Raw genomic sequence first — 72,089 nt, forward strand, 5'->3', positions numbered from 1 at the left:
AATGTCATTATATTACATAACTATTCACAACTCTACATCATTATACAATTTGTCATGTCCACATTCTAGCTATTACATACACAAGACTTCATTACTCTTGCTGACCTCCTGGTCTACCCTGTACCTGCAAGCCTGGGGGTTAAGGGAGAGGGGTGAGCTACAAGAGCCCAGTGAGCAGAATAATAAAACGTCTAAAACATATGATAACATGAAATGCATCACATCACAGCTAATCACATCAAGGATGAATTTGTCACCAATAGCCCCCTACATGGTCCAACTGTGCCAGGGGCGTAGAATGGGCCTCGCTGGTCTTTCTCTTACATAACATAACATAACATGGTCCAACTGTGCCAGGGGCGTAGAATGGGCCTCGCTGGTCTTTCTCTTACATGGTGCCAGGGGCGTAGAATGGGCCTCACTGGTCTTCCGTACCGTATCATCATCATCATAACATATGGGGACTAAAGGATCATTCAACATTCATCCACATCATCAAACATATTATGCAATGCAACATATTCGTGAGTCTAATGCAAACACCCTATTATATCTCATGGCATTCATGATGCGTGAATCATGCTAAAACTGATTTATTTATTTAAAAGCATAAGGGTTGTTCCACTCACCTCTGGCTGAAGCTCTACTGACTCAGAAGCAGCTGAACTCATTGCTGGGGTCCTCGGTTCCTCGGGTCCGAACCTACACAGGTGGACTCAAATGAGGGACTAAACAACTAGAACATAACTCTAAAAACATCCCCCAAAAACCCCCTAGAATATCATGAAACAACCATAGAAAAACATGCAAAAGAGGGCTGGACAGGGCACTTTCGGCAGCAGGTTCGGCGGCCGAAAGTCCCTCCAGAGCCGAAATTCAGGCAGGTTCGGCGGCACCTTCGGCGGCCGAAACTCCCAGACAGAGGCAAAACTCATGCATGTTCGGCGGCACTTTCGGCGGCCGAAACTCCCAGACAGAGGCGAAAGTCCTCTTTCGGGGGCAAGCTTCGGCAGCCGAAGGCTGCATCCACAAGCATGTTCGGCGGCCGAAAGTTCCTTCGGCTGCCGAACCTGGTTTCTCCCTTAGTGGCAGAAACTCAACTCTTCTATGCATATACGCCTCCCATTCCATCCAAACATGCATAAACCTATTCTACAACACACATACACAAGCATACAAGCTCCTAGGGGCTTCAAACCATCTAAAACCCCATCTACAACACATCAAACATGCATTTGCAAGCCACATTGTTCAAAAACACAAAATAAACTCATAAATCTAACCATAAGCTAAACATGCATTCTACCCCATAGATCTTCATAAAACTTACTTAAAACATGCAATGAGCTTAAGATCGGCTCTTACCTCTTGAAGATCGAGAGAGAGACGACCTAATCTTGGAGATGGGAGATTTTCAACTTCCTTGGGTCTCCAAGCTCAAAACTTGCTCAAAACTTGAAAATCTTCAAAACAAGATGAAAACTTGTGAAAATCGTGAAAGATTTGAAGGAAGAACTCAAAGATTGGTGAGGGACGGCGGAGAGCTCACCTTGGCCAAAAATGGGGAGAAAAGCTCGCCCATTTCGGCTAAGGGACCCTTTTATAGTGGCTGGCTAGGCCACGTTCGGGGGCCGAACGTGCCTCCGCATGCATGCCATGTTCGGCGGCCGAACTTGAGGTTTGGCGGCCGAACCTGGACTTCCCTCACTTATGCCTTTGGGGGCCTAAGGCACACCCGAAATGCCTGTATGTTCGGCGGCCGAACTTGAGGTTCGGCGGCCGAACCTGGGTTTTCCTCCAAGGTTATTTTCATACAAAACTCATTTTCCTTTTTACTTAAAATCATCAAATACATTAAAACATTTTATGAAAACATGGTTTTACCCTTCTAGAGGTCTCCGACATCCGAGATTCCACCGGACGGTAGGAATTCCGATACCGGAGTCTAGCCGGGTATTACATAACTGACCCGAGGAATTACCTCATATTCTTTGAGCATATTGAACTCTAAGAGTAGCAATGGGAGAAACTCCATTCTCACTGGTGTATGGAGCTGAAGTAATAATTCCTGTGGAGATCTATATAAGTAGTTTCAGGACCCAACATCCTGAACTATCAAGGAATCTTAAAGAGATGTAATTCAACCTTGATTAGGTCGAGTATCTAAGGGAACAAGCCTTAATCAAAATGACTATTTATAGGAACACATATCTCAAATGTTTAATTCTCATATTAAACCCTGAGTTTTTAATGTAGGAGACCTAGTCCTTCGGCAGTCTGATGTAACAGGCGGAAATGCCAAGTCTTATAAGTTAGGCAAAAACTGGAAAGGACCATTTAGGGTCTCAAAGGTTATTCATCCCGATACTTATATTTTAACCAATTTAAATGGCCGTGTCATTTCTCATTCCTAGAATGTTTGTAATTTGCAAAAGTTTTATCAATAAATTTAATGAGATATTTTTCATATGTTGTGTTTGATTCAGTTATACAAAACGATGGGTTGCTAAACAACATAAGCCAATGATTAAAGCAAAATTTTATAGAAAAAATGCCATAAGGAGGATAATCGCAGGTGAGTCACCGAGTGTTAGTCCAATTTAATAATCAAAGGCATTATATCTTGCCTAAAGGTGAGTAACCGCTAAGCAAGTCACTGGGTGTTAATTCCATTTAATAATCAAAGGCATTTTATATTGTCGAAAGCCATAAGGTGGGTAACTGTCGGGCGAATGTGTGGATGTTAATCCCATTAATGAAGTGTTCAAGTCCCACCTATCATTAAGACAATTTTTGATGTCACGAGGAGGGTAACCAATAAGTCGACGTCCGGATGTTAGTCCCATTAATAAGATTTTTTACAAGATACTTTCATGCTATGGGAGTGATATACCGAGTACTGATTCTTAATAATACAACAAAAATTCAAAGACAGACAAAAGATGCAGGTACAAAGTATTTCATTAGGAGGGAGGAGTATAAAATTACAAATTAGGAGGGTTTTCTTTAGTATGCTCCTCCCAAGCTCCTGTTATATTATCATCTATAACTATAATATTATTTTCACTAGAAGCTGAATCGGAAGGATTGGATTCATTTTCTTGTCTCTCCTCCTCCTACCCTTCATCCTCACCCTCCTCAGGGAGCATGTCAATCTAGGAAAAGTCTTCCATAGAAAAGCGCTTGATTAGCTCCTTCTTTACAGAGTTCTAGCCTTCAACAAACATCTCCCCGCGACGAGCCATTGTTTCTTGGACCTTGTTCTCTAGTTTTGCAACCTTTTCAGCAGTGGCTCGGTTCTCTTAGGCTTGAGCCTATAGTTCCTGGATCTGCTTGTGAAGCTCAACAACTCGATACTCAGCACCCTTAGCCCGGTCTTCTAGGTTATCCTTCACGGCATTAGCCTTATCCAGGTCTGCTTGGAGCTTGTCCACAAACTCCAACATTTCCTTCATGGTGTTTTCAACCTCGGTGACCCGAGCCTTCAATCGGTGGCAATCCTTCTACATAAGGTTTCTCTCACCCTCTTGAGCCCCGAACTCCCTTCTAAGGCCTTTGTCATGCTCTTTGGCCAGGACATACTCCATAGTGGAGTGAATGGCGTTGTTGTTTAAATCATCCATTTCAATTGCACCCAGTTAGTGATGGTCGCTAGGTCGCATGGCATTCTTTGCGATGAAGAGAGACAACTGGGGCTCCTCGAGGAGAGAGTCAACCTGGGTTAGGGCCATGACTAGATGCTGGATGCTCCGTGTAATACACGGCTAGACTCCGGTATCGGAATCCCTACCGTCCGGTGGGATCTCGGATGTCGGAAACCTCTAGAAGGGGAAAACCATGTTTTTATAAAATGTTTTAATTTATTTTACGATTTTAAATAAAAAGGAAGTTGAATTTTAAATGAAAATAATCTTGGAGGAAGACCCAGGTTCGGCCGCCGAACGTGCATGCGCTTCGGGTGTGCCTTAGGCCCCCAAAACCATGAGTGAGGGAAGTCCAGGTTCAGCCGCCGAACCTTATGTTCGGCCACCAAACATGGCATGCATGCGGGGCACGTTCGGCTCCCGAATGTGGCCTGGCCAGCCACCTATAAAGGGGTCCCTTAGCCGAAATGGGCGAGCTTTTCTCCCCATTTTCGGCCAAGGTGAGCTCTCCGCCGTCCCTCACCAATTTTTGAGTTCTTCCTTCAGATCTTTCAAGATTTTCATGAGTTTTCACTTTGTTTTGAAGATTTTGAGCATTAAAGCAAGTTTTGGAGCTTTTGAGGTTCAAGAAACTCAATCTCTCCCATCTCCGAGCTAGGGTCGTTTTCCTCTTGATCTTCAAGAGGTAAGGGCCGATCTTGAGCTCACTATATGTTTTAAACAAGTTTTAAGTTGAGCTATTGGGTAGAAATGCATGTTTAGGTTTTGGTTGGTTTTATGGGTTATGTTAAGTTTTTGAGCAATGTATGATGTTTGTGGTTGCTTGATGTGTTGTAGTTGGGGTTTAAGATAGTTGAAGCCCCTAGGAGCTTGTATGCTTGAGTATGCATGTTGTAGATCAGGTTTATGCATGTTTGAAAGGTTTGGGAGGCGTTTGTGCATGTTGGAGTTGAGTTTCTGCCACTTTGGAGAAATTCAGGTTCGGCCGCCGAACCCGCTTGTGGAGGCAGCCTTCGGCTGCCGAAGCTTGCTCCCGAAAGTGCCGCCGAACATGCATGAGTTTCGTCTCTGTCTGGGACTTTCGGCCGCCAAAGGTGCCACCGAACCTGCCTGACTTTCGGCTCTGGAGGGACTTTCGGCCGCCGAACCTGCCGCCGAAAGTGCCCTGTTCAGCCTTCCTTTGCATGTTTTCCATGGATGTTTTGAGGTGTTTTTAGGGGGTTTTTGGGGAGTATTTTAGAGTCATGTTCATGTATGTTTGGTCCCTCATTTGAGTCCACCTGTGTAGGTTCGGACCCGAGGAACCGAGGATCCCAGCAGTGAATTTAGCTGCTTCTGTGTCTGTCAGAGCTAGCCAAAGGTGAGTGGAATAACTCTTTATGTTTTAAAGTAAATAAATAAATTAATTCTTAGCATGATTCACGCATCATGAATGCCATGAGATATATTAGGTTGTTCGCATTAGAATTCACGAATATGTTGCATTGCATAATATGTTGATGATGTGGATGAATGTTGAATGATCCTTTAGCCCTCCCATGATATGATACGGTACGGAAGACCAGTGAGACCCATTCTACGCCCCTGGCACAGTTGAAATGTTATGTTATGATATGTTATGTAAGAGAAAGACCAGTGAGGCCCATTTTACGCCCCTGGCACAGTTGGACCACTTAGAGGGCTATGGGTGACAAATTCATCCTTGATGTGATATGATTGTGATGTGATGCATTCCATGTTATCATATGTTTGAAATGTTTTATTATTATGCTTAGTGGGCTTCATAGCTCACCCCTCTCCCTTAACCCCCAGGTTTGTAGGTACAGGATAGACCAGGAGGTCAGCAAGAGTAATGAAGTCTTGGTTATGTAATAGATAGTGTGGACATGAATAATGTTGAGATGTTATGTTTAGTACAGTCATGTATAAGTACAGTATAGAAATGTAATGTAATGATGTTCATGGATGTTAGAGGTGTGCTTGACCATAGAATGCTGTTATCCCTTTTAATACATGATCTTAGATGTTTTATGATGTTTATGTAAACCAACTCAACACATGTTATGTCACCTATTGGGGCATTGATGAGATCCCAAAGAGGGGTCAAGGTTTGTGGTTATGTTTATGTTTAGTGCATGCACAGGTTGAGTTTGGTGTATGAATGAATGAATGAAAAGTAAAGTTTTAATTTTTATGTATGTTGTTGATCATGTATGGGATTAAACAGGTTCACAGGATGTATGTTTGGCTTGCTACGAGTCCCGGCGGCCTTAAGCCGATCTGGATCCTAGCGCCGGTAGCGGTCCGATTTCCGGGTCGTTACAGATTGGTATCAGAGCCCTAGGTTCATATGGTCGGACATAGAGTGTCGGGCTCATAGAGGTTATAGAAGGTCAAGCACAATAGGAAGATCATGTCCACTAGGATAGGATGTGGAGTCCTGTCTTGAATGATGATGTGAAATGCCATGACTATATACATGTGCATTAATGATATGTGATGTATGTGATGCGGGTTCATGTGTTTGCACATGAACCATTTTATGCTAATGTTTATGTGATGTGTGCTATTTTTCAGAAAACAGGATGAGAGGAACTCGTCGATCTGCGCGATTGACTGGAGTACCACCCCAGGACGAGGGCACTGATGCCCGTCCTCCTGCATTGCCTAGGGCAATGTCAAATAGGTCTAGTAGAGAAAGAGTAGTAAGAGACCCTAGAAGGTCTTTGGATCTGGGTAGAAGCAGATCAGTGAGGGGGACAGTGCAAGGGAAAATTTCAGAGGATGTGGGAGATCAAATGGATGTGGATTAGAGGAGGGATGGCAGTCTCGGAGTAAGTATGTCGGAAGAGGGAATGGGAGAGTCCCAAGGAGGCACTCAGGCCTCGGGATTTGTTCAGCCACCCTATTACCCACCCTTTTCACATAATCCCGGGTATTCGATGGGAGGTACATCGGATTACCCCAGTTTTAACCCTTATCACTCTCAGATGCCATACCCACCTTTCTAACCACCGTACCCACAGTACCCCATGTACCCACCCCCATCTTTCTATCCAGGTACAGCAAACCCTACCCCGGGGGATACTGCACCTCCTCCACCACCAGCAGCACCTACTGTCCCAGAAACCCAAATGCCTAAACCTAGCTCATCTGGAGGGAGCAAGGTCAAGATGACCAACTACATGAAGCTGGGTGCTCCCCAGTTTGAAACCGATGATGACCTGTTTGTGTACCTTGAGAGGGTCAAAACAATTACAGATGAGATAGGAGCTGATGACAGTAGAGCCATTCAGATGGCTGGGTTCACATTAAAATGCAAGAAGGCCCGAGAGTGGTTTAAGAATTATGTGAACCCGAGATTGGACAACCTATCATGGGAGGAGTTTGCAAATGAGTTTGCAGGATGAGCTTTCCCTGACAGTTTCAGGGAGCTGAAAATGATTGAATTTGAGCAGTTGAGACAGACAAATGAGATGAGCATGGATGAGTATACAGACAGATTCTTGGAGCTGTTGCCGTTTGCTGGGCAGAATCTGGACACAGATCAGAGGAAGTCAAGGAGGTATATCATGAGGCTCCATTCCAGGTATTCCTCCTTGATTCAGTCAGCAGAGAGGGAGAGTTTCCATGCCATAGTGGATATGGCCCGGAGGATGGAGGCTAGTGCTATCATTGAAGGGAAAGTCAAACAGTCAGTGGCACAGCCTTCTGGTTCCAAGACCCCAGGTGGGGGAAGGATAGACCCTTCTTCTCTGAGTTTAGGAAGTAAGAGGTGGAGCAGTACGGCCAAGAAGCCAAAGAAGAATAAGTTCTGGAATAAGATCAATTTAGGTCTGGGATTAGGGAGTGGCTCAAGCTCTGGTGCAGATAATGCAGTATGCAAGAAGTGTGGGAGGCCGTACAAAGGAGTATGTCTAGTTGGGACGACAGCCTGCTTCAGATGTGGGCAGGAGGGACACATGGCACGGGAGTGTCCTAGGGCAGCTTTTGGGGCACAGTCTCAACAGACAGCTTCTGGTAGTGTGGCTCAGCCAGCAGCTCCAGCCGCGACTCAGGCTAGTGGCAGAGGCAGAGGGAGAGGGGCAGCCTCTTCTTCAGCGGGCTTCAGAGGCGAAGGTCCATCAGCCCCAGCACGGATCTTCACCATGACTCAGCAGGAGGCAAATACATCCAACACTGTGGTGTCAGGTAATCTCATCATTGGGTGTTCAGATATTTATGCCTTAATGGACCCTGGTGCATCGCATTCTTTCATAGCTCCGAAAGCCGTCGAGAGGTTGGGATTGATGGTCTCTGGGTTAGAGTGTCCCCTATGGGTCAGTGGACCCAAGTGTGACCCGTCAGTGGCAGAGTCAGTATGCCAGTGTAGTCCAGTTTTTGTTGAGGGAAGATGCCTTTCCGCCGACCTTGTGGTTCTAGATTTGACAGATTTCGACGTCATTCTAGGGATGGATTGGTTATCTACCCATGGTGCTACCTTGGATTGTAGAGACAAGGTAGTCAGGTTTAGATGTCAGGATGGGTCAGAGGTTGTCTTCAGAGGAGATAGGGGGAGTACACCTAGAGGTTTGATATCAGCCCTACAGGGTCGTAGGCTGCTTAGGAGGGGTTGTCAGGGTTTTCTAGCTCATGTGAGAGAGCTGGATAGCCATGTCAGAGAGCCCGCCTCAGTGCCCGTGGTCAGTGAGTTCTTGGATGTGTTCCCAGACGAGCTGCCAGGTTTACCACCTGCTAGGGAGATAGAGTTTGAAATTGAGTTGATGCCTGGAACTAGACCGATCTCTATCCCTCCCTACAAGATGGCACCAACAGAATTGAAAGAGTTGAAATAGCAGTTACAAGAGCTGGTAGATAGGGGTTTCATCCGACCGAGTACCTCACCTTGGGGTGCTCCAGTGTTATTTGTGAAAAAGAAGGATGGATCCCTTAGACTTTGTATCGACTACTGTAATACCCGGCATGACTCCGGTATCAGAATTCTTACCATCCGGTGGAATCTCGGGTGTTGGAAGCCTCTAGTAGGGTAGAAACATGTTTTCATAAAATGTTTTAATGTGTTTCATGTTTTAAGCATGAAAGAAAATGAGTTTTTGCATGAAAACAACCTTGGAGGAAAACTCAGGTTCGGCCGCCGAACCTCAAGTTCGGCCGCCGAATATGCATGCGTTTCGGGTGTGCCTTAGGCCCCCGAAAGCATAAGTGAGGGAAACCAGGTTCGGCCGCCGAACCTTATGTTCGGCCGCCGAACATGGCTTGCATGCGGAGGCACTTTCGGCTCCCGAACGTAGCCTGGCCAACCACCTATAAAGGGGTCCCTTAGCCGAAAACGGGCGAGCTTTTTCTCCCCATTTTCGGCCAAGGTGAGCTCTCCGCCATCCCTCGCCGGTTTTGAGTTCCTTCCTTCAAATCTTTCTCGATTTTCATTAGTTTTACCCTTATTTTGAAGATTTTGAGCATTTGAGCAAGTTTTGGAGCTTGGAGGTTCAAGGCACTCTCTCTCTCCCATTTTTCGAGCTAGGGTCGTTCTCCTCTCGATCTTCAAGAGGTAAGGGCCGATCTTGAGCTTATGGCATGTTTTAAGTAATTTTTAAGTAGATCTATGGGGTAGAATGCATGTTTAGCTTATGGTTAGGTTTATGGGTTTATGTTATGTTTTTAGACAATGTGGATGTTGATGTGTTGTAGATGGGGTTTAAGATAGTTTGAAGCCCCTAGGAACTTGTATGCTTGAGTATGTATGTTGTAGATTAGGAAAAATGCATGTTTGGATGGTTATGGGAGGCAAATGTGCAAGAGGAGCCAAGTTTCTGCCCTTTAACAGAAACCAGGTTCGGCAGCCGAAGGACTTTCAGCCGCCGAACCTGCCTGGGAGGCCAGCCTTTCGGCTGCCGAAGCCTGCCCTCGAAAAGAGACTTTTGTCTCTGGAGGGCACTTTCGGCCGCCGAAGGTGCCGCCGAACCTGTCTGGCTTTCGGCTCTAGAGGGACTTTCGGCCGCCGAACCTGCCGCCGAAAGTGCCCTGTTCAGCCTTCCTTTGCATGTTTTTGCATGGATGTTTGAGGTGTTTTAGAGGGTTTTTGGGGGATGTTTTTAGAGTTATGTTCTAGTTGTTTGGTCCCTCATTTGAGTCCACCTGTGTAGGTTCGGACCCGAGGAACCGAGGACCCCAGCAGTGAGTCAGCTGCTTCAGTCAGTGTCAGAGCTAGCCAGAGGTGAGTAGAATAAACTCTTATCTTTTAATAAATGAAAATTTTAGCATGAATCATGCATCATAAATGCCATGTGATATCCTAGGTTGCTTGCATTAGAATTCACGAATATGTTGCATTGCATATCTTGATGTTGATGTGGATGGATATTGGATGACCCATTGGTCCTCAGTATGATGAGACACGATATGATATGATATGGAAGTCCAGGTGTGGCCTGCACTACGCCCCTGGCACTATGTAAGTGAAAGTCCGGGTGTGGCCTGCACTATGCCCCCGGCACAGTTGGACATGTATGTTATGAGATATGTAAGAGAAAGACCAGGTGTGGCCTGCACTATGCCCTTGGCACAGTTGGACTATGTAGAGGACCCTTGGTGACAAGTCCATCCTTGATGTAATATGGGTTTGATGTGATGCATTACATGATAGCATGTGTTTTAAATTGTTATTATTATTCTGCTCACTGGGCTCTTGTAGCTCACCCCTTTCCCCTTATCCCCCAGGTTTGCAGGTACAGGGTAGACCAGGAGGTCGGCAGGAGTAAAGTCTGTTTTTATGTAATAGTTAGAAGTTGTGGACATGATGAAATTGTAATGTAATGTTTAATGTAGTCATGATATGTAAAATGATATTGAGGATTAGAGGTTGTGCTTGACCCTATGTGTATGGTATTCCCTTTTAATGCATGATCACTATTATTATTGATGAGATGAGTAATCAAGCTTAATGTATGTTATTGATACCCCATTGGAGCATGTGATGAGGGCTCCAGTGTGAGGTTTATGGTTATGTTAGTGTGCATGCACAGGTTAAGCTTGATTTATGAAGAAAAAGTTTACATGTTTATGTATTTGTATGATCATGTATGGGATTACATAGGTTTACAGGTTGTATGTCAGGCTTGCTACGGGTCCCGGCGGCCTTAAACTGATCTGGATCCTAGCGCCGGTAGCGGTCCGATTTCGGGTCGTTACAGAGTGGTATCAGAGCCCTAGGTTCATATGGTCGGACCTAGAGTGTCGGGCTCATAGATGTTATAGAAGGTCAAGCACAATAGGAAAGGTCATGTCCACTAGGATAGGATGTGGAGTCCTGTCTTGTATAATGATGTGAAATGCCATGATTATATACATGTGCATTAATGCTATGATATGAATGATATGTATGTGATGCGGGTTTATGTATTGACACATGAACCATTTGATGCTAATGTTTGTGCTATGTGTACTGTTTTTCAGAAAAACAGGATGAGAGGAACTCGTCGATCTGCACGATTGACTGGAGTGCCACCTGAGGATGAGGGCATGAGCGCCTGTCCTCCTGCATTGCCTAGGGCAATGTCTAGTAGGGCTAGCAGAGAAAGAGCAGCAAGAGACCCTAGAAGGTCTCTGGATCTGGGTAGAAGCAGATCAGTGAGGGGAACAGTTCAGGGAGGAATGTCAGAGGGCATGGGGATGATATAGATGTAGAGCAGAGGAGAGATGGCAGTCTGGGAGTTAGCATGTCAGAAGAGGGAATGGGAGAGTCCCAAGGAGGCACCCAGGCCTCGGGATTTGTTCAGCCACCCCACTACCCACACTTCTCACAAAATCCCGGGTATTCGATGGGAGGTACATCAGATTACCCTAGCTTTACCCCTTATCCCACACATATGCCATACCCTCCCTACTACCCACCATACCCACAGCACCCAATGTATCCACCCCCACCCTACTATTCAAATCCAGCTAACCCTACCTCAGAAAATGTTGCACCTCCTCCACCATCAGCAGAACCCACAGTTCCAGCAACCCATATACCTAAGCCTAGCTCATCTGGTGGGAGCAAGGTCAAGATGACCGACTACATGAAGCTGGGTGCTCCCCAGTTTGAAACCGGTGATGACCCGTTTGTGTACCTTGAAAGGGTCAAAACGATTATAGATGAGATAGGAGCTGATGACAGTAGAGCCATTCAGATGGCTGGGTTCACACTCAAATGCAAAAAGGCCCGTGAGTGGTTTAAGAACTATGTGAGCCCGAGGTTGGACAGCCTATCATGGGAGGAGTTTGCAAATGAATTTGCAGGATGGGCTTTTCCTGACAGTTCAAGAGAATTGAAGATGATTGAGTTTGAACAGTTGAGGCAGACAGAAGAAATGAGTGTAGATGAGTACACCGACAAGTTCTTGGAGCTGTTGCCGTTTGCAGGGCAAACTCTTGACACAGACCAGAAGAAGTCAAGGAGGTATATCATGAAACTTCACTCCAGGTATTCTTCCTTGATTCAATCCGCAGATAGGGAGAGCTTCCATGCCATAGTGGATATGGTTAGGAGGATGGAGGCTAGTGCTATCATCGAGGGGAAAGTCAAGCAGTCAGTGGCACAGCCTTCTGATTCTAAGACCCCAGGCTCTTCTTCAATGAGCGCAGCAGCTTCAGGTAGTAAAAAGTGGGACAGAGGCTCTAGGAAGTCTAAGAAGAACAAGTTCTGGAACAAAGTCAAGTCCAGTCTGGGATTTGGAGGTGGCTCAAGCTCTGGTGCGGATAATGCAGTTTGTGCAAGGTGTGGTAAGCCACACAAGGGAGTATGTCGGTTTGGGACGACAGCCTGTTTCAGATGCGGTCAGGAGGGACATATGGCTCGAGAGTGTCCAAGAGCAGTTCCGATGGCTCAGTCCCAGCAGACGGCTTCAGGTAGTGTAGCGCAGCCAGCAGCTCCAGCCACGACTCAGGCTAGTGGCAGAGATAGAGGGAGAGGGTCAGCCTCTTCTTCAGCGGGTTTCAGAGGTGAAGGTCCATCAGCTCTAGCACGGATCTTCACAATGACACAGCAGGAGGCAGATGCATCTAACACCGTGGTGGCAGGTAACTTAGTCATTGGTTGTTCAGATGTGTATGCCTTGATGGACCCTAGTGCATCTCATTCTTTTATTGCACCGAGAGCCGTTGAGAGGTTGGGGTTGATGATCTCTGGGTTAGAGTGTCCTCTCTGGGTCAGTGGACCCAAGTGTGATCCATCAGTTGCAGAGTCAGTCTGCCAGTGTAGTCTTATGTTTGTTGAGGGAAGATGCTTGTCCGCCGACCTTGTGGTTCTAGACTTGACAGATTTTGATGTCATTCTAGGGATGGACTGGTTATCTACCCATGGTGCTACCTTGGACTGCAGGGACAAGGTAGTCAGGTTCAGAGGTCAGGATGGGTCAGAGGTAGTCTTCAGAGGAGACAGGAGGGGTACACCTAGAGGTCTGATATTAGCTCTTCAGGCTCGTAGGTTGCTTAGGAGGGGATGTCAGGGGTATTTGGCTCATGTGAGAGAGCTTAGGAGTCAGGTTAGAGAGCCCGCCTCGATGCCGGTGGTCAGAGAGTTTTTGGATGTCTTCCCAGACGAGCTGCCAGGTTTACCACCTGCTAGGGAGATAGAGTTCGAGATAGAATTGATGCCTGGAACCCGACCGATCTCTATCCCTCCCTACAGGATGGCACCAGCAGAATTGAAAGAGTTGAAAGAGCAGTTACAGGAGCTGGTAGACAAGGGCTTCATCCGACCGAGTACCTCACCTTGGGGTGCTCCAGTTTTGTTTGTGAGAAAGAAGGATGGATCCCTCAGACTTTGTATCGACTACAGGCAGTTGAACAAAGTCACTACCAAGAATAGGTACCCTTTGCCAAGGATCGATGATCTATTCGACCAGCTAGCAGGAGCGGGTTGTTTCTCCAAAATAGATCTGAGGTTCGGGTATCATCAGCTGAGGATCAAAGAGGAAGATGTGCCAAGGACAGCTTTCAGGACCAGATATGGGCATTTTGAGCTCCTTGTGATGCCGTTCGGGTTAACCAACGCCCCTGCAACATTCATGGATCTCATGAACAGAGTGTTTAGCCAGTACCTGGATCACTTTGTTATTGTCTTCATAGATGATATCTTGGTGTATTCCAGGAATGCAGAGGAGCATGCCCATCATCTGAGGTTGGTTCTACAGACCTTGAGGGAGCATGGCTTGTATGCCAAGTTCTCCAAGTGTGAGTTCTGGCTGAGGAGCATTTCATTCTTGGGGCATGTTGTGTCAGAAAATGGAATAGAGGTGGACCCCAAGAAGATAGAAGCTGTGGCTAACTGGCCTAGACCCACTTCAGTGTCAGAGATCAGAAGTTTCTTGGGTTTGGCAGGTTACTACAGGAGGTTCGTTCAGGACTTCTCGAAAATAGCAGGTCCTCTGACCAGGTTAACCAGGAAGAATCAAAAGTTTGTGTGGACCGACCAGTGCGAAGAGGGTTTTGAAGAGCTTAAGAAGAGGTTAACGTCGGCACCAGTGTTAGCTTTGCCAACTAGCAATGAGGACTTCACAGTGTTCTGTGATGCATCCCGAGTGGGTTTGGGTTGTGTGTTAATGCAGAAAGAAAGGGTGATTGCTTATGCTTCTAGACAACTGAAGAAGCATGAGTTGAATTACCCCACACATGACCTGGAGATGGCAGCAGTAATCTTTGCACTCAAGATATGGAGGCACTACCTCTATGGGGTTAAATGTGAGATCTTTACAGATCATAAGAGCCTGCAGTACATCCTGAGTCAAAGAGATTTGAACTTGAGACAGAGAAGATGGGTAGTGCTGCTGAGTGACTATGATTGCAAGATTCAGTACCATCCGGGTAAGGCGAATGTTGTGGCAGACGCCCTAAGCCGGAAATCACTAGGCAGTCTATCCCATATCACGGTGGAGAGGAGACCAGTGGTGAAGGAGTTTTACAAGCTCGTTGATGAAGGTCTTCAGTTGGAGTTGTCTGGTACAGGTGCTTTAGTTGCTCAGATGAGAGTGGCACCCATGTTTCTGGAGCAGGTGCCTCAGAAACAGCATGAGGACCCAGAGTTAGTGAAGATTGCCAAGACTATTCAGTCAGGCAAAGATAGTGAGTTCAGATTCGACAACAAGGGGATCCTCCGCTATGGGAGTCGTTTGTGTGTACCAGATGACATAGGGCTAAAGGGAGACATTATGAGAGAGGCTCATAATGCAAGATACAACGTTCACCCCGGAGCCACCAAGATGTATCAAGATCTGAAGAAGGTTTATTGGTGGCCAGCTATGAAGAGAGAAGTGGCACAGTTTGTGTCAGCCTGCGAAGTGTGTCAGAGGGTGAAGCTGGAACATCAGAAGCCGGCTGGGATACTTAACCCGCTACCTATTCCAGAGTGGAAATGGGAGAATATAGCTATGGACTTCGTAGTGGGGTTACCGGCGACGTCCAACAGATTGGACTCCATATGGGTGATTGTGGAAAGACTCACCAAATCTGCTCACTTCATCCCTGTCAGGAGTGGCTATTCTATGGACAAGTTGGCGCAAGTGTATGTTGATGAGATCGTTAGGCTGCATGGGGTTCCTGTTTCAATAGTGTCCGATAGAGGACCCCAGTTCACCTCCAGATTTTGGCGGAGTCTGCAGAACGCCATGGGTACCAGGTTGGATTTCAGCATTGCTTTCCATCCACAGACGGACGGACAATCAGAGAGGACCATCCAAACGATAGAGGATATGCTCAGAATGTGTGTGCTGGACTTTGGCGGTTCTTGGAGGCAGCATCTACCTTTGGTGGAGTTTGCCTACAATAACAGCCATCATGCTAGCATCGGGATGGCTCCATATGAAGCTTTGTATGGGAGGAAGTGCAGATCATCTGTTTGCTGGGAGGAAGTTGGAGAGAAGGCCTTGGCAGGGTTTGAACTAGTAGAGATCACCAGCAGGGTGGTACCCATAATCAGAGAAAGGATCAAGACTGCAGCAAGCAGACAGAAGAGTTATGCAGACATCCGCAGAAGGCAAGTAGAGTTTCAGGAGGGGGATCTGGTATTGCTCAAGGTGTCTCCTATGAAAGGAGTGGTTCGCTTCGGGAAGAAAGGTAAGCTGGCTCCACGGTACATCGGACCCTTTGAAATCTTGCAAAAGATTGGAAATGTATCGTACAAGTTAGACTTACCTGCTTCAATGGAAAGAATCCATTCGGTTTTCCATGTTTCGATGTTGAGAAAGTTCGTGTCAGATCCGGGCAAGGTTCTTAGTGAGCCTGATGTGGAGATCCAAGAGGATCTCACCTATATTGAACAGCCAGTACGGATCATAGACACCCAGATCAGAAAGCTAAGGAACAAGGAAATCCCGATGGTGAAAGTCCTTTGGAACCACCACAATATGGAAGAATGCACCTGGGAGACACGGGAGTCTATGCTCCAGCAATACCCTCATCTCTTTTAAGGTTAGATCTCTATGTGTTTATGTGCTATGTATGTATGTTATTTTGATTGCTATGAATGTGTTGATTGGTGAACATTCGGGGATGAATGTTCTTAAGGGGGGGAGAATGTAATACCCTAGACTCCGGTATCAAAATTCCTACCATCCGGTGGAATCTCGGGTGTCGGAAGCCTCTAGTAGGGTAGAAACATGTTTTCATAAAATGTTTTAATGTGTTTCATGTTTTAAGTATGAAAGAAAATGAGTTTTTGATTGAAAACAACCTTGGAGGAAAACTCAGGTTCGGCCGCCGAACCTCAAGTTCGGCCGCCGAACATGCATGCGTTTCGGGTGTGCCTTAGGCCCCCGAAAGCATAAGTGAGGGAAACCAGGTTCGGCCGCCGAACATGGCTTGCATGCGGAGGCACTTTCGGCTCCCGAACGTGGCCTGGCCAGCCACCTATAAAGGGGTCCCTTAGCCGAAAACGGGCGAGCTTTTTCTCCCCATTTTCGGCCAAGGTGAGCTCTCCGCCATCCCTCGCCGGTTTTGAGTTGCTTCCTTCAAATCTTTCTCAATTTCCATTAGTTTTACCCTTGTTTTGAAGATTTTGAGCATTTGAGCAAGTTTTGTAGCTTGGAGGTTCAAGGAACTCTCTCTCTCCCATTTTCCGAGCTAGGGTCGTTCTCCTCTTGATCTTCAAGAGGTAAGGGCCGATCTTGAGCTTATGGCATGTTTTAAGTAAGTTTTAAGTAGATCTATGGGGTAGAATGCATGTTTAGCTTATGGTTAGGTTTATGGGTTTATGTTATGTTTTTGGACAATGTGGATGTTGATGTGTTGTAGATGGGGTTTAAGATAGTTTGAAGCCCCTAGGAACTTGTATGCTTGAGTATGTATGTTGTAGATTAGAAAAAATGCATGTTTGGATGGTTATGGGAGGCAAATGTGCAAGAGGAGCCAAGTTTTTGCCCTTTGACAGAAACCAGGTTCGGCAGCCGAAGGACTTTCGGCCGCCGAACCTGCCTGGGAGGCCAGCCTTTCGGCTGCCGAAGCCTGCCCCCGAAAAGAGACTTTCGTCTCTGGAGGGCACTTTCGGCCGCCGAAGGTGCCGCCGAACCTGTCTGGCTTTCGGCTCTGGAGGGACTTTCGGCCGCCGAACCTGCCGCCGAAAGTGCCCTGTTCAGCCTTCCTTTGCATGTTTTTGCATGGATGTTTGAGGTGTTTTAGAGGATTTTTGGGGGATGTTTTTAGAGTTATGTTCTAGTTGTTTGGTCCCTCATTTGAGTCCACCTGTGTAGGTTCGGACCCGAGGAACCGAGGACCCCAGCAGTGAGTCAGCTGCTTCAGTCAGTGTCAGAGCTAGCCAGAGATGAGTAGAATAAACTCTTATCTTTTAATAAATGAAAATTTTAGCATGAATCATGCATCATAAATGCCATGTGATATCCTAGGTTGCTTGCATTAGAATTCACGAATATGTTGCATTGCATATCTTGATGTTGATGTGGATGGATATTGGATGACCCATTGGTCCTTAGTATGATGAGACACGATATGATATGATATGAAAGTCCAGGTGTGGCCTGCACTACGCCCCTGGCACTATGTAAGTGAAAGTCCGGGTGTGGCCTGCACTACGCCCCCGGCACAGTTGGACATGTATGTTATGAGATATGTAAGAGAAAGACCAGGTGTGGCCTGCACTACGTCCCTGGCACAGTTGGACTATGTAGAGGACCCTTGGTGACAAGTCCATCCTTGATGTGATATGGTTGTGATGTGATGCATTACATGATAGCATGTGTTTTAAATTGTTATTATTATTCTGCTCACTGGGCTTTTGTAGCTCACCCCTTTTCCCTTATCCCCCAGGTTTGCAGGTACAGGGTAGACCAGGAGGTCGGCAGGAGTAAAGTCTGTTTTTATGTAATAGTTAGAAGTTGTGGACATGATGAAATTGTAATGTAATGTTTTATGTAGTCATGATATGTAAAATGATATTGAGGATTAGAGGTTGTGCTTGACCCTATGTGTATGGTATTCCCTTTTAATGCATGATCACTATTATTATTGATGCGATGACTAATCAAGCTTAATGTATGTTATTGATACCCCATTGGAGCATGTGATGAGGGCTCCAGTGTGAGGTTTATGGTTATGTTAGTGTGCATGCACAGGTTAAGCTTGATTTATGAAGAAAAAGTTTACATGTTTATGTATTTGTATGATCATGTATGGGATTACACAGGTTTACAGGTTGTATGTCAGGCTTGCTACGGGTCCCGGCGACCTTAAGCCGATCTGGATCCTAGCGCCGGTAGCGGTCCGATTTTCGGGTCGTTACAACTACAGGCAGTTAAACAAGGTCACTACCAAGAATAAGTACCCGTTGCCAAGGATCGACGATCTATTCGACCAGCTAGCAGGAGCAGGTTGTTTCTCCAAAATAGATCTGAGATCGGGGTACCATCAGCTAAGGATAAGGGAAAAGGATGTGCCAAAGACAGCCTTCAGGACCAGATATGGGCATTATGAGTTCCTTGTGATGCCGTTCGGATTAACCAATGCCCCTGCAGCATTCATGGATCTCATGAACAGAGTGTTTAGCCAATACTTGGACCACTTCGTTATTGTCTTCATAGATGATATCTTAGTGTACTCCAGGAATGCAGAGGAGCATGCCCATCATCTGAGGTTAGTTCTGCAGACCTTGAGGGAACATGGCTTGTATGCCAAGTTCTCCAAGTGTGAGTTCTGGCTGAGGAGCATCTCTTTCTTGGGGCATGTGGTGTCAGAAAATGGAATCGAGGTAGACCCCAAGAAAGTGGAAGCTGTAGCTAACTGGCCTAGACCCACTACAATGATAGAGATCAAAAGCTTCTTGGGTTTGGCAGGTTACTACAGGAGGTTTGTTCAGGACTTCTCTAAGATTGCAACTCCTATGACCAGATTGACCAAGAAGAACCAGAGGTTCGTGTGGACCGACCAGTGTGAAGAGAGCTTTGAGGAGCTCAAGAAGAGGTTGACTTCAGCACCAGTGTTAGCTCTGCCATCTAGTAATGAAGACTTCTCAGTTTATTGTGATGCGTCCCGTGTGGGACTGGGTTGTGTGCTAATGCAGAATGAAAGGGTGATTGCTTATGCTTCTAGGCAGCTGAAGAAGCACGAGTTGAATTACCCTACACATGACCTAGAGATGGCAGCGGTAATCTTTGCACTCAAGATGTGGAGGCATTACCTTTATGGGGTAAAATGTGAGATATTCACAGATCATAAGAGCCTACAGTACATCTTGAGTCAGAGAGAACTGAATATGAGGCAGAGAAGATGGGTAGAACTGCTTAGTGACTATGATTGCAAGATCTAGTACCATCCGGGTAAGGCGAATGTTGTGGCAGACGCTTTAAGCCGGAAATCACTTGGCAGTTTGTCCCATGTTTCAGCAGAGAGGAGGCCAGTAGTGAGGGAGTTCTTCGAGCTCATGAATGAAGGTCTACAGTTGGAGTTGTCTGGTATAGGTGCTTTGGTAGCCCAGATGAGAGTGGCACCCGTGTTTCTGGAGCAGGTGGCTCAGAAACAGCATGAGGACCCAGAGTTAGTGAAGATTGCCAGGACTGTTCAGTCAGGCAAGGATAGTGAATTCAGATTCAACAGCAAGGGGATCCTCCGCTATGGGAGCAAATTGTGTGTACCAGATGACATAGGGCTAAAAGGAGACATTATGAGAGAGGCTCATAATGCAAGATACAACGTTCACCTCGGAGCCACCAAGATGTATCAAGATCTGAAGAAGGTTTATTGGTGGCCAGCTATGAAGAGAGAAGTGGCACAGTTCGTGTCAGCCTGCGAAGTGTGTCAGAGGGTGAAGCTGGAACATCAGAAGCCGGCTGGAATGCTTAACCCGCTACCTATTCCAGAGTGGAAATGGGAGAATATATCTATGGACTTCGTGGTGGGGTTACCGGCGACGTCCAACAGATTGGACTCCATATGGGTGATTGTGGACAGACTCACCAAATCTGCTCACTTTATCCCTGTCCGGAGTGGCTATTCTGTGGACAAGTTGGCACAGGTGTATGTTGATGAGATCGTCAGGCTGCATGGGGTTCCTATTTCAATAGTGTCCGATAGAGGACCCCAGTTCACCTCCAGGTTTGGGCGGAGTCTGCAGGATGCCATGGGTACCAGGTTGGATTTTAGCACTGCTTTCCATCCACAGACGGACGGAGAATCAGAAAGGACCATCCAGACAATAGAGGATATGCTCAGAATGTGTGTGCTGGACTTTGGCGGTTCTTGGAGGCAGCATCTACCTTTGGTGGAGTTTGCCTACAATAACAGCCATCATGCTAGCATCGGGATGGCTCCATATGAAGCTTTGTATGGAAGGAAGTGCAGATCACCTGTTTGCTGGGAAGAAGTTGGAGAAAAGGCCTTGGCAGGGCCTGATCTAGTAGAGATCACCAGCAGAGTGGTGCCCATAATCAGAGAAAGGATCAAGACTGCTGCAAGCAGGCAAAAGAGTTATGCAGATATTCGCAAAAGGCAAGTAGAGTTTCAAGAGGGGGATTTGGTATTGCTCAAGGTGTCTCCAATAAAAGGGGTGATTCGGTTTGGGAAGAAAGGTAAGCTAGCTCCATGGTACATCGGACCCTTTGAGATCTTGCAGAAGATTGGGAATGTATCGTACAAGCTGGACTTGCCTGCTTCAATGGAAAGAATCCATCCGGTTTTCCATGTTTCTATGTTAAGAAAGTTCGTGTCGGATCCGGGCAAGGTTCTTAGTGAGCCTGATGTGGAGATCCAAGAGGATCTCACCTATGTTGAGCAGCCAGTACGGATCCTAGACACCCAAATCAGAAAGCTAAGAAACAAGGAAATCCCGATGGTGAAAGTCCTTTGGAATCACCACAATATCGAAGAGTGTACCTGGGAGACACGGGAGTCCATGCTCCAGCAATATCCTCATCTCTTCTAAGGTGAAATTTATGTACTTAGTATGTATGTTATGTGTATGCCATGCTATGTGTCGTTTGGTGAACATTCGGGGACGAATGTTCTTAAGGGGGGAGAATGTAATACCCGGCTAGACTCCGGTATCGGAATCCCTACCGTCCGGTGGGATCTCGGATGTTGGAAACCTCTAGAAGGGAAAAACTATGTTTTTATAAAATGTTTTAATGTATTTTACGATTTTAAATAAAAAGGAAGTTGAATTTTAAATGAAAATAATCTTGGAGGAAGACCCAGGTTCGGCCGCCGAACCTCAAGTTTGGCCGCCGAACGTGCATGCGCTTCGGGTGTGCCTTAGGCCCCCAAAACCATGAGTGAGGGAAGTCCAGGTTCGGCCGCCGAACCTTATGTTCGGCCGCCGAACATGGCATGCATGCGGGGGCACGTTCGGCTCCCGAATGTGGCCTGGCCAGCCACCTATAAAGGGGTCCCTTAGCCGAAATGGGCGAGCTTTTCTCCCCATTTTCGGCCAAGGTGAGCTCTCCGCCGTCCAATTTTTGAGTTCTTCCTTCAGATCTTTCAAGATTTTCATGAGTTTTCACTTTGTTTTGAAGATTTTGAGCATTAAAGCAAGTTTTGGAGCTTTTGAGGTTCAAGAAACTCAATCTCTCCCATCTCCGAGCTAGGGTCGTTTTCCTCTCGATCTTCAAGAGGTAAGGGCCGATCTTGAGCTCACTATATGTTTTAAACAAGTTTTAAGTTGAGCTATGGGGTAGAAATGCATGTTTAGGTTTTGGTTGGTTTTATGGGTTATGTTAAGTTTTTGAGCAATGTATGATGTTTGTGGTTGCTTGATGTGTTGTAGTTGGGGTTTAAGATAGTTGAAGCCCCTAGGAGCTTGTATGCTTGAGTATGCATGTTGTAGATCAGGTTTATGCATGTTTGAAAGGTTTGGGAGGCGTTTGTGCATGTTGGAGTTGAGTTTCTGCCACTTTGGAGAAATTCAGGTTCGGCCGCCGAACCCGCTTGTGAAGGCAGCCTTCGGCTGCCGAAGCTTGCCCCCGAAAGAGGACTTTCGTCTCTGGAGGGCAGTTTCGGCCGCCGAAAGTGCCGCCGAACATGCATGAGTTTCGTCTCTGTCTGGGACTTTCGGCCGCCGAAGGTGCCACTGAACCTGCCTGACTTTCGGCTCTGGAAGGACTTTCGGCCGCCGAACCTGCCGCCGAAAGTGCCCTGTTCAGCCTTCCTTTGCATGTTTTCCATGGATGTTTTGAGGTATTTTTAGGGGGTTTTTGGAGAGTATTTTAGAGTCATGTTCATGTATGTTTGGTCCCTCATTTGAGTCCACCTGAGTAGGTTCGGACCCGAGGAACCGAGGACCCCAGCAGTGAGTTCAGCTGCTTCTGTGTCTGTCAGAGCTAGCCAGAGGTGAGTGGAATAACTCTTTATGTTTTAAAGTAAATAAATAAATTAATTCTTAGCATGATTCACGCATCATGAATACCATGAGATATATTAGGTTGTTTGCATTAGAATTTATGAATATGTTGCATTGCATAATATGTTGATGATGTGGATGAATGTTGAATGATCCTTTAGCCCTCCCATGATATGATACGGTACGGAAGACCAGTGAGGCCCATTCTACGCTCCTGGCACTATGTGAGAGAAAGACCAGCGAGGCCCATTCTACGCCCCTGGCACAGTTGGAATGTTATGTTATGATATGTTATGTAAGAGAAAGACCAGTGAGGCCCATTCTACGCCCCTGGCACAGTTGGACCACTTAGAGGGCTATGGGTGACAAATTCATCCTTGATGTGATATGATTGTGATGTGATTCATTCCATGTTATCATATGTTTTAAATGTTTTATTATTCTGCTCACTGGGCTTTATAGCTCACCCCTCTCCCTTAACCCCCAAGTTTGCAGGTACAGGGTAGACCAGGAGGTCAGCAAGAGTAATGAAGTCTTGGTTATGTAATAGATAGTGTGGACATGAATAATGTTGAGATGTTATGTTTAGTACAGTCATGTATAAGTACAGTATAGAAATGTAATGTAATGATGTTCATGGATGTTAGAGGTGTGCTTGACCATAGAATGTTGTTATCCCTTTTAATACACGATCTTAGATGTTTTATGATGTTTATGTAAACCAACTCAACACATGTTATGTCACCTATTAGGGCATTAATGAGATCCCAAAGAGGGGTCAAGGTTTATGGTTATGTTTATGTTTAGTGCATGCACAGGTTGAGTTTGGTGTATGAATGAATGAATGAAAAGTAAAGTTTTAATTTTTATGTATGTTGTTGATCATGTATGGGATTAAACAGGTTCACAGGATGTATGTTTGGCTTGCTACGGGTCCCGGCAGCCTTAAGCCAATCTGGATCCTAGCGCCGGTAGCGGTCCGATTTCCGGATCGTTACACTCCGTGGCCAAGGGGCTCTAGTAGCAGCCTCCTCATAGTTTGGTGGAACAGACGGCTGGGAGACGGAGGAGGAGTGCCCCTCGCTGAAGACTCAGGCTGGGTATTCAAAGGCCCAGTAGAAGTGGTAGATGGAGGCAGGGGAGGAGGCAACACAATGATCTCCTTCGCATGTTGTGCCCGCTTTGGAGGTGAGACTTAGGTACTTGCAATGACTTTTTCCTTATAGGCAGCACATGCTACTTCAGCAAACTTGTTTCTTCCTTTTGCCAACCATATCTGCACAAAACAGAGAGTGAGTAAGGTAGTTTAAGGGCAAGAATTTCTTAAAGATAAATACCTTGATCAGCAAAAGAGGGTAGAATCATTCGAGTATTCTGATGGATGGTCGGCTGAGGTAACTGAGTATGTTCTGCCTGAAACTGGCTCTTCCAAGAGAGTATTGTGTTCCTCATGATCACATTTATGTCCATTTGATGTGCTGTGGCCATCTTTTGGAGGAAATATAAAGACTCTTTCTCTTCCCTACATGGCTTGACCCCCTCTTTTTGAAGTTCTACATACAAGTTTCAGTCTATCTGGAGTTGATCAAAACCCCCGAACATTCGGTGGTGGAGGATGAAAATGTTATTTTTCTAACATTTCAAAGATGAAGGAATCCGGTCAAATAAGGTTTGGCACTTTTTACTGTTGAAAAACTAGTAATCCTCATTCACCTGGGTACCCAACTGGTATAACTAGGAGAAGAGAGCAATACTCAGTTTGATATTATTGTTGAAATAGACAAAGCAGAATGCAACAAAGATTCACCAATTGTTGGGATGCAGTTGGGTGATTGACAATTTGTAAAATTTAAGGACCTCACAATAGAATGGATCAATTGGGAATCGAAGACCGCCTTTAATTGTTCTTCATACACTGTAATAGTATCTTCAGCAGGTATTTGATCATCAACACGGATGTTTAGATTAGAACCAATAAATTCGAAAAGTGTCTTAAGGAATTTGAAAGGTATTGTGCAGACGATCTACATCCTTCTCGGACAACACAAAAAGAATATCATTCACTAATAAGGATTCATTGTCGTAAATAGCTCGCAAAGAGACTATAGGGGCTGAAGCACAGATGAGGCCGCTAGAGGAAGAGCTGAAAGAGGAACTACGCCCAGAAGAAGAAGAGGAAGAAGATCTATTCATTTTTTGATAGAGAAAAAGCAACAGAAAGGGAGTTACCTTTGAAGAGAACGCGAAGAAGAGCACCAATTGACCAAACTTTTTTAGAAGAGAAGAATAGTTTGTGAGCAAAAGTAGTAATGGTTGGGGAAAGGAAGAATTATATTATTGGTATGACGGCTGGTTTAATGGGGCTCGAGAAGCGAAGCAACATCATTTATCACCAAGCAAGACAAGAGATGAGGGACAAGAAACCAATCCGGTCATGCCACATGTCCAATCTATGGAAACCAGTTGTAGACCTTCGAATATGAAGAATCAAAAACTTTTTGAGGAGACTTCTAATATGACTCGATAGTCGCCCAAAATATGTTACATATTGTCATCTTACTATTAGTCCACGTGGAAGAACCTTTACAACCAAGGTACTCTAACACTTAAGCCTAACCGCTTAAGATGTGGAGATCAGGCCAACCGTATATAAGATGTCCAGTTCAGTAAATGCTCGCCTTATAGAGTTGGCCGAGTCCCTAAGAGCATCTTGTTACCATTGTAGGATGTTACAAACCAAATGCACAGAATACTTAACATCACATAATCTCTTATCCACTAGCTTGTACTAGTCAGATTCAGAGAAAATCGCTAACTAACCCATCTCATTACAGTATAAAATTTTTAGTTATATTATTTATATAGTTTAGTTATTAAAAATTAATGTATTATAATAATATTATAAACTATATAATAATTTATGGCGACTACAATTTAAGTTTTTAGTTACTATTGTTGCGAATTGAAAAAGTTTATTTTTATTATTTAAAATTTAAAATTTAAATATAAATATAAATTAATATAAACATTTATCCACTAACCCTATTTTAACTAACAAACATTTTCTCCGCATTTCAATTTTGTGCTACCAATTCCTTTTATGTTTCCTTCTAATCCTTCTTCCAATTTAAACAAAATGTTAAATGGAGGCTCTCAAAGGCATTCAAGAAGTAAGAAAGAAAGGGGGAGATTGGAGAAACTCAATTTTCATTCTATCCAAATTCTCAATGAAATTGAAACCAACAATTGATGAAAATATTACGACGTCAATTTATTAAAAAAAAAATTATAAATTAAAATGTCACTAAAAATATATAAATTTTTTTTGCAAACTATATATTTTATTAATTTTAAATAATAAGGAAAAGCTTAATAAATAAGTTTCAGGTCACTAAATCCACCTAATACACCCAACCTAGCCTAAAATATTAATAAAGTGATATATACTGGACACAACATAATCAAGATTCAACTTGGAACAACTCCACCAATTCTATCATTAGAGTTGATCTCAAGCAACTGATACAATAAAACAAAAGTGACCTTATTTTAAGGAGCCAAGACAAGAGTACTGCTGATCATATCCTTCTTCTTTTATACAATTTTGTTTACCAATAATCCAAATAACTCAAAAAGCAACATCATTATTCTTGCCTAACAAATGGCGATGAGCTCATGTCAGTACTGTAGAATGAGTCCTCAACCCCACCATAGTAATCATCCCCTTTCTCCTCATCCCACTTGAGAACTTCCCTTGTGTACTTGAATGCCTCATCAATGGTCACCCGGTCTCTGGCCCTTGCTTGCCACACAAAAAGCTTACTACCTGTGAGAGAAGCATAGAGATCTTTGAACTTCATTGCAACATAGTAGTATGCCTGGTGAGCAAGTGTCTGATTGTTGTGGTGAGGCTGCACTGGACTGAAATCGTTGAACCACTCGCAAGAACTTAGATGTACCCTATTAACCTTCTCTTCGAAGAGATCATATTTGTTAAGTATCAAGACAAAAGGAGTGTTCTTAAAACAAGGATGCCTAATCATTGTCTCAAACAGCTCCTTGCTTTGCATCATCTTGTTCTGAAGTAGTGATCCATTACTACCACTCTCTGGTGCAAGACACATCTGATCATAGTCACTGAGGGCAACACAGAACACTACTGCACGTACATCTTCAAACATTTCCACCCATTTGCACCCCTCATTCATTCCCTTTGCATTTACTCTAATAAGTTGGTATCTGAAATGCAGAACAAGTAATCAAATATTAGCCAACATTGCTGAAAATAACATTATCAAATTTCAGATGGTAAACAAATGGAATTTTGTGTGTGAGATGTGCATGGAAGTTTTCCAGTCTTTCCAACTCAACAGAAGATTCTCATAGGGTGTGCAAATGTCATGGAGAGTAGGATTTTATTGTGCTAAAGTTGTTATTGCATGCAATTTGATAGACATTTAAAAGAATTACTTTGTAAGAGGTGGGGGTGGAGCTTCCATATTGTCTGTGTATGTTTCAGACATTGGGCTGCGATCATCAAGAGAAAATTCTATGAAAGCCAAACCATTCCCTTTGGTGACCCCTTCGGCATAGAGGATATCACGCTCAGATGGTTCATATTCATTGCTGGAGACCTCAACCGCCTGAAAAAAAGAAAGCATCATATAGCCATTCAATATGATTTTTTCTAGATTTTCTAGCTCCAGACACAATCACAGAAACTATCAGGGAAAAGACACTAGACTGGCAAAATAGAAAAATTGAAAGCAGAAAAGCTTTTGCTAAAAGACCAATTGCCTCTTGTTTCGCCAATTACACCTAGACCTTTTAATTTTGCTGATTTTAGCTCGACTTAGAAAATCAGTTGCAAAAACATCCAACTAAAATCTATTTTAAAAAATATAAATACATTTTCCTTTTTCTCTCCCTCTACTCCTGCCTCCTCTCTCATTTACATCCTTATCAAACGTAGACCTAGAGAATTGAGTTGATGGCAGCATTTCAGCAAGGAAATTAAGCACCAATGGCGAGAGAAAAGGAGAGCACAAAATAAAGAGAAAGAGATAGAAAAGACACAACTCTCTTTGTTGATTCTCAGCAAACCTAATGCTGCAAGATTCAGGGAGCTATTGATTTCATTTAAGCTCCCTGCAACACTCTTTTATACTTTGGTTGTGCTGAAAACAGACAACAAATGAAATGGTTGAACTCATTAGTGTTGCCAACTTAGCAATAGAGGAAGTATGTGGTGGCTTACATCAGTGATTAACAGCCAATAACATCTTGGGTTTCTAAGGCTAGTTTGAATGTGGGTTTCAACTTTCCTGGTTTAGTTTGAGTGTCTCAATAACAATTGCGCAATTGGGCATCTCCAATCATAGATGTTTGGAGATATTCTGGAAATGTTTTTTAAGGCATGTCACGGCAAGAGAAGGGTGGAGGTAGGCTTCAGCTTGGGAGAGAAAGATAGAGAACAGAGTGAAGGGGTTAGGTAGGGATAACAGAGAGAAAAGGGTGAGGGTTGGGGGGGGGGGGGGTGAATGAAAGAGGAATGATAAAGGAAAAGGAAAAAATCATTGTTTATTATAATTAGTAGTAAATATTATTTTTATTCAATTTTGATCAATTGGACATAATTGCAATAAACATTTTGAATTGGGCTAAAAAATGTCAAAACTAAAATGTTTGGGTATGATTGAAATAAAATAAGGACCTGAGACAATGCAGATGTAATGCTTATATAAGTATCAGAATTCATTAGAGCGAGATAATTAGGGTTCTAGTGATATACCCGACTTAAGAAGTACTCTGCAACATCTGGAAGAAAGTGAAGCTCATCTTTTCTTCTATATGTTGCCTGTATTGCAGGATCCCTCCACACTTCTTCAACCAATGGAGCATATTCACGTGTTGCTGCAGGGAAAAATGCATCCAAATCTCCTGTTGCTATGATGTCTAGCAGCCAATCTGAGAAATGCTTCAATCTTGGGTTGATGGAATAGATACACTGACAAGTTTCACTAGAGTCCACCTCTTCACCTGAAGCATAATACAAATGACCATTACATGTGGAAGCTACTATAATAGTATGCAAGTACCTTTTACTCTGATCTACAGCCTACCTCAGCCCCATCAAATCTATATTTGTCATAGGACACTCAAGTGAATAGGGTAGCTAAACTATAGACACAAGGTGCTGGAAGCACATGAGCATATATGCTGAAGAAGTTTCCACTCTTTTATGATGTAAAAATTAACAAGAAAAAGAAAACCCAAAATGAATACTATAAAGAATACCACTTCTGGACATAGTTAAACATGTGTTATGTGCTCACTTGAGTGTAACAAAACCAGAGCACACAGGCACAATAGCAAGCTTCAAATGCTATTGTCAGCTTCTATGCGATGGCTGAAAGAAGGTTGCTACTAAGATTAGGTCAACAAAAGCCAAGTGTACTACAGAAGTGCCAAAAACATGGTACTTCATTACATATTTTCCTAGTTAGTATTGATTTCCCGATTCTGGGATAGTAGACTAATAGTAGTGTTGTACATTAAAAACCTATTTCATCAAGGTAAACAGCCAAATGCAATTTACTAGAATAAATTTTCCATTACGTACTTCATTTATTAGAAAAAGAAATGCTTCTAAACTTAAATAGCAATTCACTCAACATTCAAGCACTTTTGGAATTATATTTCCGTTTAACTGCATCTTCCTGCAGTTTTCTGTGAAGGTGCTACTGAAGGGATTTCCAGCATGAGCAGCTTGCAAAAGTTGAGATAATAACCAGGGCTATACAAAAAATTAAAAAATAATAAAGGGCCATTTTGACCAATTGAATGAATTCCAGCTTTCCTGCTTTCTTGCTTGAAGGAAAATGAGAAATCTGATTAGATGCTTTCAATTAATTAAGAGGAAATCATAATCATGAACACAGCTTATAAAGGAGAGTGTGTGGAATCCTCTTTTGGTTTGGGAAATGAGAAGGAAATAAACATAGCCACATAGTTGTCATGTCAAAAGACATTAACAGCACACGAACATAACATTTGCTAAGCAATGTTGACTTTAGAGTATTTAAATATCATTTTCAAAACCTTAGTCCTCTATTTGGACATTTAGAAAATGTAAATCACAAAATATAGGACATTCCTCTAATTAATAAATAAATAATTAAATGTCCCCAAATGGGGGTAACTTAATAATAGAAGCAAGTAGATCACTTACAGCTAGAAAACATGTTTAGAACAGTTAGAGAATCCAAACTAAAATCTATAAGTACTAGTTAAGTACTGGACAGAGCATGCTTAGATAAACATGCACTAGTTAGTAATGAACCAAGATACATGCATGTTACACGGTTGATTGACAATAATAATAATGAAAAAATTCTAAGCAATGGGCTTCTAAGCAACAAAGACAGTAGAGTCACAACAGAATCCAACTCAAACACACTAAACGAGCATGTGGAGAGACTGATACACTAATGTCATACCAAGTATTGAGTTAAGCTAACACTTTTATCACATTAAGCAGAAAGCAAATTGGAGAATTTAATGCAAAAAAAGAAAAATGAAAATATTACCAGTCTCAGAGTCATCTTGGGTACCTAATTCCTTAATTCTAGACAATGCCTCCTCCTCAAAGCGTTCTCGTCCATCAAGCAAAATGCTAAGATATCTATACATATTACTCTGGATCATCAACTTGATATCCTGAAGTTCCTCTGCAGTAAACTTGTTTCCATACAAAAATTTGGCCTGTTGAATGATGCATATTGGAATTAACTTGGTCCACACAATTACAAAAACATATCAAATTTCTATAGAATATTTGCTGAAATACAAATTATCTGGAAGCAATTGTAATTGCAGCTTATCAAATTAATGCTGGGTATGCAAATCATTTTACAGTTTAAGTTGGCCAAACATACATATACAGACACATCAATGTTGATCACAATGACACTTCTCCTGTACAGTGTCATGCAACAACTTTTTCTACTTTTTTCTTTTTCTTTTTTTTTAAAAAAAAGTTTTGACCATTTTTTTTAATTCCTAGACTATTGGACATTCCCAATATTGGGCCACAGCTATGAGTAAGGCATATCATTTGCACATATCAATTATGCACACCCAGATCATACTTTAGCAGCACATGTGATGCAACTTAAAAAGCTCAGAGCCATATACATAAATTTCTAAACTTTAGGCTCTGTTTGTTATACAGAAGTTAATTTCCTGGCAAATATTCCACATGTCTAGATTTAGGATGCCGATTAGTCAATGGATAATGTTCTAGTCAATGGGAAAACTAAGTCATTGTTTGGACTCTCAAACTCATAAAAGGAGGAAAACCTATAAAGGAACAAAGGCACATAGTCATTAGTCTACTAGCCATCACCAATTATCCCTAGCCATTGTTGGTCACTGCCAATTGCCACTGAAAATCAAATTTACCTTTTCTTTATTATTTTTCTCATTCTGAAAAGAAAAATATGGAAATATTGTAACTAAATGAAAGAATATGCATATATACCAATGTACTCTGAATTCAAGAAAATAATCGCCAACTAATTTTCAGTATTGCTACCATTACAAAATAATACAGGTGAGCATATCAGGTTAGGCAGCTACCAAGGCTGGATGCTAAAGGCTTTAAATGATTTAGGAGGAAAAAAGGGTTTGATCATCCACATTTTTCAGCTTGGTTTTATGGATTTAGTTCATTTTCTCCCAGCTCACCTCTAATGAGAGTGTGCGTGAAGCATTGTTTAATACTAGCCATTATAATAAAAAGAAAAGTGTTCACATATGCAATTGCAAAGGTAAAAGTTTTACCCATTTCCTTTTAGCACGTCATCCTACAAGTGAAGTACAATGTCCAAACAAAGAAAATATCATTTCTAGCAATTAAACCCATTATTTTGGGAACACAAGGAACCATGGATGTCCCATAGGGTCACTATAAAATAATAAAAGTATGTTCTCGTTACTTTAATTACACTGCTAAAGCAAACCATAATTTATTTTTTTAAAAAAAATTAAGAAAAATTAAAAAAAAGAAGAAGAAAGAAATAATAGCCCCACCTGTTTGAAGATAGTGCTGGTTCCAGAGCCTTGAAGACCAAGCAGAAGAAGTTTCTGTACTTTTTTCTGCTCTAGATAATTTGGCACAGTAGTATAATTACTAGCCTCATCTCTTTGTCCAAGTGGTTGACCATGGGGGACGGGTAAAGAGAAAAGTGCACAAACAAACCGTGTTGATGCCTGTCTAGGAAAAACCAAATCCTCAATACTCCATGAAGAAATTATGTTTTCATAATAGTTCTGCTAATTTTTAGTGAGTGTTTCAATACGTACCTTCTCCCAAATGTTTCCCCTGATGTTATTCTGGCCTTCCTCTTCATAACGGCCATCGTCATAGACCCAGAAATGAGTGTCACGTGGACATTGGACATTTGCTAGCTGTAAATGTACAAAAACACATACTATCATGCCAAGGGGCTAATATTATCATTTGTAACTTGTCACATACTATAGGAGGAAACATAAGAATAAGTAGTGAGCTGTTGCATCAGAGAGAAATTAGTTAGAGCAGTTATAACTGCTCTCTTGCATCAATAGAAGGACAAATAGAGCTGGATGGCTCCTGTACTAATCATTCAAGATCAGAATCAATAAGAATAATTTCTCTTTAGACTCTAATCTCTTCCTTCTTCCTATTCTGTTCTATGCTTTCCATATCACCGGTTACACATTTTCTTCTATATTTTATGCATCAAATTATATGGTCAATGTTCAAAAATTTATTAAAAAAAATGTCGACCAAATACAAATGGAAAAAAATGCGAAAATTATAAAAAAAAATTAACAAAAAAAAACGTTGTTGGTAATTACCAGCGACATAATTTCATCGATAATAATTAAGAAATTTATAAACTGTCAAGTTTGGTTTTCTAGCCTAACATAACATTAATCAATCATATGGTATGGAGGATCAACCGCAGAATTAAAAATCAAGCAACACATAACTATCATTTCCATAACCAGAATATCAATATCGTTGCCAAAATTGGTGCATAACATCCAAGATGAATGGCAGGAACAAAATGCGACTAAAAAGATATCTCTAGCAACAAAACTTGCATAGAAAAGGTAGACTTTCATGACATATCTGCCCAAACAATTTCAGCATAGTCAAAAGACTAAGAGGCTGTTTTGAACCTTCTCTTTGGAAAAGCATCCTCTTGGATGCTATTAGGTAAAGCAAAATCGAACTGTTATTTAGATGTTTTAGAGTTCTCATGACTAAAACATGACAAATGTTAACTTAAAACAATCAATGGCATCTAACAACATGTTATTGTATTAAAGCTGGTGAGTTTTTTTATTTTAACTGAAACAGCAAAAATAACTGGACACTAAACGGAAGTTCTTCCCAAAGCAGGTTTGTGGGCTAAATTACAAAATCTCTGTATTAGTCCTGCAATGGCTCAAAGGTTCACAGTGCATTGGGAGAACACAGGTGAGACAGCTAACTGTTTATGGTATGTGTACGTCAGATCTTATGAAGTATACACAATTAATAGATTAAAAGAAAGAATTTGTTAATAACAATTTTAAAAGTTAAAAAAAAGTTATTTTACTACTCTGAAAATTATTGAGATTAAATAAAAGAAAAAACCCACTTATAATGTAAGGCATACTTTGAAATTCTGTCTATTAAGCAGTGCAATTTTTTCAAAACATACAATGAGACTGAAACACCAGAAGTGAGTCTTGAAATTGACAACTAGATAAGATAAAGGGTGAATCGTTGGACAAGTTTTACTCATTAATGTAGCAAAAAAAACCAAATATTGTCATTTGCAACATATGAAAGAACTAGAAATAACAAAATAATATAATACAAAAAACAAGCAGACTTACCTTTAAAACCCTCAGTTCAAGTTTGGTAATTTCCCGGCCATTAATATAAACTTCAGTATTCCCATTGCTTGCATCTGGACTGAGTTTTCCAGTAAAATTTAAGTTTGAGCTAATGATTCTATCTGGCTTTTCCCCCTCCTGTAAAATCAACAAGTCAAGCTGTTAGAACAATTTCTTGCAAAACTAACCCAGGAGAAATATTAGTCATTCCAACTAGTGCAGATCAACAATACTTAACAAATTAAGTATATACTCACCTTTCCCCAATGGCCAGACTCCTTATCATACCAATATCTACCTGGCTTCAGTTTTCGTGGAGGTAATGGACATCCAAGTAATTCTGCCATCTCTTCTGGCTTTAGAGGGAATCCATTGACAATTAATTGCTCTGGTCGAAGTTGATTGGCAGAGCATTCTTTCTCTGCTTTCATTATCTGCTTAACTTCCAAAGGACTAAGCAATCGAGATAAGACCCTGGAATGTTTACCTAACTTGAACCGCTTTGATTCATCAATTGCTTCACCAATGCAAGTCACACATTTACGGCCTTCAGGCATTGATCCCATAGCCCTCAATACACAATTGCTACAATACTTAGCATCACAAACCAGGCATGATTCTTTGGTTTCCCACTTACCTTTTCCACACCTGTAACAGAATCTACTCTTCTTTTTCTTTTTCCCTTTGGAAACCCCAACATAGTCGGGATAAAAAGGCTTCTCCACATCAATATCTTTCTTCTCAGATCTATCAACAGTACTAAATGTAACAACTGGCATTCGCTTCCCTTCATTGGCCACTTGTTTTGGAGGATGATTAGAAGGGATGTGGACTGAACCCGGTGAAGCTGAAGCTGAAGCCGAAGAAAAATCTGGGTTCTGCAAGACGGACACTTCTGACTCCGAGCTTGCTGATACTCTAGGGCTTCGAGTGGGTGAACTTGTGATACCAGCTATACAAGACACAGGCAAAGGTATTGGTTCAATTACTGGAGTACAGGGATTTTCAGCTGATCTTTGTGACTCCGAAAGTGGTTCTGCAGTGGGGATTGAATGAGAACTTACATCAAGAGGTTCAACTTTAGGAACCTTGTAAGGGACTGGAGGACCTTGATACTCTATAGCTATGGAGTAATCAAGCTTAGTATCATCGTCAGGGAGAGGAGCACCTGGAGGAAGCATCTTTCTCACCAATTCCCTCCAGCTCTCTTCCTCTCTTTGCTCCATTGCTCCCTCTATAACACCAAATATATCTTCAATAACAGCATCAAACTAATAACTTCTCAAGTATCAATCATATTCCAAATCATGAGAGTAACTCCCGCAGAAATTGAATGAGAAATTCTAGATGATACCCTACGAGGACTTGCAAGCAAAACCAGAAACGCCCAAAAGAAGGAGCCGCAATCAATAGTCACACATCTTGTGGCATCATCTGAAAGCCTTCAAATATGAAAAAAAGAAAGGAAAAAGATCAAAATCCTGATGAAGAATTCAAGATAAACTCAATAATTGATCCAATGACCAATTAAACTTGTTACCCATCTGAGATTGAATCATATAGCAGTCAAACAAGAAACATTCTAGTTGAAATTTAGCCAAATTCAACTCTTACATAGGTCAAGAATGACTTTTCAGCTAAATCATAAAAAATAAAATCAATTTGCAGCGAAAAATCAAATAACGCACCTAAAATCACCCCCTTTTTAGACAAAAATAATAATAGTAATACGCTTTAAAGTCATAGAAAAGGCAAGTTGTCTAATCCAAGTGTTGAAACAATCAATAGTCAAAACATACAAATGCAAACCCTAGAAAACACTCACCGTTAACAGACTCATTCAAATCAATGAAGACTTTTTTTTTTGGAAAAAAAAAATAACAAAAGTGAATCATCCTTCGCCATTAAAGATTTCAACTTCGTAAACATATAATCACAGAGAGAGAGAGAGAGAGAGAGAGACCTGAAGAAAGGGACAAAATGAGAGAGAGAGAGAGAGAGAGAGAGAGAGAGAGAGCTAGGTTAGGAAAATCAAAGAAAGAAGAAGTATGCTTGTTTAGGTTCCTCTTCAATGCTCTGCAGAACCAAAGCTTTCAGCTAAAGAGGAAAACTAATAGCAGAAAACGAGAAGAGAGAGAGAGATGACGGAAAGGAGACCATAATTTTGTAATTTGGCTATTTCTTACAAGTGCAGTCTGATTGATGCACGCAGCAGACCAGGTTGGCGCGTGATCTCCACGTAAATGACGATCAAGCGAGAAAGAGGCAGCGTACATAATTTTCCCCAAACTTTACATTAGAAGTTTTTACCAACTCCATAATTTTCTTTTGGTAAATTATTTGGCCATGGGATTTGAGGGTAATTTTCTTCATTCATTATTAAACTTTTTGAAAAAATTATTATTTAGTTTTATATTTTAAAAAATAAATTAATTACTTTTTTAATTTTAAAAAATATATTAAAATATTTTTAATATTTAAACAAATTTATTAATTAATTATTATATTAATTTTATTGGTTAAATATTAAAAAAAATTAAAATACTTTCTATATAAAAGTATTAATTAATAATTTTTTATAAAATTAAAAGACTAATTATAAATAATAGAAATTAAATAGTAAAATATTTATAATTAAAATTAATATAATAATTAATTAATTAATTTTTTAAAATTTTATAAATATTTTATTATATTTTTTAAATTTAAAAAATCAATTAATAAATTTTTTCATAATATAAAATACTAAATAATAAATTTATCTAAATATTTTTTATTATTTTATTTTATTTATTTTAATATAAATTTTTATTTTTAAATAAAAAACATATTAAATTTATAAAAAAAAATTAGTGTAAATGAATCAAATTATTGGTAAGTTATTTGAGACTCGAATTTATAGAAGCTCAATCATATTTAATTCATCTTCTAAACATATTAAGTTTGAATTTAATCTTTACGATCGTTTAGTAAATCAGCTAAATTTAAAATCTATAATATTCAGCTCATTAAAACACGTAATTTTAACTCATTTCAAATTTATTATTAGGCTTGTTGGACAAGGCCATTGAGCAAGTTAAGTACAATGTTATAGGAGAACTAAATTCAAGTTTAAGCCTAGATGAATTTCCATGAGTTTAGTCTTAATTTTATAAAACTCAGCTCAGTTAGTTTAATTATATCTGTAGAGTTTTGCAAATAACCTTTCCGGTTATCAACAATATTACTACTGTAGATAGTGGTAAATGATCAAATCCATAGAGAATTGTAAACTTACCAACCTTCCTTATCAGGACCAAGAGAACGCACTGAGAACGAATAAATTGAAAGCAAATAAAATAAAAGTGCATGTAAAGTAAAATGGGGGGTTTTGAGATTGATTTGATTAGCAACTACTGAAAACAATTAAATAAGCAGAATATGAAAAATAAAAGGGAAATTCAATATGAGAAAGGTCTAGTTGAAGAGATGGATCCACCTTGGTTGTTTGGACTGATCATTGAAACTTATGTTCTTTTGATTGATTCAATAGATTAGTTATGGAGATGGAAAACGTTTCTCACCACCATGTCTCTCCTTATTATTAAACCAATTAGGGAACGTCCTCTAATTAATTATTAATTAACAAATTGCCAAGGAACGTCCTTGGGCCTTAGGCATCAAACAATTGTTAATTGCATGAAGAAAGAGAGAGATCCAATCCTAACTACTCAAACGCATAAGATGTTGCTAGATCATACAATTCCTCAGTTGTTACACCAAGTGTTCTTATGTTTGAACAATTCAAGCAATTACGGTGTAATACCCGGCTAGATTCCGGCATCGGAATCCCTACCTTCCGGCGGACTTTCCGTTGGAATCTGGACTTCTAAAGATGTCAGAGTTTTCTCGAGGGATAAAATGTGTTTTCTGAAATATTTTTATAAGATTTTATGGTTGAAATGCAAAAGGAATTGAGTTTTGAAAACGAAAAGACCAAGGAAGCATTTGCAAGGTTCGGTCGCCGAAGGTGAAGTTCGGCTGCCGAACATTGCATGGTTTTGCTGCCTCCGAAGCTCAAGTTTGGCTTCCGAAAGAGGCTTACTTTCGGCCGCCGAATCCCAAGTTCGGCCGCCGAAAGTGGTGAGGTTTTGCATGCAGGTTTGACCGCCGAAGGTGAGGCGGTTGGCCACCTATAAAAGCCCCGTTGACCGAAAATGGAGTGAGCATTCACTCTCTTTTCGTGCAAAGGGTAGGCTCTTGCTCTCCTTTGGTTATTTTCATGATGTTTCTTCAAATCTTTCAAGGTTTTCATGAGTTTTCTTCTTGTTTTGAAGAGTTGTGAGCTTTGAGCAAGATTTTGAAGTTTGAAGACTTTGGAGCTTGGATTCTCCATATCTTCACGTTTGAGGTTGCACCAACTCTTGTTCTTCAAGAGGTAAGTGTAGATCCTTACCTTTGGAGAGGTTTTCAATGAGTTTTATGAAGGGTTTTTATGCATGGGTTGCATGGTATGCATGTTTAGGGTTTTGATACCCTTTATGAGAAAAGTGTGTTCTTGCATGTTATGTGATGTTTTGTTGGGGGTTTAGGCTAGTTTGAGACCCCTATATGCTTGTTGTATGAGTTATGCATGTTTTGGAGAGGTTTGAGGCATGTTTTGGGTGTTGAAAGGTTTGGGAGGCTTGTATGCATGAGAGGCTGAGTTCTGGATGAACTCAGGTTCGGCTGCCGAAGGTAGTTTCGGCCGCCAAACATGCCTTTGACTGCTTGGTTTGGCCGCCTAACCTTGCCCCCGAAAGTTGAGTTTTGGCTTGAAAGCAGACTTTCGGCCGCCGAAGGAAGGTTCGGCTGCCGAAAGTGCCTGACTTTCGTCTCTGGAGAGGGACTTTCGGCTGCCGAAGGTGCCGCCGAAAGTACCCGAGTTTCGTCTCTGGAGAGGGGGTTCGGCCGCCGAATGTGCCACCGAAGGTGCCCTGTCCAGCCTTCCTTTGCCTGTTTTGCATGCATGTTTTGAGGGGTTGAGAGGGGTTTTTGGGGAGATGTTAGAGTTATATTATGTTAGAGTTGTTTGGTCCCACATTGAGTCCACCTATGTAGGCTCAGACCTGGGGAACCGAGGAAGTCAGCAGAGTTAGCTGGTCCTGAGGTAGCCCAGCAGTTGCTAAAGGTGAGTGGAACTGAACTATGTTTTTAAGTTAATGAATGTGTTAGCATGTTCCATGCATCATAAATGCCATATTTATGATAGGTTGTTGCATTGCATTAGTATTCACGAAGATGTTACATTGTATTATTACGTGAATGTGGGACGGACACTGAGTAGGACCCATTAGCCCTTGAGTATTATATGACGATGTCCTGTGGTGCTCCCTAGGGGGCCGAGCATATGACGAAGTCCTGTGGTGCCCTTTTTAGGGCCGGGCAATGAGCTGAGGGATTTTGTGGGTCAGTCCGTCCGTGATGTGATTTATTGTGATGTGATGCATTCCATGATAGCATAGGTTTTAAATGGTTTTGTAGTATTGTTCTGCTCACTGGGCTTTAGTAGCTCATCCCTCTCCCAAATTCCCAGTTTTGCAAGGCTAGAGTTAGCTATGGGAAGTCAGAGTCAGCAGAGTTATGAGTATGAGTTGGCTTTGGTTTTATTATGTAATAAAGTAGTGGACATGATGTAAAGTAAAGGAAGTGTGTAATAAAATGTGTAGATATGTAATGTCATGTACTGGATAGAGTTGTGCTTTGCCCTAGTGTATGATTGATCCCTTATTATGCATAAATCTTGGTTTACGTTTCTTGATGAGAAATGTGCTGAACCAAGGCTGACTTATGATATGCTGACCCTATGAGAGTGGGTTCTATGTTTTCAGACATAGTGCATGTAGGTCAAGCTTGGTAAGGTGAAGGAAAGTTTTTCAGTTTTTATGTTTATGTTTGATCATGTATGGGATTTATCAGGTACACAGAGTTCAGGTTAGGCTTGCTACGGGTCCCAGCGACCTTAAGCCGATCTGGATCCTAGCGCCGGTAGCGGTCCGATTTTCGGGTCGTTACAGATTGGTATCAGAGCATAGGGCCTCATGAGTACGGTGTGCTGAGCTAAGATGCTCAGGGATTAGAGGTATCCCACATCGGAAAGAGGTTGTTATAGAGGGCAAGCACAATAGGAAAGATCATGTCCACTAGGATAGGATGTTGAGTCCTGTCTTGATGATGATGTGTAATGCCATGATGTTATGCATGTGCATTTTATGATATGATATGATATGTTGTGGATGGATGTTGGAAGATCCTCTAGCCCTCAGTGTGATAGGCGTGAGATGTTATGAGATGAGTAGATTAGGTTTGGCTTAATTGCCCCTGACAGAGTTGGACATATCTATAATATGAATATGTAGAGGGCTATTGGTGACCAGTTCATCCTTGTTATGATATGTGTGTGATGAGAGTTCATGTGTTGTCACATGGACTATATGATGCTGATGGTTGTGTGTATGTTGTGTTTTCAGAAGTTTAGATGAGAGGGAACCATCGATCTGCGAGATTGACTGGAGCTTCGCCTGAGAATGAGGGTATGGATGCTCAACCCCCCTACCTTGCCAAGGGCACTGTCTCAGAGGACAGGAAGAGAAAGAGCATCAAGGGACCCGAGAAGGTCTTTTGATGAGAGCAAGAGGGAAACAGAACAGGGTAGGAGGTTTGAGGATACGAGGGAAGAGAGGGAGGTTGATTCGAGAAGGGATGGAGGGTTAGGTGTTGGCATGTCAGAGGAGGATGTGGGGTCATCGTAGGGAGGCGTTCAGGCCTCGGGGTATGGTTATCCACCCCAGTATCAGCCCTACCCACAGGGCTCAGGATATTCGATGGGAGGCACATCGGAGTATCCTAGGTTTCACCCATATCCCACTTATATGCCTTATCCACCTTTGTACCCACTATATCCGCCATATCCCATGTATCCACCCTCACCTTTCTACCCCAATCCAGCATACCCGACTCCAAGGAGTTTTGCACCTTCCCTACCACCAGCAGAACCAGTAGCTCCAATTATTCAAACACCACAACCTGGCCCATCTGAAAGGAGCAAGGTAAAGATGACAGATTACTTGAAGTTAGATGCTCCTAAGTACCAAACAGGAGATGATTCGTTTGAGTACATCAAAGCAGTGAAAATGATAGCAGATGAGCGGGGGGCAGTTGATACCAGAGCCATTCAGATGGCAGGGTTCACTCTCCAATGCAAGAAAGCAAAGGAGTGGTTTAATAACTATGTGGACCCTAGATTGGATAACATGTCTTGGGGGGAGTTTGCAAACGAGTTTGCTGGATGGGCGTTCCCAGATAGCTCCAGAGAGTTAAAGCTGATAGAGTTTGAGCAGTTGAGGCAAACAGATGAGATGAGTGTCGATGAGTACACTGATAGGTTCATGGAGTTGCTGCAGTACGTGGGTCAGGCCTATGATTCTGATCAGAAAAAGGCTAGGAGGTATACTATGCGACTTCATCCTAGGTATTCCTCTTTGATCCTAGCAACGGAGAGGGAGAGTTTTCACACTGTGGTGGATATAGCATGGAAGATGGAGGCTAGTGCCATTCTACAGGATACAGTTAAACAGCAGGCGGCACAGTCTTCAGCGTCTAAGACCCCAGGTAGGGGTAAGTCAGATCCCTCTTCCCAGAGTGCAGCAGCTTCGGGCGGCAAAAAGTGGAGTGGTTCCACTAAGAATCCAAGGAAGAACAAGTTCTGGAATAAGCTTAAGGCAGGTCTGGGACTAGGCAGTGGTTCGAGTTCAGGCTCAGAGGTGCCAGTGTGTGGGAGGTGCGGTAAGCCGCACAGAGGAGGTTGTCGATTCGGGACTACAGAACGTTTCAGGTGCGGCCAGGAGGGACACATAGCTCGGGAGTGTCCTCAGGCAGCTTTCGCGGCACCATCCCATCAGACAGCTCCAGGCAGTGTGCCACGGCCATCAGCTCCCGCCATGGCACAGGGCAGAGGCAGAGGCAGAGGGAGAGGGGCAGCCTCTTCGTCTGCGGGTCCCTGAGGTGAAGGTCCGTCAGCTCCAGCTCAGATCTTCACCATGACGCAGCAGGAGGCTGACACATCGGACATTGCAGGACCAGGTAATTTTCACTCCCTTATGTTGCGGTGTGTCTGCTTTTAGGAACCCTGATGTTCTCTTTCCTTAGTGCTTTGCGAGCCGTAGAGAGTATGGGTTGATAGCTTCTGGGATTATAGTGTCCTCTTTGGGGTCAGTGACCCAAGTGTGATCCATCAGTGGTAGAGTCAGTTTGCCAGTGGAGTTCAGTGTTTGTTGTGAGTAGGTGCCTTCCAGCTGACCTAGTGGTTCTAGAGTGACTGTTTGATGTCATTCTAGGGGTGGATTGGCTAGCTACTCATAGTACTGCCTTAGATGGCAGAGGCAGGGTAGTCATGTTCAGAGATCAGGATGGATCAAAGGTAGTCTTTGAGGGGACAATGTAGAGATGCCTAGAGGTTTGATATCAGCCCTATAGGCTCGTAGGCTGTCAGGAGGGGTTTGTCAGGGGTTTCTTGCTCGTGTTAGAGAGCATAACAGTCAGTCAGATCAGGGGGGGACCAGTTTCAGTGCCCGCAGTTAGAGAATTCTTACATGTTTTTCCAAACAAGCTGCCAGGTTTACCACCTGTTAGAAAAATAGAGTTTGAGATTGAAGTAATGATGGAGACCAGACCCGTCTTTACCACTCCCTACAGGATGGTACCTGCAGAGTTAAAGGAGTAGAAAGAGTAGTTACAAGAGCTGGTAGACAAGGGTTTCATTCGACCGAGTACCTCCCTTTGGAGTGCTCTAGAGTTGTTAATGCGAATAAAGGATGAATCCTTAAGGCTTTGTATCGACTGCAAGTCGTTGGACAAGGTCACTACCAGTAAGTATCTGTTACCTTGGATCGACGATCTATTTTAGACCAGCTAGTAGTAGCTGGTTGTCTTTCCAAGATAGATCTGAAATCTAGGTACTATCAGTGAAGAAGGAAAGTAGAAGATGAACTGAAGACAGCGTACAGGATGAGATATGGGCACTACGGGTTCTTAGTAATGCCGTTCGGGCTAGTAAATGCCCCTATAGCATTCGTGGATCTTATAAGCAGAGTTTTTAGTGAGATTATGGATCACTCCGGTATTGACAATACTGTGGTGAGTTCCAGAACCACAAAGGAGAGTGCCCATTATCAGAAGATAGTGTTGTAGACCTTGAAAGAACATGGCTTGTATGCCAAGTTCTTCAGGTGTGAGTTCTGGTTGAGGAGTATTGCATTCTTGGGGTATGATGTCTCAGAAAAAAAAAACAAAAAAAAAGAAGAATCGAAGGAGATCCCAAGAAGGTAAAAGCTGTAGCAACCGGCTTCGACCCACCACAGTGACAAAGATTAACAGTTTCTGGGTTTGGCAGATTGCTACAAGGAGGTCAGTCTAAGACATCGCTAGAAGTTGTCACTCCTATGACCAGAATGATCAAGAAAGATAAGAAGTTGTGTGGTCTGATCAGTGTAAAAAGGGTTGTGACGAGCTGAAGTAAAGGTGACGTCAGCACCAGTGGTAGCTCTGTCTCCCGGTAATAAGAATTTCACAGTGTTCTGTGATGCATCCCTTGTAGGACTAGATTGTGTGTTAATGCAAGTGGCAGGGTAATTACTTATGTTTCTAGGCAGCTGAAGAAGCATGAGTTGAATTATCCTACACATGGTCTAGAGATGGCAGGTGTAGCCTTTGCACTTGAGATGTGGAGGCAGTACCTGTATAGGGTAGAACTGCTTAGCGACTCTGAGTCCAAGATTTAGTATATTTTGGGTGAGGCAGATGAGATGTTAGCTGCCCTCAGTCGGAAGTCGCTTGACAGTTTATCCTGTGATCCAGTAGAGATAAGGTCGGTGGTCAGGAAAACAATCAAAACTGCTGAGAGTCAGCAGAAGTGCTAGGTAGAGGTTCATAGAAGGTGTGTAGAATTCCGGAAGAGAGAAAAGCGCAGAAGTTAGGTAAGGTCAAGAGAAAGTTGTGGTATTGCTGTAAGTGTCTCCGTAAGAGAGGGTGATCCGTTATGGGAAGAAGGGTAAATTAGCTCTCAGATACATAGGACCCTTTGAAATCCTGCAAAGGATTGAGAATGTATTCTACAAGCTAGATTTACCTACGTCAATGGAAGCGCTCCATTCGGTTTTTTCCATGTTCCTAAGGTGTGTGAGTTCGTGTCAGATCCGAATGAGGTTCTTAAGGAACCAGAGGTAGAGATCGCAAGGGAATCTCACCTATGTTGAGCAGTTAGTACGGATCATCGACATGCAGATTAGAGAATAGAGGAACAAGGATATCCCGATGGTGAAAGTCCCTTGGAATCACCTCTGTATGAAAAGTGCGTCTGAGAGACTGGAAGTTCGTACTCCAGTGGTACTGTGTTTGTTTCGACTAGAGTTTATGTGTTTTATATGTATGCATGTGTTAGTTGAGGAATATTCGGGGACGAATGTTCTTAAGGGGGGAAGAATGTAATACCCGGCTAGATTTCGGCATCGGAATCCCTACCTTCCGGCGGACTTTCCGTTGGAATCTGGACTTCTGAAGATGTCAGAGTTTTCTCGAGGGATAAAAAGTGTTTTCTGAAATGTTTTTATAAGATTTTATGGTTGAAATGCAAAAGGAATTGAGTTTTGAAAACGAAAAGACCAAGGAAGCTTTTGCAAGGTTCGGCCGCCGAAGGTGAAGTTCGGCTGCCGAACATTGCATGGTTTTGCTGCCTCCGAAGCTCAAGTTTGGCTTCCGAAAGAGGCTTACTTTTGGCCACCGAACCCCAAGTTCGGCCGCCGAAAGTGGTGAGGTTTTGCATGCAGGTTTGGCAGCCGAAGGTGAGGCGGTTGGCCACCTATAAAAGCCCCGTTGACCGGAAATGGAGTGAGCATTCACTCTCTTTTCGTGCAAAGGGTAGGCTCCTACTCTCCTTTGGTTATTTTCATGATGTTTCTTCAAATCTTTCAAGGTTTTCATGAGTTTTCTCCTTGTTTTGAAGAGTTGTGAGCTTTGAGCAAGATTTTGAAGTTTGAAGACTTTGGAGCTTGGATTCTCCATATCTTCACGTTTGAGGTCGCACCAACTCTTGTTCTTCAAGAGGTAAGTGTAGATCCTTAGCTTTGGAGAGGTTTTCAATAAGTTTTATGAAGGGTTTTTATGCATGGGTTGCATGGTATGCATGTTTAGGGTTTTGATACCCTTTATGAGAAAAGTGTGTTCTTGCATGTTATGTGATGTTTTGTTGGGGGTTTAGGCTAGTTTGAGACCCCTATATGCTTGTTGTATGAGTTATGCATGTTTTGGAGAGGTTTGAGGCATGTTTTGGGTGTTGAAAGGTTTGGGAGGCTTGTATGCATGAGAGGCAGAGTTCTGGATGAACTCAAGTTCGGCCGTCGAAGGTAGTTTCGGCCGCCGAACATGCCTTTGACTGCTTGGTTTGGCCGCTTAACCTTGCCCCCGAAAGTTGAGTTTTGGCTTGAAAGCAGACTTTCGGCCGCTGAAGGAAGGTTCGGCTGCCGAAAGTACCTGACTTTCGTCTCTGGAGAGGGACTTTCGGCTGCCGAAGGTGCCGCCGAAAGTACCCGAGTTTCGTCTCTGGAGAGGGGGTTCGGCCGCCGAATGTGCCGTCGAAGGTGCCCTGTCTAGCCTTCCTTTGCCTATTTTGCATGCATGTTTTGAGGGGTTGAGAGGGGTTTTTAGGGAGATGTTAGAGTTATATTGTGTTAGAGTTGTTTGGTCCCTCATTGAGTCCACCTGTGTAGGCTCGGACCTAGGGAACCGAGGAAGTCAGCAGAGTTAGCTGCTTCAGAGTTAGCTAGTCCTGAGGTAGCCCAGCAGTTGCTAAAGGTGAGTGGAACTGAACTATGTTTTTAAGTTAATGAATGTGTTAGCATGTTCCATGCATCATAAATGCCATGTTTATGATAGGTTGTTGCATTGCATTAGTATTCACGAAGATGTTACATTGCATTATTACGTGAATGTGGGACGGACACTAAGTAGGACCCATTAGCCCTTGAGTATTATATGACGAAGTCCTATGGTGCTCCCTAGGGGGCCGGGCATATGACAAAGTCCTGTGGTGCCCTTTTTAGGGCCGGGCAATGAGCTGAGGGATTTTGTGGGTCAGTCCGTCCGTGATGTGATTTATTGTGATGTGATGCATTCCATGATAGCATAGGTTTTAAATGGTTTTGTAGTATTGTTCTGCTCAATGGGCTTTAGTAGCTCATCCCTCTCCCAAATTCCCAGTTTTGCAGGGCCAGAGTTAGCTATGGGAAGTCAGAGTCAGCAGAGTTATGAGTATGAGTTGGCTTTGGTTTTATTATGTAATAAAATAGTGGACATGATGTAAAGTAAAGGAAGTGTGTAATAAAATGTGTAGATATGTAATGTCATGTATTGGATAGAGTTGTGTTTTGCCCTAGTGTATGATTGATCCCTTGTTATGCATAAATCCTGGTTTACGTTTCTTGATGAGAAATGTGCTGAACCAAGGCTGACTTATGATATGCTGACCCTATGAGAGTGGGTTCTATGTTTTCAGACATAGTGCATGCAGGTCAAGCTTGGTAAGGTGAAGGAAAGTTTTTCAGTTTTTATGTTTATGTTTGATCATGTATGAGATTTATCAGGTACACAGAGTTCAGGTTAGGCTTGCTACGGGTCCCGACGGCCTTAAGCCGATCTGGATCCTAGCGCCGGTAGCGGTCCGATTTCCGTGTCGTTACATATGGACTTAAAATTATCCAAACTAACAATTAATTTCCTTGCAATCAAGAATCAAGTGGCCAATTTGATCAAAACAACAAAGTAATAATAGAATTCAAGCATGAACTGTATGAATATTGAACAAACCAAAAGCAAACACTTTATGTTCAGATCTCACAATCCTTTAAACAACCTTAGTTTCAACCAATCTTCAACTAGAATAAAAGATTTCAGCCACTCATGACTAAAACAAAAACCAAAAAATAAAGAAAGAAAGAAGAAGAGATGGTGTCAATTGCAATGCCGTAGGTGTGTCCAAGTGAGATTGTAAAAGTTGTATAGAGGCTCCTTATGTGTCTTTTTATAGTTGAAAGTGCTGCCCTAGGTCTCCCTTACTTCCTAATTAGTGAAGAGGCTGCCCAAAGTGCTGCCCAAGTGATGTCAGAAGAGGAAAGGGCGCGTAAGCTTGCACAAGAGAAGGAGAGGCGTGCGGCTTGGTCTCAGAAAGGGAAGGAGGCACAGATTGTGCTTCCTAATTAAGTTTAGATGCTGACCTTGCTGCCCAAGAGTTACTTGCTGCCCAAGAGTTACTTGCTGCCCAAGTTGTGTCTGAAAAGGAAAGATTCGCGTTGCAAACTCTCCGAAAGGAAGGAGGCGCGCTGCATGCACTGAAGAGGGAAGGTGTGCGCACGGTCATTGAATGCAGAAGGGAAAGTGAATCTGTCCAGTCTTTCCTTTTTAGGTGGAGCCTTCGTTTGAATTTTGAATGCTGAATGCAGAAGAGGCAAGTGCGTCTTCATGAAATCTTACTGCCTAAATAGGAAGATATGACTGCTGCAATGTGTGCACATCTTTGAACAAGAAAAGAAAGATCTGCGATTTGAATTTCAAATAATCTTCTGACTGAGCTTTCCTTATTTGCTTTTGCTTCTGCACTTTCCTTATTGGAAAACTTTCCTTTTCTGAAACTTTCCTTATTTAAAAACTTTCCTTTTTTAGCACTTTCCATATTTGGCACTTTTTGGCAGTTTTAAGAGCATTTTCTCCGGAATGTCTCTTTACACCTATTATCTGCAAAACATGATTAAAACTATAAAATTAGGCAGAAAAGATGTAAATAAACATCAAGAACGTAATGATAAAGTGGACTAAAATATGCTCTATTAAATACCCCCACACCTAGCCTTGTGCTTGTCCTCAAGCAAATAAATATTGTCAAATAAGCTTTCTTTGCTACTTGGTCCTTATTTCCACTTAAGCTCTTACTCAAGACACCTATTTTGAATCATTGCAGTGAAAAATATATGCATGAAGATTACTCACCTTCTTTCCTTGTTTCCCTTTACTTACCATGGCTAGGATTTTTTTTACTCAAAGGAGAGATCATACATGCACATGTTCTGTTCAGTTAAGACTTTTTATAGCTTTCAGAGTGATTTGCCCTTACCTTGAAGTACTATATTCAGCTTTTTGCACTTAAGTTTTGCTTGAAAAAGTCACCAACCTTTTGCCGTGAAGGTACATATTGGTGATACCCACCCCCAGTTACTCAGTTGATCACCTGTCCAAGTGGCTACTAGCTCTGTTCATAGTCTTTCAACCATTGAAACAGTTTTCAATTGTGCTTATGAAGTCTAAGCCTTTGCTGAATTTCTTTAATCAATGCATTGGACAAATCAACACCAATTGCTAAATCAAGTCATGTTAAGTTCATTCACATAAATTTCAATTCGTTCTCTCTAGTGAGTGTCATCAATATATTTTTCACCATGGCAAGCTCAAAGATTCAATTCAAAAGGCAATTCTCAAACATGAATATAACTCACTGCAATTGATTCAACATAAGTTTAAAGAAATGATACATCAATGGGTCATGGAAAGAAAAGCTCATCCAACATAGTTCATCAGTTTGAGTAGAGCAAATCAAAAAGAAGAAGAAGGTTGTAGTTGTGTGTGTATTATTGAAAGCATAAACTAAAACAAACTAAAAGAAAACAAAAATCAAAAAAATCGCATGAACTGAAACAAAAGAAAGCAAAAATCGCAAATCTGAAAGGACATTTGAAAAGAAAAAAAAATTTCGCAGACCGAAAGCAATGTAAAATCGCAGAACTGAAAGGAAAAGAAGAAGAAAAGAAGAAAAGGAGATATGCACCCCCACACCTAAATCATGTATTGTCCTCAATGTATAAGAAAATGAAAATGCAAAAGAAACCGAGTACTCCCCTGGGTGTGGTGTGCATGGTGTGATCACTTAGGCTGACTGAGATGGATGATGTAGTGGAATTTCTTCCACCCCTTGTATTGTGAATCCTTCATAGAAAGGTTTCAGACGATGGCCATTCACCTTGAAGATTTTTCCTGTCTCTACATTGCGAATGTCTACAGCTCCATGTGGATAAGCATGCTTTACAATGAATGGTCCAATCCACCTAGACCGTAGCTTTTCTGGAAACAATTTCAAATGAGAGTCAAAGAGTAAGACTTTATTACCAACTTCAAATTATTTTCTTGAAATCTGACTGTCATGGGAGGCTTTGGTTTTTGCTTTGTAGTTCCAAGAAGTCTCATATGCATCTCTTCTTATTTTCTCTAGCTCTTGCAGTTGCAACTTGCGATGTTGTCCAGCTTCTTTAAGGTCCATGTTGCAATTCTTTATAGCCCAATAGGCCTTATGTTCAAGCTCAACTAGAAGGTGACAAGCTTTTCCATAGACCAATCTGTAAGGAGACATACCTATAGGGGTTTTGTAAGCTGTCCTGTAGGCCCACAGAGCATCTTCCAAACGTGCTCTCTAGTCCTTTCGGTTGGGAGACACTGTCTTTTCTAGGATGGCCTTGATTTCTCTGTTGGACACTTCAGCTTGCCCATTTGTCTGTGGATGGTAGGCTGTGGATGTTCTATGGATCACATTGTGCTTTTTGAGAAGGCTTTCTACTACCTTGTTGCAAAAATGCGTCCCTCTATCACTGATGATTGCCTTTGGCACTCCATGTCTGGCAAAGATGTTGGTCTTCACAAAGTCTACTATTGCTTTTGCATCATCAGTCTTTGTTGCTCTAGCTTCCACCCATTTGGACACATAATCCACTGCAAGGATGATGTAAGTGTATCCAAAGGATGGTGGAAATGGGCCCATGAAGTCTATGCCCCACACATCAAATACCTGACAGACCATGATGGGGTTCTGTGGCATTTGATTTCTGTTGCTCAGATTTTCAGTCTGTTGACACCTAGCACATGATCTGCAAAATAGAAAAGCATCTCGAAAAATAGTGGGCCAAAATAGGCCACTTTCAAATATCTTATGAGCAGTTTTTCTGCCTTTGGCACTCCATGTCTGGCAAATATGTTGGTCTTCACAAAGTCTACTACTGCTTTTGCATCATCAGTCTTTGTTGCTCTAGCTTTCACCCATTTGGACACATAATCCACTGCAAGGATGATGTAAGTGTATCCAAAGGATGGTGGAAATGGACCCATGAAGTCTATGCCCCACACATCAAATACCTCATAGACCATGATGGGGTTCTGTGGCATTTGATTTGTATTGCTCAGATTTCCAGTCTGTTGACACCTAGCACATGATATGCAAAATAGAAAAGCATCTCGAAAAATAGTGGGCCAAAATAGGTCACTTTCAAGTATCTTATGAGCAGTTTTTCTTGGACCAAAATGTCCACCATAACTATATGAGTGATAGAATGTAAGAACTGAAGCTATCTCTTGATCCTTATCATTTGGTCAGTACAATGTTTCCACAAATATGGCTCATCCCAAACATAGTATTTGGCATCTTTCTTGATTTTGTCTTTTTTGTGTTTGGGCATATCAGAAGGCAAGTTACCTGTGGCCAAGTAGTTTACCATGTCTGCATACCATTGCTCATCAGTTTGGACATGGAAGATCTGTTCAAAGAGGCTGTTCTCACATTCTTTAGATTCTGGAAGGTGCTGCAAGGGTGTCTGCATTGGACTGGTTTCCATTGGTTTGTGTTGCTCTTGGCTTGACTGCAATGGAGGTGGCGCAGAACTGGATTCAGAGGCTTCCTTTTGTGCAGGACTAGTCTGAAAGGGAGGACTGGAAGGGCTTAACTGCGTTGGAGGCTGATGAGTTGCGATGGAGATGGTCTCAATTTGCGTAAGGTTCTTCTGAAGTGGTGCGACTGAGATCTCTTCAATCTGTGCTTGACTGCAAACTACCTGTTGGATGCTACAGACAGTCTCTTTCAGTTTTGGTTCTTTCTGGTTCTCATTCCTGAAAAGATCATCATTCAGAATACAATCTTGATTCTCATCAAACATTTCCTAGCTCAAGCAGTCAATAATATCAAGACCATAAACAGGGGACATATCATGAGGATATTTCATGGCATCATAGACATTAAATTTAATTACTTCCCCTTCAAACTCCATAGTCAATGTACCATCATGCACATCAATCTTAATCCTAGCAGTACTCAAGAAAGGACGTCCAAGAAGGATGTCAGAACTAGCATTGCAACTGTCTTCCTTAGTATAATCACATAAAAATCTGCAGGAAAGACAAGTTCATCTACTTGAACTAACACATCTTCTAGAACACCTATGGGATATATCACAGATCTATCAGCTAATTGTATCACAACTCTTGTGTCTTTCAGTGCACATGCATTCAGAGAATTATAGATGGAAAGAGGCATAATATTTATGGATGTACCAAGATCACACATAGCTTTCTTAATTCCAACATTCCCTATTTTACAAGAAATTGCAAACATACCTTTATCTTTGCATTTAGTAGGGAGCTCTCTTTTAATAACAGCAGTAACAACTTCACCTACACTTACTTTCTCTCTCTTAGCAAGCTTTCTTCTATTGGTGCAAAGCTCTTTCAGAAATTTTGCATACCTGGGAATCTGCTTAACAGCATCTAGCAGAGGTATGTTGATTTCCACCTTTCTGAAAGTCTCAAGGATCTCCTTTTCTTCCTTTTCTTTTTGTGTTCTTTCAAATCTCTTTGGAAAAGGAGGTGGAATCTGAAAATGTACCTTTTGATCAGCCTTGTGCGCAGGAATGGCTTCAGATTACACTGGAGACTATGCAGAGGCTTGCCTTTGCACAGATGGCTCTTCAGATTGCGTTGGAGAGGCTTCTGAATCAATTGGTTCTTGCGCAGGTTCTTATGCAACTTGCTTCTCTTCCTCGAATCTGGCATCTTGAAGATCTTTCCCACTTCTCAAGGTAATGGCACTGACATTCTGTCTAGGGTTAGTTTCAGTTTGGGAAGGAAGCTTACCTTGGGAATCAGATTTGCTCATTAGTTGTCCCATCTATTGTTGGAGAGTCTGCACAGAGTTTGTAAGTGTTTCTATCATCTTTTCAAGGTGCTGATTGAAACTTGAAGGTGCTGGTTGGGCCTGATTCCTGTGGTAGTTCTGATAGTTTTGATTATTGTTGGCCCTTCCATAGCTGAAATTGGGATGGTCCTTCCAGCCTGGATTGTATGTATTGGAATATGGATCATGTCTAGGCTGGTTGTTGTACCCTCCAATGGCATTCACTTGCTAGCTATCCTCTTGCAGTGTAGGACATTGATCAGTTGGATGTCCTACGAATGCACAAATCCCACATGGCCTAGTTGGCTAGGCTTGTTGGGTCTGGCCTATGAAGAAATTTGTCATGCCAGAGGTTAGTGCAGAGATTTGAGAGGAAAGAGCATATGTACTTACCTCATGGGCTTCTCTTTGCAGTTGCTTTTCTTCTCCATATTGCCTAGATGAGGCTGCAAGTGTCGAGATCAACTCTCTCATCTCTCTAGGTGTTTTGTCTGCAATGGATCCTCCATAAGCTACATCAATTGTAACGACCCGAAAATCGGACCGCTACCGGCGCTAGGATCCAGGTCGGCTTAAGGCCGCCGGGACCCGTAGCAAGCCTGACATGCAACCTGTAAACCTGTTTAATCCCATACATGATCAAGAACATACATAAAAATTAAAACTTTTCTTTCATTTATTTTCTCATACACCAACTCAACCTGTGCATGCACTGAACATAAACATGACCCCTCTGTGGGATCTCATCAAAGCCTCGATGGGCGATACATCATACGTTGAGTTGGTTTACATAAGCATCATAAAACATCTAAGATCATGTATTAAAAGGGATACCTTATACATAGGGTCAAGCACAATCTCTAATCCTCAATGTCATTACATTACATAACTATTCACAACTCTACATCATTACAAATTGTCATGTCCACATTCTAGCTATTACACACATAAGACTTCATTACTCTTGCTGACCTCCTGGTCTACCCTGTACCTGCAAGCCTGGGGAATTTGGGAGAGGGGTGAGCTACTAAAGCCCAGTGAGCAGAATAATAAAGCATTTAAAACATATGATAACATGAAATGCATCACATCACAGCTAATCACATCAAGGATGAATTTGTCACCAATAGTCCTCTACATGGTCCAACTGTGCCAGGGGCGTAGAATGGGCCTCACTGGTCTTTCTCTTACATGGTCATAACATAGCATATCATAACATTCCAACTGTGCCAGGGGCGTAGAATGGGCCTCACTGGTCTTTCTCTTACATGGTGCCAGGGGCGTAGAATGGGCCTCACTGGTCTTCCGTACCGTATCATCATCATATCATAACATATGAGGACTAAAGGATCATTCAACATTCATCCACATCATCAACAAATTATGCAATGCAACATATTCGTGAGTTCTAATGCAAGCACCCTATTATATCTCATGGCATTCATGATGCGTGAATCATGCTAAAACTGGTTTATTTATTTAAAAGCATAAGAGTTATTCCACTCACCTCTGGCTAGCTCTGACACTGACAGAAGCAACTGACTCACTGCTGAGGTCCTCGGTTCCTCGGGTCCGAACCTACACAGGTGGACTCAAATGAGGGACCAACATACTATAACATGACTCTGAAAACATCCCCCAAAAACCCTCTAAAACACCTCAAAACATCCATGCAAGAACATGCAAAGAAAGGCTGGACAGGGCACTTTCGGCGGCAGGTTCGGCGGCCAAAAGTCCCTCCAGAGCCGAAAGTCAGGCAGGTTCGCCGGCACCTTCGGCGGCCAAAACTCCCAGACAGAGGCGAAACTCATGCATGTTCGGCGGCACTTTCGGCGGCCGAAACTCCCAGACAGAGACGAAAGTCTCCTTTCGGGGGCAAGCTTCGGCAGCCGAAGGCTGCTTCCACAAGAGGGTTCGGCGGCCGAAAGTCCTTTTGGCTGCCGAACCTGGTTTCTCCCAAAGGGCAGAAACTAGGTTTAAACATGCACAAATGCCTCCAAACTCATACCATCATGCATTTAGCTCATTCAAATCATGCAAATATACATACATTGTCTCCTAGGGGCTTCAAATTACCTTAAACCCCAACTACAACACACAACAACAACACATTGCTCAAAAACACAACATAAGCTCATAAACCTAACCATAAGCTAAACATGCATTCTACTCCATAGATCTTCATAAAACTTACTTAAAACATTCAATGAGCTTAAGATCGGCTCTTACCTCTTGAAGATCGAGAGAGAGACGACCTAAACTCGGAGATGGGAGAGATTTGAGTTCTTGAACCTCAAAGCTCCAAAACTTGCTCAAAACTTGCAAATCTTCAAAACAAAGCAAAAACTTGTGAAAATCTTGAAAGATCTGAAGGAAAGGACTCAAGATTGGTGAGGGACAGCGGAGAACTCACCTTGGCCGACAATGGGGAGAAAAGCTCGCCCATTTTCGGCTAAGGGACCCTTTTATAGTGGCTGGCCAGGCCACGTTCGGGGGCCGAACGTGCCTCCGCATGCATGCCATGTTCGGCGGCCGAACTTGAGGTTCGGCGGCCGAACCTGGGTTTTCCTCCAAGGTTGTTTTCATGCAAAAACTCATTTTCTTTCATGCTTAAAACATAAAACACATTAAAACATTTTATGAAAACATGGTTTTACCCTTCTAGAGGTCTCCGACATCCGAGATTCCACCGGACGTTAGGAATTCCGATACCGGAGTCTAGCCGGGTATTACATCAATGAACTTCATTTCTGATGACAACGGTCCTCCATAGAAGAATTCTATGAGTGACTTGTCTGACATATTATGTTGAGGACAACCTGTACACTATCTTTCAAATCTTTCCCAATAATCATATAAGTTCTCAGATGGTTTCTGTCTTAGGCTAGTGATTTCTCTTATTATGCCAATGGCTTTAGATGTTGGGAAGTATTTATTCAGAAAAGTTATAACCATATCATCCCAAGAAGTAATAGATCCAGGTGGCAAATAAAATAACCAATCCTTAGCATAATCATCAAGCGAAAAAGGAAAAGCTCTTAACTTAACATGATCTTCAGAAATGCCTTGAGGTCTCATAGATGAATAGATAATATTGAACTCTTTCAAGTGCTTGTGTGGATTTTCATTTTCTCGACCTCTAAATTTAGAAAGAAGATGGATCAAACCTGTTTTCAGTTCAAAGGGAACTGTCAGAGGTGGATAGTTGATGCAAAGTGGTGCTTGATCACCACAGGTGTTGCCAACTCCTTCATGGTTCTTTCTCTTGGTCTTGGTGCTCTCATGGCTGGATTTTCTTAAATTATTTGGTCATGGACAGCATGTCCATTATGGGCAGCATGTTGTGCATGATGTTCAACCATTTCAGGAGTTGAGTGGTGCGTGGGAAGTGTTTCAGAAGAAGGTCTTGCGCAAGAAGGCTCTTCAGGCGCAGGTTCAGTTTCAGATGGTGTGTTTAATTTCCGGATCGTAAGGCAGAGTCTCCCTACGTTCAGATCTGGTCATAAAAGAAAAATAAGCAAGTTAGAACAATTTCCCAGCAACAGTGCCAATTTTTGACTCGTGGTTGTCGAAGCCGGTAAAAAATAACCTTTCTGGTTATCAACAATATTACTACTGCAGATAGTGGTAAAGGATCGAATCCACAGAGAATTGTAAACTTACCAACCTTCCTTATCAGGACCAAGAGAACGCACTGAGAACGAATAAATTGAAAGCAAATAAAATAAAAGTGCATGTAAAGTAAAATGGGGGGTTTTGAGATTGATTTGATTAGCAACTACTAAAAATAATTAAATAAGCAGAATATGAAAAATAAAAGGGAAATTCAATATGAGAAAGGTCTAGTTGAAGAGATGGATCCACCTTGATTGTTTGTACTGATCATTGAAACTTATGTTCTTTTGATTGATTCAATAGATTAGTTATGGAGATGGAAAACGTTTCTCACCACCATGTCTCTCCTTATTATTAAACCAATTAGGGAACGTCCTCTAATTAATTACTAATTAACAAATTGCCAAGGAACGTCCTTGGGCCTTAGGCATCAAACAATTGTTAATTGCATGAAGAAAGAGAGAGATCCAATCCTAACTACTCAAACGCATGAGATGTTGCTAGATCATACAATTCCTTAGTTGTTACACCAAGTGTTCTTATGTTTGAACAATTCAAGCAATTACGGACTTAAAATTATCCAAACTAACAATTAATTACCTTGCAATCAAGAATCAAGTGGCCAATTTGATCAAAACAACAAAGTAATAATAGAATTCAAGCATGAACTGTATGAATATTGAACAAATCAAAAGCAAACACTTTATGTTTAGATCTCACAATCCTTTAAACAACCTTAGTTTCAACTAATCTTCAACTAGAATAAAAGGTTTCAACCACTCATGGATGAAACAAAAACCAAAAAATAAAGAAAGGAAGAAGAAGAGATAGTGTCAATTGCAATGCCGTAGGTGTGTCCAAGTGAGAGTGTAAAAGTTGTGTGGAGGCTCCTTATGTTTCTTTTTATAGTTAAAAGTGTTGCCCTAGGTCTCCCTTGCTTCCTAATTAGTGAAGAGGCTGCCCAAAGTGCTGCCCAAGTGATGTCAGAAGAGGAAAGGGCGCCTAAGCTTGCACAAGAGAAGGAGAGGCGCGCGGCTTGGTCTCAGAAAGGGAAGGAGGCACAAATTGTGCTTCCTAATTAAGTTTATATGCTGACCTTGCTGCCCAAGAGGTACTTACTGCCCAAGTTGTGTCTGAAAAGGAAAGATTCGCATTGCAAACTCTCCGAAAGGAAGGAGGCGCGCGGCAGGCACTGAAGAGGGAAGGAGGCGCGCGGCAGGCACTGAATGCAGAAGGGAAAGTGAATCTGTCCAGTCCTTCCTTTTTAGGTGGAGCCTTCGTTTGAATTTTGAATGCTGAATGCAGATGTAATACCTGGCTATACTCCGGTATCGGAATTCCTACCGTCCGGTGGAATCTCGAATGTCGGAACTCTCTAGAAGGGTAAAATCATGTTTTTATAAAATGTTTTCATGTATTTTATGGTTTTAAGTAAGAAAGAAATTGAGTTTTGAAAGAAAAGCACCAAGGAAGAAAACCCAGGTTCGGCCGCCGAACATGGTAGAGTTTTGGAGTCACCTTTGGCCTCTGAAGGTGGTCTGGCCAGCCAACTATAAAAGGCCCCATGTTCGAAAATGGGCGAGTTTTCTTCCCCATTTTCGGTCAAAGGTGAGTCTATGCCCTCCCGTGGTTAGTTTTGATGATTTTCTTCAAATCTTTCAAGTTTTAACAAGTTTTAACTTGGTGTTTGAAGTTTTTGAGCTAAAAATCAAGTTTTAGAGCTTGGAGACCCAAGGAGCTAGATTTCTCCCATCTCCAAGTTAAGGATCGCATCTCCTCTCGATCTTCAAGAGGTAAGCTTAGATCCTACCCTTCTTGTATGTTTTATGAAAGTTTTAAGGGGTTTTAAGAGGGTTTATTGCATGATTAGAGTATATGCATGATGTTAGGGTTTAGGTGAGTTTATGGACGAAATGCATGTTAATGTGTTTAACGTGATGTTTTATTGGGGTATAGGATAGTTGAGACCCTTATTTGCTTGTGTACATGTTTATGCATGTTTTTTCTTGGCTTGGTGTGAGTTTGAAAGGTTTGGGAGGCAAATGTGCATAAGGGCTGAGTTCTGCCATTTCTGGAAGAACTCAGGTTCGGCAGCCGAAGCCATGTTCGGCAGCCGAAGCCATGTTCGGCTGCTGAACCTGCCTGTGGTGGCATGTTTTGGCTGCCGAACCCTGCCCCCGAAAGTTGGACTTTCGGCCTGGAAGGCAGTTTCAGCCGTCGAAGGTTCCGCCGAACATGCATGAGTTTCGGATCTGGAAGGAACCTTCGGCCGCCGAAGGTGCCGCCGAAGGTGCATGGCTTTCGGCTCTGGAGGGACTTTCGACCGCCGAAGCTGCCGCCGAAAGTGCCCTATTTAGCCTTCCTTTGTATGGTTTCTATGATTGTTTTATGGTGTTTTAGGGGGTTTTTGGGGAGTTGTTTAGAGTTATGTTAGTCTATGTTTGGTCCCTCATTTGAGTCCACCTGTGTAGGAACGAACCCGAGGAACCGAGGACCCCAGCAGTGAGATAGCTGCTTCTGAGTCAGCCTGAGGTGAGTAGAATGGATCTTTATGTTTCAAAGCAAATAAATAAATTTGAGCATGTTCATGCATCACAAATGCCATGTGATATACTAGGTTGTTGCATTAGAATTCACGAATATGTTGCATTGCATAATATAATGTTGATGTGGATGGGTGTTGGATGATCCATTAGCCCTCGTATGATATGATATGATATGATGCGGTATGGTATGGAAGTCCAGGTCGAGGCCCATTCTACGCCCCTGGCACATTGGAATGTTATATTATGTTATATTATGTTATGTTAAGGGAAAGACCAGTGGCCCATTCTACGCCCTGGCACGGTTGGACTATGTAGAGGGCTATTGGTGACAAGTCTATCCTTGACGTGATTTGTTTGTGATGTGATGCATTTCATGAAAGCATATGTTTTAAATTTAATGTTTTACTATTCTGCTCACTGGGCTCTAATAGCTCACCCCTTTCCCTTAATCCTCAGGTTTGCAGGTACGGGATAGACCAGGAGGTCAACAAGAGTAGAGGCTTAATGTATGTAATAGTTAGTAGTGGACATGTATTGTAAAATGCTATAATGTTATGTAATGTAAAGAATTGTATTGAGGATAGAATTGTGCTTGGCCCTAGTGTATGGTTAATCCCTTTTGGTACATGATCTTTTTAATGAAATGTTTTAATGATGTTTTATGAGAACCAAGCTTGATTATAGTAATGATGACCCAACTAGAGCATTTGATGAGGGCTCTAGTATGGGGTTTGTATGTTTAATGTTATGTGCATGCACAGATTAAGCTTGGTGATGAAAGAAAAAGTTTAAAGTTTTTATGTATATGTATGATCATGTATGGGATTTAATAGGTATACAGGATATATGTTGGGCTTGCTACGGATCCCGGCGACCTTAAGTCGATCTGGATCCTAGCGCCGGTAGCGGTCCAGTCTCCGGGTCGTTACAGCAGAAGAGGCAAGTGCGTCTTCATGAAATCTTGCTGCCTAAATAGGAAGATATGACTGTTGCAGTGTGTGCACATCTTTGAACAAGGAAAGAAAGATCTACGATTTGAATTTCAAATAATCTTCTGACTGAGCTTTCCTTATTTGTTTTTGCTTCTACACTTTCCGGAAACTAACCTCAAAACAGATATGGATACTGCTGGAGCATAGACTCCCGTGTCTCCCACATACACTCTTCTAGATTATGGTGGTTCCACAGAACTTTCATCATCGGAATCTCCTTGTTTCTTAACTGTCTAATCTGGGTGTCCAGAATCCGCACTGGCTGCTCAATATAAGTGAGATCTCCAAGAATCTCCACATCAGGCTCACTCAGAACCTGATTCGGATCTGACACAAACTGCCGTAGCATAGAAACATGAAATACCGGGTGAATTCTCTCCATAGAAGTAGGTAAATCCAGCTTATACGACACATTCTCGATCCTTTGCACAATCTCAAAGGGTCCAATGTACCGTGGAGCTAGCTTACCCTTTCTTCCGAAACGAACCACTCCTTTCATTGGAGACACCTTCAGCAATACCATACTACCCTCCTGAAACTCTATCTGCTTTCTGCGTACGTCTGCATAGCTTTTCTGTCTACTCTGAGCTGTTCTAATCCTCTCTCTGATCACGGGCACTGTTCTACTAGTAATCTCTACCAACTCTGGCCCTGCAAGAGCCTTCTCTCCTACCTCTTCCCAGCAAACAGGTGATCTGCACTTCCTTCCATACAACGCTTCATAAGGAGCCATCCCGATGCTAGCATGATGACTGTTATTGTAGGCAAACTCCACCAGAGGTAGATGCTGCCTCCAAGAACCGCCAAAATCTAACACACACATTCTGAGCATATCCTCAATGGTCTGGATGGTCCTCTCTGACTGTCCATCAGTCTGCGGATGGAAAGCAGTGCTAAAATCCAACCTCGTGCCCATCGCACTCTGTAGACTTCGCCAAAATCTGGAGGTAAACTGAGGTCCTCTGTCTGAGACTATAGATACTGGAACTCCATGTAATCTCACTATCTTATCCAGATAGACCTGTGCCAACTTATCCACAGAATAGTTACTCCGAACTGGAAGAAAATGAGCAGATTTCGTGAGTCTGTCCACAATCACCCATATAGAGTCTATCCTGTTGGACGCTGCTGGTAAACCCACTACAAAATCCATAGCTATGTTCTCCCATTTCCATTCTAGAATCGGCAGTGGGTTAAGCATTCCAGCTGGTTTCTGATGCTCTAGTTTCACCCTCTGGCAAACCTCACAGGCTGTCACAAATTGCACCACTTCTTTCTTTATGGCTGGCCACCAATAGACCCTTTTCAGATTCCTTTTCTGAAACTTTTCTTATTTGGAAACTTTCCTTTTTTGGCACTTTCCATATTTGGCGCTTTTTGGGAGTTTTATGAGCATTTTCTCCAGAATGTCTCTTTATACCTATTATCTGCAAAACATGATTAAAACCACAAAATTAGGTAGAAAAGATGTAAATAAACATCAAGAACATAATGATAAAGTGGACTAAAATATGCTCTATCAGAGCTAAATTTAAACTCTATAATATTCGGCTCATTAAAACACGTGATTTCAACTCATTTCAAATTTATTATTAGGCTTGTTGGGCAAGGCCATTGAGCAAGTTAAGCACAATGTTACAGGAGAACTAAATTCAAGTTTAAACCTAGATGAATTTCTATGAGTTTAGTCTTAATTTTATAAAACTCAGCTCAGTTAGTTCAATTACATCTGTAGAGTTTTGCAAATATTTTTCTTGTTCATAAGAACTTGTTTTTTTCAAAGGTTTGCAAGCTGACTTTTATATATATATATATATATATATATAATTAAGATTCCCATACTAATGGACCATAAAACCCAGCTCAACAACCATACCCCTACAAAGAAAACTGTAAGGGATCGAGTCATCCAAACTCAAGAACAAGAAGCAATCATAACTCTAAAAAGAAAACCCTAAGGAATTGGGTCATTCAATCTTGAGAATAAGAACTGGACCAGAAATTTTAAAAACTTAGAATTGCCGCCCAAGAAAGGATCTTAGCTACTTGTGAAATGCTTGCGGAGAGCTCCTTCAACTATAAATATATCTCCTATTGAAACACAAGAATACTCTAAAAAGAGAGGCAGATGAATTAGAAAAATCTCACATATCATCCCAAAACGAAAACCATAGAAAATTAAGCCAAAGAAGTAAACACAGAAAAATGGCTAGGGTCTAGATTGCCATGCACTATAGTAGCAACGTCCTCAGGGAGATTGCCTCCCAGGCGTAGTGTTGCTCATTGGTCATACCACCTTATTGTTAGTAATGGAAACCAGTTTTTCCTTATTAGGTGTAGATAGTCCATCTTGATGAGTAGGTTTTTCTTCCTATTTCTTGTCTTTTCTTTTTTCTTCTTTTTCTTCTCTTGATTTTTTCTTCTTCTACTTTTCTCATTTTTCTTTTTCTTTTTTGCTTTTGCTATTATTTATTGGGAAAGTTCTTTTTCTTTTTCTTTTTTTTTATAGATGCCTTTTAGACTTCTATATATCTTTCAAGTCAAACTTTTCTCCTTTTACTTGATAGGCCTTATTCTTCGACCTGCAAGCTTCATATTGAGGACAGTGGCTCCATCCATCTTGAACATATCTTGTTGAGACTTATTGAGTACTTTAAGTGCCTCATTATAATTCAATGTTACGAGCTTTTCTCTTTCTTTTCAAGCTAAAATTGTAACTAAGTTTTATTCCTTAGAGCCTGTAACGACCCGGAAACTGGACCGCTACAAGAGCTAGGATTCAGATCGACTTAAGGTCGCCGGAACCCGTAGCAAGCCTAACATGCAACCTTTCATACCTGATAGAATCCTATACATGATCACACATTAACATAAAAACATAAACTTTCCATAAAACCAAGTTCAACCTGTGCATGTATCAAAAACTTAAACATAAAACCCGTACTAGAGCCCTCATCAAATGCTCCAGTATGGTCAACATACATGCCTCACTTGGTTCAACATATTATAAACATAAAACATTTTGCATAAAGATCATGTATAAAAGGGATTACAACTAATATTAGGGCCAAGCACAATACTAATCCATAATACATTACATGTCCACTACTAATCTATTACATAACATATACCATCAACCTTGGTGACTTCCCCGATCTATCTCTGATCCTGCAAACCTGGGAGTTAGGGAAAAGGGGTGAGCTACTAAAGCCCAGTGAGCAGAACAGTAGAAACAATTTAATTAAACATATGCTTTCATGAAATGCATCACAACACAAACAATTCACATTACGGATGGACTTGTCACCAGTAACTCTCTACATAATCTAATACATGCTCGGCCCTCGACGGAGCTCCTCAGGACTTCCTCTTAAACATAACATAACATATCCAACTGTGCCAGGGGCGTAGTATGGGCCTCGACCTGAACTTTCTCTTACATCGTGCCAAGGGCGTAGAATGGGCCTCGACCTGGACTTCCATATCATATCATATCATATCATATCGAGGGCTAGTGAGTCATCCAATATCCATCCACATCAACAGCAAATTATGCAATGCATCATATTCGTGAATTCTAATGCAAAAAACCTATTATATAACATGGCATTCATGATGCATGAACATGCTTAAAAATTTAGTACTTTAAAATTTAGAGTTCAGTTCTACTCACCTTTGGCTGACACTGAAACAGCTAACTCACTGCTGGTCTCCTCGGTTCCTCGGGTCCGATCCTACACAGGTGGACTCAAATGAGGGACCAAACAAACTCTAACATGACACTAAACATCTCCCCAAAAACCCCTCAAAATATCATAAAACATGCATAGAAAACAGGCAAAGGAAGGCTGGGCAGGAGACTTTCGGCAGCCGAAGGTCCCTACAGATCCAAAAGTCAAGCACTTTCGGGGGCAAGGTTCGGCGGCCGAAGGCCTTCACAAATCCGAAAGTCACTAACCTTCGGGGGCAGGTTCGGCGGCTGAAACTCCCTTTCAGAGCCGAAAGTCCATGCTTTCGGGGGCAGTTTAGGCAGCCAAAGGCTGCCTCCACAGGCAGGTTCAGCGGCCGAACCTGGATTCTCCAGAATGGCAGAACCCGATTCGCCTAACACATTCAGCCTCCAAAACTTCTCAAAACACACATCCAACTATTCTAAAACATGCATACACATTTCAACATGCATAAGGGGTATAAAACTAGCCTAAGCCTCAACAAACAACACATAAAAACATACAATCATCATTAAACTTGCATAAGCCCTAACATTTTAGATCTAACCAAAACATGCATTATATACCCTTAACCCTTTTTAAAACTTACTTAAAACATGTAAAAAGGTACGGATCTACACTTGCCTCTTGAAGATCGAAGGCAGGCATGACTCAACTTGGAGATGAGGAGGAAACGAGCTCCGGAGGTCTCCAAGCTTCAAAACTTTTATCTTAGCTTAAAAATCTTCAAAACAAAGTAAAAACTTATCAAAAACTTGAAGGATTTGAAGGAAAACATAAAATCAACCATGAAAGGGCAGAATCTCACCTATGCCCGAAAATGGAGAGAGAAAACTCGCCCATTTTCGGACAGGGGGCCTTTTATAGGTGGCTAGCTAGACCACCTTCGGGGGCCAAAAGAGCTTCCGCAACTGCACCATGTTCGGCAGCCGAACATGAGGTTCGGCGGCCGAACCTGGCTTTTCCTTACAAAGCATTTTCTGTTCTTCTTTTAAAACTTTAACTCAAAACTAACCATTAAAACCATAAAAAGCATTTTGTAAAAACATATTTTACCTTTCTAGGATGTTCCGATATCCGAGATTCTGAATTCCAACGGAGATTTCGCCGGAAAGTTGGAATTCCGATGCCGGAATCTAGCCGGGTATTACATTCTTCCCCCCTTAAGAACATTCGTCCCCGAATGTTTAACAAACATGCATATCATAACATCAAGAAAGCGCACAAAACCCAGAACACTTACTTTAGAAGAGATAAGGGTATTGCTGGAGCATGGACTCCCGGGTCTCCCAGGTGCACTCTTCCATATTATGGTGATTCCAAAGGACCTTTACCATCGGGATTTCCTTGTTCCTCAGCTTTCTGATCTGCGTATCTATGATCCGTACTGGCTGCTCAACATAGGTGAGATCTCCTAGGATCTCTACATCTGACTCACTAAGAACCTTGCCAGGATCTGACATGAACTTCCGTAACATGGAAACATGGAAAACCGGATGGATTCTCTCCATTGAAGCAGGTAAGTCTAACTTATACGATACATTCCCAATCTTCTGCAAAATCTCGAAGGGTCCCATGAACCGTGGAGCTAGCTTACCCTTCTTCCCAAAACGAATCACCCCTTTCATAGGAGACACCTTGAGCAACACCATATCTCCCTCCTGAAACTCAACATGCTTTCTGCGGACATCTGCATAGCTCTTCTGCCGGCTCACAGCAGTTCTGACTCTTTCCCTGATAATGGGCACTACTCTGCTGGTGATCTCTACCAACTCTGGCCCTACTAGAGCCCTTTCTCCTACTTCTTCTCAACAGACAGGTGACTTGCACTTCCTCCCATAAAGAGCTTCATAAGGAGCCATCCCTATGCTAGCATGATAGCTGTTATTGTAGGCAGACTCCACCAAGGGTAGATGTTGCCTCCAAGAACCACCAAAATCTAGCACACACATCCTGAGCATATCTTCAATAGTATGAATGGTCCTCTCTGACTGTCCGTCAGTCTGTGGATGAAAAGCAGTGCTAAAGTCCAACCCGGTGCCCATAGCATTCTGCAGACTCCGCCAAAACCTGGAGGTAAATTGAGGTCCCCTATCTGACACAATTGAAACTGGAGCCCCATGAAGCCTGACGATCTCCTCCACATAAACCTGTGCCAGTTTGTCCACAGAGTAGCCACTCCTGACAGGGATGAAGTTAGCAGATTTGGTCAGTCTGTCCACTATCACCCATATCGAGTCTAATCTGCTGGACGTTGCTGGTAGCCCCACTACGAAGTCCATTGCCACATTTTTCCATTTCCACTCTGGAATCGGTAGTGGGTTGAGCATCCTAGCTGGTTTCTGATGCTCTAGCTTTACCCTTTGATAGATCTCATAGGCGGAAACAAACTGTGCCACTTCCCTCTTCATAGTTGGCCACCAATAAACTCTTTTCAGATCTTGGTACATTTTGGTGGCTCCTCGGTGAACACTATACCTGGCATTATGAGCTTCTCTCATAATGTCTCCTTTCAGACCCACGTCATCTGGTACACATAACCTGTTCCCGTAATGGAGGATCCCCTTGTTGTCAAATCTAAACTCTTCATTCTTGCCTGTCTGACAGCTCTGGCTATCTTTACCAACTCGGGGTCCTCATGCTGTTTCTGTGCCACCTGATCCAGAAACACGAGTGCCACTCTCATCTGAGCTATTAAAGCACCTGTACCAGACAACTCCAACTGCAGCCCTTCATCAATGAGCTTGTGGAATTCCCTCACCACCGGTCTTCTCTCTGCTGTAACATGGGATAGACTGCCAAGTGATTTCCGGCTTAGGGCATCTGCCACAAAATTTGCCTTACCCGGATGGTACTGAATCTTGCAATCATAGTCACTAAGCAGTTCTACCCATCTTCTCTGCCTCAGGTTCAATTCCTTCTTACTCAAGATGTATTGCAAGCTCTTATGATCCGTAAAGATCTCACATTTTACCTTATACAGGTAATGCCTCCACATCTTGAGTGCAAAGATCACGGCTGCCATCTCTAGATCATGTGTGGGGTAACTCAACTCATGCTTCTTGAGCTGCATAGAAGCATAAGCAATTACCCTCTCATTCTGCATCAACACACAACCTAGTCCCACTCGGGATGCATCACAAAACACCGTGAAGTCTTCATCACTCGTAGGCAGAGCTAACACCGGTGCTGACGTCAACCTCCTTTTTAGCTCTTCAAAGCTTTCCTCACATTGGTCTGACCAAACAAACCTCTGATTCTTTTTGATCAGCCTGGTCATAGGAGCTGCAATTTTTGAGAAGTCCTGGATGAACCTCCTGTAGTAACCTGCCAAACCTAAAAAGCTTTCAATCTCTATTACTGTGGTGGGTCTGGGCCAGTTAGCTACAGCTTCTACCTTCTTGGGATCCACTTCAATTCCCCTTTCTGACATAATATGCTCCAAGAATGAGATGCTCCTCAACCAGAATTCACACTTAGAGAACTTGGCATACAAGCCGTGTTCTCTCAGGGTCTGCAACACAATCCTCAGATGATGGGCATGCTCCTTTGCATCTCTGGAATACACTAAGATATCGTCAATGAAAACGATAACAAAGTGGTCCAGATACTGGCTAAAAACTCTGTTCATGAGGTCCATGAATGCTGCAGGGGCATTGGTTAGCCCGAACGGCATCACTAGGAACTCATAGTGCCCATATCTGGTTCTGAACGCCGTCTTCGGTACATCTTCTTCCCTGATTCTTAACTGATGATACCCGGATCTCAGATCTATCTTGGAAAAACAACCTGCTCCTACTAGCTGGTCAAATAGATCATCAATCCTGGGTTCTGAGGGTACTTGTTCTTGGTAGTGACTTTGTTCAACTGTCTGTAGTCGATACAAAGTCTTAAGGATTCATCCTTCTTTTTCACAAACAACACTGGAGCACCCCAAGGTGAGGTACTTGGTCGGATGAAACCCTTATCTACCAACTCTTGCAACTGCTCTTTCAACTCTTTCAACTCTGTAGGTGCCATTCTGTAGGGAGGAATAGAGATTGGTCTGGTTTCAGGCATCACTTCAATTTCAAACTCTATCTCCCTAGCAGGTGGTAAACCTGGCAGCTCGTCTAGGAAGACATCTGGAAACTCTCTGACTACGGGCACTGAGGCTGGTTCCCTGACCTGACTGCTAAGCTCTCTAACATGAGCTAGAAACCCCTGACAACCCCTCATGAGCAACCTATGAGCCTGTAGGGCTGATATCAAACCTCTAGGCATCCCTACTCTGTCCCCTCTAAAGACAACCTCTGACCCATCCTGTCCTCTGAACCTGACTACCTTGTCTCTGCAGTCCAAGGTAGCACCATGAGCAGATAGCCAATCTATCCCTAGAATGACATCAAAATCCGTCAAGTCTAGAACCACAAGGTCAGCTGGAAGGCATCTACTCTCAATAAACACTAGACTGAACCGGCAGACTGACTCTGCCATAGATGGATCACACTTGGGCCCACTGACCCAAATAGGACACTCTAACTTAGAAGTTATCAACCCCAACCTCTCTACAGCTCTCGGAGCAATAAAAGAATGAGAAGCACCAGGGTCCATAAGAGCATACACATCAGAACATCCAATGGTGAGATTACCTGACACCACGGTGTTTGACGTGTTAGCCTCCTGTTGGGTCATGGTGAAGATCCGTACTGGAGCTGATAGACCTTCCCCTCGGGAACCTGCTGAAGAAGAGGCTGACCCTCTCCCTCTGCCTCGACCACTGCCCTGAGTCATGGCTAGAGCTGCTGGTTGTGCCACACTGCCTGAAGCCGTCTGCTGGGACTGTGCCAACAAGGTCGCAGTGGGACACTCACGTGCCATGTGCCCTTCCTGTCCGCATCTGAAGCAGGCTGTAGTCCCAAACTGACAAACCCCCTTGTGCGGCTTTCCACACCTCATGCATCCTGAATTGTCTGAACTAGAGCTCGAGCCACCCCCTATTCCCAGACCTGATTTCAACCTGTTCCAAAACTTGTTCTTCTTAGGCTTGGCTTTGCTCCACTTTTTACTACCTGAGGCTGCTGCACTCAAAGAAGAGAGATCAAACTTTCCTAAACCTGGGGTCTTAGAACCCGAGGGTTGTGCCACCTGCTGCTTCACTGTTCCCTGAATGATGGCACTAGCCTCCATTTTCCTTGCTGCATCCACAATAGTATGGAAACTCTCCCTCTCTACTGCTAGGATCATGGAGGAATACCTAGAGTGGAGTCTCATGGTATACCTCCTGGCTTTCTTCTGATCCGTATCATATGCCTCTCCCACAAACTGAAGCAACTCCAGGAATTTGTCTGTGTATTCATCTACACTCATGTCTTCAGTCTGTCTCGACTGCTCGAACTCTATAACCTTCAACTCTCTTGAACTGTCTAGAAATGCCCATCCTGCAAATTCATTGGCAAATTGCTCCCAGGATAAGCTATCCAGTCTCGGGTCCACATAATTTTTAAACCACTCCTTTGCCTTCTTGCATTTCAATGTGAACCCCGCCATTTGAATGGCTCTACTATCACAAGCTCCCAGCTCGTCTGTTATCATTTTCACCGTTTTGAGGTACTCAAACGGATCATCCCCTGTATTGAACTTAGGAGCATCCAGCTTTAGATAATCTGTCATCTTTACTTTGCTCCCTATAGATGAGCTAGGTTTGGGTGTTTGGATTTCAGGGACTATTGGTTCTGCTAGTGGAGGAGGAGGTGCAGCATTCCCTGGGTTAGGGTTTGCTGTGTATGGATAAAAGGGTGAGGGTGGAAACACGGGATACTGTGGATATGGTGGGTAGTAGGGGGGATAAGACATGAAAAAAGGATATAGGTTATAGTTGGAAAAATCCGGTGTGCCTCCCATCGGATACTCTGGTCCCTGTGGATAGGGTGGATACTGTGGTGGGTGAGCAAAACCCGAGGCCTGAGTGCCTTCTTGAGACTCTCCCATACCCTCTTCAGACATGCTTACACCCAAACTCCCATCCCTTCTCTGGCCATCATCCTCAGATTCCCTCATATTTGCCGACATCCTTCCTGGATCCGTTCTCCTCCTGTTCACATCAAAAGACCTTCTTGGGTCCCTTGATGTTCCTTCTCTACTTGATCTACTTGACCTTGCCCTTGGCAGAGCAGGGAGAAGGGCATCCATGCCTTCATTCTCAGGTGGGACTCCAGTCAATCATGCAGATCGACGCGTGCCTCACATTCTATTTTCTAAAAAACAACATATATCACATAAACATTAGCATCATATAGTTCATATGGATACACATGAACCCACATCATACATAGCATATAATCAATGTACATGCTTATAGTCATGGCATTTCACATCATCATTTATTCATACAAGACAAGACTCTAGATTCTATCCTAGTGGACATGATTTTTCCTATCGTGCTTGACCTTCTATAACATCTATGAGCCCGACACTCTCTAGGTCCGACCATACGAACCTAGGGCTCTGATACCACTCTGTAACGATCCGAAAATCGGACCGCTACCGGCACTAGGATTCAGATCGACTTAAGGTCGCCGAAACCCGTAGCAAGCCTAACATATAACCTGTCATACCTAATAGAATCCCATACATGATCACACATTAACATAAAAACTTAAACTTTCCATAAAACCAAGTTCAACCTGTGCATGTATCAAAAACTTAAACATAAAACCCATACTAGAGCCCTCATCAAATGCTCCAGCATGGTCAACATACATGCCTCACTTGGTTCAACATATTATAAACATAAAACATTTTGCATAAAGATCATGTATAAAAGGGATTACAACTGACATTAGGGCCAAGCACAATACTAATCCACAATACATTACATGTCCACTACTAATCTATTACACAACATATACCATCAACCTTGGTGACTTCTCCGATCTATCTCTGATCCTGCAAACCTGGGAGTTAGGGAAAAGGGGTGAGCTACTAAAGCCCAGTGAGCAGAACAGTAGAAACAATTTAATTAAACATATGCTTTCATGAAATGCATCACAACACAAACAATTCGCATCACAACACAAACAATTCACATCACGGATGGACTTGTCACCAGTAACCCTCTACATAATCCAGTACATGCCCGGCCCTCGATGGAGCTCCTCAGGACTTCCTCTTAAACATAAAATAACATAACATATCCAACTGTGCCAGGGGCGTAGTATGGGTCTCGACCTGGACTTTCTCTTACATTGTGCCAGGGGCGTAGAATGGGCCTCGACCTGGACTTCCATATCATATCATATCATATCATATCGAGGGCTAGTGGGTCATCCAATATCCATCCACATCAACAGCAAATTATGCAATGCATCATATTCGTGAATTCTAATGCAAACAACCTATTATATAACATGGCATTCATGATGCATGAACATGCTTAAAAATTTAGTACTTTAAAATTTAGAGTTCAGTTCTACTCACCTCTGGCTGACACTGAAACAGCTAACTCACTGCTGGTCTCCTCGGTTCCTCGAGTCTGATCCTACACAAGTGGACTCAAATGAGGGACCAAACAAACCCTAACATGACACTAAACATCTCCCCAAAAACCCCTCAAAATATCATAAAACATGCATAGAAAACAGGCAAAGGAAGGCTGGGCAGGAGACTTTCGGCAGCCGAAGGTCCCTACAGATACGAAAGTCAGGCGCTTTCAGGGGCAAGGTTCGGCAGCCGAAGGCCTTCACAGATCTGAAAGTCACTAACCTTCGGGGGCAGGTTCGGCGGCCGAAACTCCCTTCCAGAGCCGAAAGTCCATGCTTTCGGGGGCAGTTTAGGCAGCCAAAGGCTGCCTCCACAGGCAGGTTCAGCGGCCGAACCTGGGTTCTCCAGAATGGCAGAACCCGATTCGCCTAACACATTCAGCCTCCAAAACTTCTCAAAACACACATCCAACTATTCTAAAACATGCATACACATTTCAACATGCATAAGGGGTATAAAACTAGTCTAAGCCCCAACAAACAACACATAAAAACATACAATCATCATTAAACTTGCATAAGCCCTAACATTTTAGATCTAACCAAAACATGCATTATATACCCTTAACCCTTTTTAAAACTTACTTAAAACATGTAAAAAGGTACGGATCTATACTTACCTCTTGAAGATCGAAGGCAGGCGTGACCCAACTTGGAGATGAGGAGGAAACGAGCTCCGGAGGTCTCCAAGCTTCAAAACTTTTATCTTAGCTTAAAAATCTTCAAAACAAAGTAAAAACTTATCAAAAACTTGAAGGATTTGAAGGAAAATATAAAATCAACCATGGAAGGACAGAATCTCACCTATGCCCGAAAATGGAGAGAGAAAACTCGCCCATTTTCGGACAGGGGGCCTTTTATAGGTGGCTAGCCAGACCACCTTCGGGGGCCAAAAGAGCTTCCGCAACTGCACTATGTTCGGCGGCCGAACCTGGCTTTTCCTTACAAAGCATTTTATGTTCTTCTTTTAAAACTTTAACTCAAAACTAACCATTAAAACCATAAAAAGCATTTTGTAAAAGCATATTTTACCTTTCTAGGATGTTCCGATATCCGAGATTTTGAATTCCAACGGAGATTTCGCCGGAAAGTTGGAATTCCGATGCCGGAGTCTAGCCGGATATTACAGTAACTCTCTTATTCCATCTCATTAGGAACTCAACAAATGACTCATCATGCCTTTTCTTGATAGCCTCTAATTGTTTTTTACTAACATCAAACTCCATGTTATATGAATAATTCCCATCAAATGTCTCAATCAAACAGTCCTAAATTATTTTTTATTTCCTTTTTCAAATTGTAGTACCTTGACACAGTAGCTACATCTAATTATAAAAGGGAAAATATGAGTGATTTAATAATCCACTAACCCTATTATCTTCATGATAAGTAGATACCACTTTACGTGGATGGTTGAATCTCTAAGCCCTTCAAAATTGGACAAAGATGGCATCTTGAACTTACTTGGCAATTGGACTTGCATTTGGGGCCCCAAATCATCTACACCACCCATTCTTTGAATCTTGGATTACTTATTAGTCAGCTTCGAGCTTCTCCATCTTCCCTATAAAGGCACGGTGGGCCTCATTTATCTAACTTTCCTTATTAGTTACCTTTTTCTTTGGGCGACCCTGTCCACCATTGGATCCTTCCTTCATTTCTAATGATCTCTTGGCTCTTGCATCTTCTTCTATTGTTTGCTTCTCATATGATCTCTCCATTCTTCTATTGAGGGCCTCATCAAGCAATTCATTAAGCATAGTCCTAATCTCTTTCCTCTCAAACATGATAGTAAATAACTCATAGTCTTCTACCCTTATTGAGCTTTCAAACACAGTGATCCATATTAGTCCTCAATAACATGTCTACCTCTCTATTTGAATTGGCTGAGATAGGAGACACTCTTTCAGAGTAGTGATCGCTATACAATGCAAAGGGTTAATATGATGCATGAGTTAATGTTTATGTATGAATGGACCTTTTATTACTTGATTGTAGATTGACTAGGAAGAGCTATGCTTAGATTGCCCAATTGTATAAATAGGAACAAAATAAAACTAAAGGCAAAAGTAAAAGGAACTCAAGTTTTATTGATAGAAAATTTTAGTCTTATTACAAAATGAGCGCTATTAAGCTTTAATCTAAACTTTTATAGAGTTTTTATTTACTCAGTTGAATATCTCCTAGAGGAGAAAGGGGGTGTGCTCGGGCTTGTCTTTTCCATCTTTGGATGGAATGAGGTG

General features: G+C 42.4%; 1 protein-coding gene across 1 annotated transcript; it reads right to left on the reverse strand.

Annotated features, from left to right (window-relative positions):
• Positions 1-25,934: 25,934 nt before the first annotated feature.
• Positions 25,935-35,571, reverse strand: LOC110600919 (extra-large guanine nucleotide-binding protein 3). Its single transcript, XM_021737848.2, has 9 exons — positions 35,360-35,571; positions 33,654-34,838; positions 33,397-33,534; positions 31,828-31,932; positions 31,555-31,734; positions 30,051-30,225; positions 28,253-28,500; positions 26,932-27,104; positions 25,935-26,700 (listed from the first exon to the last, which is right to left on the reverse strand). Exons 2-9 carry the CDS (start codon positions 34,620-34,622, stop codon positions 26,106-26,108), a joined length of 2,583 nt encoding a protein of 860 aa, XP_021593540.1. The 5' UTR covers positions 34,623-34,838; positions 35,360-35,571; the 3' UTR covers positions 25,935-26,105.
• Positions 35,572-72,089: the final 36,518 nt, after the last annotated feature.

The sequence above is a fragment of the Manihot esculenta genome, chromosome 15 (genome assembly GCF_001659605.2).
Source record: "Manihot esculenta cultivar AM560-2 chromosome 15, M.esculenta_v8, whole genome shotgun sequence".
Classification (NCBI taxonomy): domain Eukaryota; kingdom Viridiplantae; phylum Streptophyta; class Magnoliopsida; order Malpighiales; family Euphorbiaceae; genus Manihot; species Manihot esculenta.

Coding starts and splice junctions, on each gene's coding strand:
- LOC110600919 (XM_021737848.2), bottom strand. CDS start 34,622: ATGGAGCAAAGAGAGGAAGAGAGCTGGAGGGAATTGGTGAGAAAGATG. Junction 31,735..31,827: donor GGGGAAACATTTGGGAGAAG/GTACGTATTGAA, acceptor TTTCCTAGACAG/GCATCAACACGGTTTGTTTG. Junction 28,501..30,050: donor CCAAGATGACTCTGAGACTG/GTAATATTTTCA, acceptor ATTATGCTTCAG/GTGAAGAGGTGGACTCTAGT.